The 72089-nt window shown below is 37.4% G+C and overlaps 1 long non-coding RNA gene across 1 annotated transcript; it reads right to left on the reverse strand.

Annotated features, from left to right (window-relative positions):
* Window positions 1-5054: 5054 nt before the first annotated feature.
* Window positions 5055-32483, reverse strand: LOC106885275. The gene is made up of 3 exons (XR_001411417.1): window positions 32324-32483; window positions 30827-30934; window positions 5055-5227 (listed from the first exon to the last, which is right to left on the reverse strand). It is a non-coding gene; the product is annotated as an uncharacterized LOC106885275 (long non-coding RNA).
* Window positions 32484-72089: the final 39606 nt, after the last annotated feature.

The raw sequence follows: 72089 nt of genomic DNA on the forward strand, positions 1-72089 counted from the left end.
TTTTCCATTTTGCAGCATATATCACAATATTTTTAGATCTGTTTTCCTTCTGAATCAATAGCAAGATACTGGTGAGCAAGAGACTGATGAATCTCAGGCAATCACTCATGCAATCATGAATCTCATGCAATTTCAGAAAGGGTATCAAAGTATTTGTCTCAGGGAGCACCAAGAATGGGAGATTTCTTAAGGTAAGCTTTCAGCATCTGCTGGAAGGGACCCCACGTGTTCCAACTCTGGTTCACATTCCTCTTCATATTATACAGTCAGAACAAGAGCGTTTCTTCATTTATTTTATTCCACTTAAGTAAAAATTTATGAGGGAAATTAATTTTGTGTTAGGGTTATGCTCTGCTTCTATAAAATTAAAATCCTTTAATCTAATCTTGACTTTTTAAATCATAGATGATGGTTAACAATCCAAAATCTAATACATCTTGACACAAAACATTGCTTCAAATCCAAAAGTTTCAATGGTCCATTCCAAAACTAAAATGCTTTTTTCCCCATGATATCTGTACAAATCTGCTATATATTCCCACAGAACATTTCAATGTTGACAACATAACATTTTTGATATGATCTGCTTCATGGTAAAGTATCATTTTATTTTCCCCCACTAAAAAGCAGCAGTTTACATCTTGGAGAGTCAATGAGTTCCCCCAAACTTCTGGGTATTGTACAACTTCTGGGTATTGCAAAAAGCCTTCTTAATGAAATGTTCTAGATAATTTATCCCTTGTAAGGTAACAAATTTTCCTTGAGAATGTCATTTTAAGCATTATAGTGCTTAGCCATTCTTTTCCAATCTTACACTGCGATAAATAAAACGGGCAATGAAATTTCCTATGACTCTCAAAGGTGAAATTCAGTCTTAGATTGGCAACCATAATAAATATCCATGATTCTTAGATCTGGTTAACTGACCAGCCAAACAAGAAAGTGCTGGGGTGTCAAGCCTTTATAGTAAGAGTGACTAGAGTAGATGTGGTGTTGGCAGACCGTATGCCACAGCTTTTTAATGCATGGTCCCAGCACAATAAGCAATGTTCACTTTTCACTAAGGTGGACGTGGCTTGAAATAAAATCTTCAGGGGAAAAAAGAAGTTTAGGGATTCCATCTACCAAAAATGGTAACCTGACCATGAAGGCAGACAGCTTATAATACATGCCATGGAAACAATATTTTCTTTACTTCTCCCCACCAGAAGTGAATGGCCAGGAATGCCAAATGACACAGAGAATGCTGTTTTTTTCCCCAGTGGTAATATCTGCTCTGTGGATGTTTCCCTTCAGGAAATTTTGACTTCCCCAACACCTTCTGAAAGGGAAGTCTTTTATTTCAGTAATCCCTAAATGCAAATGACTCTTAGGCCAAATTTGAACTTTGTGGAAAGAAGAACAATTTCTCTTGCAAAGGTACTTGGAAACAACAAATCAGAAATAATCTGCTAGAAGGCAAGTGCTACTGCCCTTCTGTTCATCCTGCAGGGTGGCCATAGAAGGAAGTCACTGAGCTGCACAGCTTATCATCTGTTTCATCAAAATACAGAGAGGAAGAGAAGCAGACAAGAGGATGAGGAACAGGAAGGACTGAGATATGTGAACAGTTCCTCCTACCTCAGGTGTTCCTCACAAACTCATGCCCGGGAGGTGTCCGACCTCCAGGAGATACTCTGCCAAAAAACAGCACTGGGAGACAGGACATGTTAATGAATGGAGCTGGCACAGACCTGTTTTCTAGCACATATTCTGAGACCTGTAAGGGCTTGTAGTGTTACTGTTATTTTACTTTCCCAATAGGAAAAAACTGCCTCCCTTAAATAGTATGGCATCTGAAGGAAAATTACGTAAAATCCAAGGTTTTCCCAAACACAAGGAACTTAACCCCCCAAAAAATTAAGAAAAAAGAAAGGAAAAGATACATAAGATACATAAGCAAGGAATCTGTTATAGAATTCAACTTTTAAATATTTATTAGCCAATTAAAAAAAATATTAAGAATTAAAAAATAAAGTCAAAACATGACCTTATCGTGATATTTTCAAAAGATTCAATTTGATTTAGGCATTAAAGTCCCATTTTTTTAATAGAGTCTCAGCACTGGACTCAGCTAGACCCTTTTAAAAACATCTTTGCCTCATTTTTTTAACAGGATAAAAGAGAAGCTTATGGAATGCAAGACAAATGTGACATAAACAGAATTTTTTAGACATGGCAGTAATAGGAGAACTGCAACATTCAAGAAGGGAATATTTTCCTTCAAAAATGGCTATATTCTTTGTACCATGGGGCCCTGTTTTAACTTCTCAACCAAGGCTACTTGTAAATATATGGGTTTCTTTAAGTGCCCAGAATTTGCTGGAAAGGTAGGAAGGTACTGTCACGTTCAGGCAGTCAAGTATCATTCATATGGTGGTATCCTGGGCTGTCATCTGATCTGGAACAGAAGCCTTTATTTCACTCCTGAACATAGAGGCCCTGCCAGAATTAAAAGCAGAAACTTCACCCATGACACTGGAGTTAAACAAGGAACCAGTTGAGGTAAGAGATGTTTTTTCATTTGCTGCAGACTCCTAATAGGCAAAGAGCATTTATACATAATATAGCTCGCAATATTACTACACACTTACTTCTGCTCTGGGTGGGTGTGAGCTTGTTTTGTCCATGGTTCCAGCTGACCTGAAGCCATTTGCTGACTATATTCAGTGTAATGTATTCTGTCTCTCAGCAAAGCCCATTAGCTCAGCTCAATGCTATACTAATATGTCTACACTCCTCTTGGCTTGTGCTCAGCCTGCTCGGAGCACAGGGAAACAGAGCTCACACCTGGCTGAAAAATGTTAGGCACACATAGATTGTATTAGGTATAATAGAGATATAATAAAAGAGGGATAAACAAAATTATACTGAGAATAACATCTTCTGTTTTTTTCATCCCTTTGGTACAGGACAAGAAATACACTAAAAAATATCCCCCCCAAACCATTAAAGTTATAATTTGAAGAATATCCAGTTTATAGATTATTAAATTAATGGCAATCTGACCTTGAAAACACCTCTATCTGCTGAAAGAGCAACACTCCATCACCTGTTTTGATTCATTAATGTATCATTTAACTTGGTATGACACATGTTCAGCAGTTATAATTACATTATGGCCTCCCTATTACATCAGCTCTGCTCCAAGTTTCTGTCACCACAAGTCCAATTTTCAACACAGAGCAATCCAGTGCACTCTTTCCTTATTAGTGTCATCTTTAATGTAGCACAGAGTCTGAACCATTACTTGGCACTGAGAGTTTAACAGCAATTAACCCCTGCTCTATCCCCAGGGAGAAGTACATCAGCAACTTGCCAAAACACTGTAAACAAGCTGGCCAAGATCAATGCAAAACCATGCTGGCTGCGGAGCACCTACTGTATTAATTTAGGATTGATATAGAAAAAGAGAGAATAGTCTGCGTGAAATTGACGTAAAAGGATGGCCCACACACGTTACAAGATTTTCTTAAAGCTGAAAAGGGAAAATTCTAAATCCCTAGTCTGCTTGCTTACAAACAGGCGTTCTTTTCAATCTTGGCTTTTATACTGTGCTGATCACTGTAGGACTGCCAATTATCGCAGATAATAAACATTTATTACCTGCTAACCGGTTAAAAAGGAGACAAGATGAATTGTTCTTAGGCGAGAAATTAAATACATCTCAAGCGTTATCAGGAGAGAAAGTAGCAAAAAGGGTGAAAATGCCAATTTCTCATTTATTTCTGGCAATTAAACAGAACAATACATACAAAAACCTAAACCAAAGGTTAAGGTTCTTCCTCCACGGAAGCAAAACAGGACAAACCAAGGACTGCAGAAGTTCCTGCGGGTCCCTCTCACCAGCTTCCCCTGGGGTGGGATGACATCTTCAGCTATACTCTAGCGGGGTCATGCAAAGCAACCAAGAATGGGACAGCAGAACAGGCATGCCATGGGGCACGATGGGTGCCTCTGAGGACTCCTACCCCTCACAGGTATCTGTGACACTGTGTCTGCACTGCTGTTGTCAGTGATCAGTGAGGCATAAGGACTAACAACTTTGTACAATGTGACTAAACCAAACAACAAGGCAAATACTTCACTTAAGAACCCAGGTAAAAAGTTTTGAAGACAAGGCAGCAAATATCCTCCAACTCAGTTTATATAAGTTAACTGACCCAGGTTGAAATATTTCCTCTTACCAAGGGATGTTTTCTGGTGCTTTGACATCACAATTTTCCTCCATAAAGTTTTGATTTTTCCACAAGCCACTGTTCACAGAATCACAGAATCTTCTAGGTTGGAAGGGACCTCAAAGATCATCTTGTCCAACCGTCAACCTAATTTTGACAAAAACAGACACCCGCACAACAAACAAGAAGCATCACCATCACTAAACCAGACCTCCCAGCACTACATCAACCTGTCTTTTGAACACCTCCAGGGATGGTGCCTCAACCACCTCCCTGGGCAGCCCATTCCAATGCCTGATAACCATTTCCGTGAAAAAATTTTTCCTAATATCCAGCCTGAACCTCCCCTGGTATAAATTGAGGCCATTTCCTCTCGTCCTGTCACCTGTGACTTGGGAGAAGAGACCGACCCCCACCTCTCTACACCCTCCTTTCAGGGAGTTGTAGAGAGCAATAAGGTCTCCCCTCAGCCTCCTCTTCTCCAGGCTGAATAACCCCAGCTCCCTCAGCCTCTCCTCATGAGACTTGTGCTCCAGACCCCTCACCATCTTTGTTGCCTTTTGTTCTACTAGAAACAAAACAAAAAACCCCAACCATGTTTCCAAGTGGAGATTAACCAACAAAGTCTTCCTATTTAGAAAACGGAAAGACATGTCAGGATAATTCATTTAACTGAAGACTTCCAAAATCAGATTGTTTTAAGAAAGATCAGAAGCAGCCAAATTCTTCATTCATTCACCTTAGTATCCTGAATACACAGTACAGTATAATTATAAATCCTAGTCAAAAACTGAGGGAATGTAAGAGTAGGATTACCACTATTCCTGGTAGGTTTTAGATCATGGCTTTCAATGCTCCTGACTGGTAGAAACAGCAGCAAGTCCAGGGTGGTATCTGTGAACAGAACCTGGGAGTCTGGTTCTTGAAGAGGTGGGTCACCTGCAGGAAAATTCTCCTGATTGTCATCAGCTGAGGTTGGGTTCTACAAGCTTTCATGGTTGGAAGGTTTCCTGGAGAGAGAAGATGGAGAGGAGTGTGGCAATTGCAAATGAAATAATTTTAATATCTCTGTCTTGAAATCAAAAAGGATCTGTGATTACAATTAGTTAAAACATGAATCATGGAGCAGACTTGTTTCACCAGCTTAAGGCAAAACTACATAGTAGGAAGTACAGCCCTTAAAACTTTTTTTTAGTACTTTTGACTTTTTGATCTTCCATATCAGAAGAGCAAAAAACCATGAGATTTAAATATGAACATTTTAAAGTCAGTTGGTTAAAATGACAAATTTTGCAGTTAGAAAAAAAAAAAAAAGCACCTGTAGTGCACAAGAAATAGTATGTAAATTATTTGAAAAAGAGTGAAGGAAGTCTTACATTTGAAATTTTTTAAACACTGGCTATTTGTCCATTTCCATAAACTGATAAATGGGAAGTTTCAAAACAGGTATTGTTGACTTTATTAAAGAAATACAGGCAGAGGATTCATATGTAAAATACTTATATATTAATTTACTAAGTCTTAGGAACACCAAAGCATGCCAGTTTAATACTGCTTTGCCCTTGGACTGTAGCAATAGCATAGGACCTTTCTTCTTATACTTTGAAGATTTGGACTGAAAATTTCAAATATACAATCTAAAAAAATATGTATTTAAATCTACATTTTCTGTGATTCCAGTAGTGATTGTCAATGTTTTCACTTTTGAAAAATCAGGTTGTAATTTAATGCTTCAGTTCTGAACTCTGAACACTCACTCTTAAGACAGTTGCTTAACAATTTTACTATATAATAATTTAAAAAAATCTTATACACAATTTCCACCCAAAAATACAGATTTACATTCTGCTATATTAACATTTCAAGTAGAAATGTAGCTAACTCTTTTTTAATTACTATTTTAAAACAATGTAAGAAAGGAAACAATACAATACTACCAGGTAAGTGGTGGGAATTTGCGTGAAAAAGCTAGAATGGGCTTCATCTTCAATATGCTGATTCAGATATAAAAATTCAGAATTTTCAAGACTCAAGGTTGGGGTTTTTTTCAGTTTGTTTCTGGGAAGGAGAACGTCTGAAATTTAGAATCTAGAACTAAATTCAGTTTGTGTCTAAGTGTGACTGCCAGCCAAAGCTGATCCAGCTCAGTGGAAAAAATTCTCAACTTTATAAGGGTAGCTACAGTATTTGCCTTTCTAGTTAGGTTAGAAAATTGTGATAGCAGGAAGAAGATTGAATAGAAAAGAGGGGAATAAAAAGAAGATTATGAAAAACAAATAAATTTTAAAAAGAGGCAGCTTATAAAGCAGAAGAGTTCTTCCAGATTGAAAGGCTTTGACATAGTTGCCTGTGAAGATTAACCTAAATAAAATCAAGAAAGATCTGAAAGACGATGGAGAAGAAATGATGATCAGTAATAGTATGTGGAAACTAAATTAAGTGTCAATAAGACATTATATTAGGAATGGAAAATTAGGTACAGAATCAGCTGGTTACAGTGATTCACTGAGCCTACAATCTTCCACGTGTAGCTCACAGGGTTACATTATGCTCTTTATTGCCTGTCTTGCATCTTCACTGATAACAAAAGTATTTTCATCACAGTATCATTATTATGTAAAAATAGGCTTTGTTGGTAGCTTTTTCCTGGTTTTATTGTGGTGTAAACACAGGTGAAGTTAATGCTGAACAGGGAACTAGGAGAGTAAAGCAGAACACAGCTGTTTTGCAGCAAATATTCTTAGCATCTTACATCCACTTCAAATTTCACAGCAAAGGTTTATCGGCCTCTGTTTAGAAATGAAAAAAAAAAAAAAATTTATAGTAGCAAAGACCATTTCTTTTCTGAAATATGAGGATGTTCTGGTTTGGCCTGTTCTCTGAAATATGTTGTAGTACAAAACACAGTCTCTCCCTCATGTTATTCTCATACCCAAATAAATTTAATATAATGGAGGAAAAAAACTAAACTGTTAAGTCCTAGTTTAAAAAAAAAATATCAATAATTTATTTGGCAATAAATTAAAACTCTGTCTAGCCCCTTTAGTCAACTATCTCCAAGTCAAGAGTCACAGATGTTAAGAGCTGTTATGATGCCAAGCTAATTTCCTGAAAATGAATGCCTGAGGTTGGATGAAGAAGAATCTTACCAGCATTCAACATGACTGATAAAAAAGAAAAACAGAGCTTAGACAAGATAAAACAAAAGGTGATAGTAGTGGAAAGAAGGAAAATTGCTATTTTTTTTCCTCTCAATAATAATTCAGCTGATCGTAAAGATACTCCTACAGACACTCCTGAAAAATGGTTTCTTGGCATGCTATTTCTTTTTTCCACCTGACCTAAGAATACCTACATTTGCTCCTTTCCTGTGCACTCTGCAGGGATAATGTTTCCATAAGACGTCACAGAACTCCCATACTGAACCACAGGTTTTGCTTCCAGAGGAGATCAATCTCTATTATATACCCAATAATCAAATATCAATCTGCTCCACAGGATAGAATGGAAATGTTATGAGAACAGCAAATCCCTAGGACCACCACCCCAACAAAACAAAGAATATTCAACTAGCTCAAACTGTTTCTGGCCCGTTGAACAAATTGAGATCTTTTATTCAGGTCAACTAAACAATTTGGGCTTAGATTTCCTGATATATAAACTCAAAAAATACCTGCAGAAATTAGTTTTTTCTATAGAACATTTTCCTTTAAAGAGAAATCATTTTATGAAAGAAACTTCCCAGCCTGTCGCTGGCCTTCTTCAAAACTCCTTGGTCTGAAAACTGTATGAGGAAGCTCCTTGAATATTTGGCTTTGTTGTCTTTTGCAACACTTCCAGTCAGGCTGCTTGCATGCCTACTTGTCACAAATGGAGCGTAAAGACTATAAATACTAAAACCAAATAACAGTAGCAACAAAGTTGTCACAGTTTTGATCAGTCCATCTGTAATACAAATAGAAATTTAACTGAATGAATATTATAGAACCAAATTCCAAAAGGGAGTAACCCTAGAACTTTTCAAGTCATCTTTTAACTTGTCTTTTAATGTAGAAGTTAGTCTGCATATTTCCACAGACTCTCTAGTACTTCAGGTATTTCTAAATACAAGGAGTACTCCAAAAACTCACATCAAGGCTGGAGGCAGGACAGAGTCAGGGTTGTCAAACAACAAATACTAAGACCCAAACCCACCACAGAACCAGCTAGTGTGACCTCTTGCGTGCTATCAGTGGTACTAATTCATCCTGCCACCCTCACAGTGTGACCAATTTCTTCTGCTTGGCTGAAATCTACATTGCACAATGACACTTTGGTCCATTCTTTTCCTTGCTATTTTAATTTCCATGATAAGAGGATTGTTTATATATCTAAATATGAATATGTGTGGTTTCATCTTCCTGCCACCGGCCTTGTACTGCTTGTTTCTCTTATTTCAGTGTCTCTCCAAGAAGGAGTTTACACACTGTAATCAAATCATCTTTGATCTTCTGTTTAAAGAGCTAGTACTGCATTTTTAACATCTTGCTGTGAAGCACTCTTCCCAGCCCTTGCATAGTTACAGCAGCTCTTCCCCATACTCTCTCCAGCTGTTTAATATCCAAGTACGATATAGGTCTTGATTCTCTGGGACTTGTTTAGTCATTCATAACTCTGAAAAAGGATTATAAAAGAGAATCAGTAATGTGTGAAACCAGCCAGGTAGCGGTGTAAATGACAACATCTGAAGGCCCAGGCGTATAGCATTATCACTCGAGAGATCAACAGCAAAGTTTCATTTTGCCTCTTTTCTCCTCCAAAGACTGAGGATGTTAAGGTCACATTTCAGACCCACAGTTTTTGACATCATGCACCTTGAAGTTTAGTACTTTTGCTCTGACTTTCATCAAATGTCAGAGTCAGCGGGTATGTCTTCTTACAAAGTCAAAGTCAAATTACAGGTTTGAAGAAATTCCTGTGAATTGAAATCGTACAGTTCTGCTCAGCTTTATCCTTAACTGTGTCTGTGTAAATCTTTCTTTCTTGCAATTCTTCCTTCCTCATTACATCTGAGTCTTGAGTCACTGAGCAATTGTTTCAGACTCAGAATCTTAAGTATATCTCATCTTTTTTTCACCCTGATTGGTGACATCTGTAATAAAATAAAGTATATTTCCAAGAACTGAAAAATGAAATCATACCATGAGCTGAAAACAAAAGTTAAAGAGCACGTACAGTTTTTCTGTTCTGCCTAATACAGTCATTCTCAGGCTGAATCTAGGAAAAACAATTGGCAAGACTTAAAAAGGACTCTAATAATGGCTGGGAGCAGTATATATCTGGAACCTTTCACCTTCAGAATGGATTTGGTCCAGATAGAGAGCAATTTAAAAGAAATATTGACTTCTGGATGCTTAGTGACCTGTGTAAAAATGAATTAATAATCCCAGCTGTTTCCTATAGGACATCACTAAAATTGTCAGCGCTGTTGCCAGACCAAACGGCAACCTTCATTGAAAGGTGTAAAAGATTTTTCACTTCATTTATCAATACAGCACGCATAAATAGGTCACAGACTATCCAAAGAAACTGAAATCCTTCCAAGTCCCTGGCAGATTTTGCTACATCCTGCAATCCATCACTTAGTCTACGCATGTATGGACAAGTGGCCCATGTGTTCATGTGTGGGACTTTGGGTTGGATGGCAAGTGACCAACTTCCTCAGGCTACTCACAGTCTCAGATTGTTGAACAGACATAAACTGAGAGTTCTGGGCCTTTCTGGAATGAACGGACAGGTACGGCATGAAGAAAAGAGTGAGGAGTACACAAAACATTGACTTTCTTTCCTACAACACAACTGGACAATGCAGCTAAAGTCATAATTTGTCGTTGGCAAAGGCCAGCAATCAATTACTATTCAGTGGAAGATGGGCTATAAATGGAGGGAAATGATGTATCTCCTGAAGGTAGCTCTTAGAGATGTCAGGGATAGGTCAGAGACAGAAGAAACATCAGCCCTTGCACAGATATCTGTGAAAATTCAGGTTTTACTGAAAGAGCTGTTCAGTTATAAAAAGAATGTTTTGGCACATACGTTTTTCTTAAACTATTTGCAGGTGGTTAAAAATACATTGTGATCCAAAACTTTAAAAGTGCAATGAAAAACGACTAGTAGGTCAAATCAACATCTGCATTTTTTAATTAGCTAAATCATTTAGAAAAGCTGTTACCAAGAAACGGGGTTTAAATGCTATTTGTCTTATTCTTTTCTATCATTGTAATTGTTCTCTGTTCTCTTTTGGTATTTCTAATAATTCCCTTCATCCTTTGAGCACATGAGAGGTTTGCCCTCTCATCTGAGATTAAAATGGAATGGGGTGGTAGATGAGCATAAATACCACTTACTTTCCTAGTGCTCTTAACTCCAGAATGTCTCAAGAAGCAGTATTTGTCAGCCACGTCTACAGGAGACATCAAAGCAGGAATAGAAATGAAGATTTCTAGCTTCCCAACATGACCGTGGGCAGATCACTTTTTTCCATTTGTAAAAGGAAGAGGAAGCTACTCAAAAATATTATGCAAGAAGGGATTCATTTGTTTTGGCAAAGCTCTTTGACACCCTTTGTATGCCACAAATGAGGGACACTACTAACTATATGTATTTTACCAAATGGACATGTGTTTTATTACAAACATCGATGTATAGCAATTAACAGAGTATTTTAAAATATGTTTCAATATTTTAAATTTTTAAAATATTTTAAAATAAAACCACCAATTCCAGAGAGTGGTTACTGCAAAAAAACAAGCAGCAGGTACTGAGAGACATCAGCCTAGCAGGCTGGAGAGTTCAGTCTATATGACACATGGTCCAGAATTTGTCATGGTACTAAGCTACAGAGGAAAAGGAAACTCAATATTGTATATTATGGTTTAAATATCAGGCTAATGTCCTGAACCTTCAGTGGCATGCTGAAAAAAATGAATACACCTCAATTCTTCTCCAAACAGGAGAAGAATTAACCATGAATGAAGACAATATGGATGGGAACACTTCTACCTGCAGGCATCTTCGGACAGTAGATAACCTCTGTCAGATTTTGCTGTTTAAAGCTCCAGGATCCAACCATCTTGACCCAAAATAGCACTCTGAATTAGCTAGATTAAGAAAATTTGTCATCAAGTTTAGATGAAAGTATCACCACTGCAGCCATCTAAAGTTAGGTAGATGAGTTCTGCAACAAAAAGCTGGGAGAATAGGAGACCGACTGTTTTCAGGAAGATGATTCTTGTGCTATTCTCACATGGAGTTGAGTATCTCAAACAGCCTACAAACATTAAATCCACCTCACAATACTAATTCCAGCTTGAGACTTTGACATCTAAGATAGTGAATCAAAATAATGAGGTCCCCCATATGCAACATGCATATGATGAGTAAGTAAATGAAACCATGATAATTAGAAACTCAAATGCATGGAAAAAGTTGCATATAGACTGTGCATCTCTTTTTTTGATTTTTTTTTTTTTTTTCCCCTCAGGCATTAACTTATCTTGGCCAAACTCTCCTTTCTACAAGTTCAGAGATATTTTAATTTTGAACTTCAAATGAAGAGCAAATAAAACACCAAACAAACTTAGGATGTTGCACAATTATCAGTGGGCTCCATTTTAATATTTAATGACCTGGACACCTGCGACTATCGTAAGAAATAAAAAGAATTAATTTAAAAAGAATTATTGACATAATATAACACATGATAGTCTGTTAATAAAAATGCATACTTCTAATTGAATGCTGGCACCTAGCCACCAACTAAGCATAACTTCAAAAGCAACAGCTGGGAAAGCATCTTTTAGATTTTAATTACAGTAGCTGGTAAGCCACTTATCTTTTCAACTTTTTTCTTCAGAAAGCACTTCTGTTTCATAGGAGTGAGTTCAAAGGTATTTACAACATGTAGGGTAAGAGAACTAGCTCTGACATAGTCAGACTTCACTTGTAAATTTGGATTCTGGACTGAGACAACTATTCTCAGCTTTGAAGTGTGAGTCCCATTTGAGCCTGAAAGAACACAGGCTTCAGGCTTGCTGCTCAGGTTTTTTATTTCTTTTCTATCTCTAGACACAGGATAAGAATTTCTATCATATTTGTTCTTATCTATTATTTGTATTTTAGTGTTATCTTAGGGCTGCCACTGAAATTGAAGCTTCATTATGCAAGTATTTTACTATTCAAATATACAGTGAGCGTACATAATCCCAGATGATTCAGTCATGAAAAGGAGAAGGAACTGTTGAAGAGTTTGGGAAATAGGTGTGGAGACAGACCTGAGTCTTGCGAAGTGATAAATTCTGTAGCTGGATCCAGAAAGCTGTTACGCTTGTGTTTAGGAATAAAATATGAAAACCCCATTCAGTAAAGACTGAAACTCTAAATAAGTTTAAATGATTTGCTAGATTGGCTACAGTGCTTGGCATTTTTCAGGAACAAATCCAGAGGGGGATGTGACTTATTTCATCTAAGATCTGAAGTCTTAAATCTACGCAGCTACTCTAGACTTCCTATGCCATTAAAGAGAGAGAGCAAGAGGAAGGGAGACGGAGAAAAACAGCTGCTGAATGACTCTTCCCACACTAACAGAGGTTTCTACAGCCCATCTCTGTTTGCTGACTCAAGAAATCCAGATCATTTCTTTAGATTAAGTACCAACATTTTAGCCAGCTAAAATTAAACTAATTATATCCTACCTCCAATGTCTTTGAGTCTGTGGAATAACTCTCTCCCCAAAACTAGGAAACTAACTGTCTGTCTGTGATTAACACAAGAAACTCATCCCCAAGAACATCCATCTTTCCCCCTAATATGCAAAGACAACTTCTAGCTAAAGTGGGTTTTGACTGAAATAGAAACTATACAAACCAAAATAACTTTTATTATTTTCTTTATACAGTTAATAAAAAAAAAGCTGTGACTATATGGGCCTTAAATTGAGCAAAGCTATCTCATTTAAAATCACACTGAAGCAGCCATGAACTATAACAAAATCAGCAGATAATCACCAGAAAAAGATTATTGAGATCCTTTAATAAGTACATTTGACATAATCAGGAGAACCTTTAAAGAAGCATTTCTAGAATGCTGTGGACATTGTGAGGTCTTGTAATACAAGAAATGCTGCAAAAAATGCAACTTTTTCTTAAAGATAAATTCATTTATGAAATGGAAGATATGAACTGGCAAGTGTCATGGAAGGGGACTGAACCTAAAGAGCTCTGGAGGTCTTTTGCTGTCCCAGAGAAATAACATACATAGGAATATTGCAAGTTATTAAATTGCTGGAGGATTTTTTTGGACTGTAATTCTATTACCTAATAATTAAAAGCTATCTCTAAACCGGTTAATATAGAAAACAGATCTGTCTACCTTTGTGCAAAATCAAAATTGACTTTAGCATTTTTGTAGCTTTTCAAGACAGTACTCATACACAGATAACAGTATGTCTTTGTAGGAAGATAAATAGGATGCAGGAAGACTTGGAGTCCTTTGTCCTCTCTGCAAACATGATTCAGGTCAGATTTTGTGAAGAGACTAAAAAAAATCACTGTGTTTTGTGCTAAGATGCCCTGTCCTTCTAAAATGCACAGGGCCTCCAGGAGAAAATGTGACAGATAGGAACTGCCCCTCTCCCTTCTTAGACATGCATGAATCTGCCAAAGAAGCTTAGGGCCTCGAGCAACAAGTTTATGAAGGAACACAATTTTTTGCACTCAATTCCAGCCCCTGAGGAAGAGGCAGAACTGTGCGCTCGAATGCTGCTCTCCTCCATGGAAATTGTGCTTGTTCGAATGATAGCTATGCAGTAGAGCAGAGCAGTCTATAGGAAAAATAAATAAAGAAAAACATCATACATGAGAATAAGCATACCCAACTACAAAACCACCAAGACTTCAGTCAGCATTACTGTAATCTAGCCACTGCATGCAGAGTATATCACAAATTTTGGGACACTATGATCATGTCTATAAAGCCCTACCTGATTAACTTTTGCGTATGTTGCTACAACATCTTTCACAGCAAAGTCCAAGATATTTCCATAAACCTTGCTCTCTGCATTTTTATATCAGAGGATACAAAAAAGAAAAGTTAACTAAGAACCTCAGATCCAATGCAAACAGGATGACTGGAGTTTATTAATCATAAATGAAGGTGATAAGTAGTTCAGGAGGCATATAAATGAACTGTCAACCTTGCTGAAAGGTCAGCAACTTTCAATAGTAAACTGCTCATTTCAATGTAACTTTCTAGGTCTAGGGTCAGAAGGCATCACAAATGCAACTACTAAATCTGAAGGATGCTTTCCATGATTTTAGTTTTGTCTTGTTCCCCTTAACAGCTCCGGGTTTAGAAGTGCAAGTAACTTCATAGTTAGGTTTTTAAGGGATTCAACAAAAACATTTTGACACAGGTAGCAGCTGCAAAAGCAATAAGGATTCCCTTTCCAAGAGGTTGACCTGCTGCTTCATTGTGATTACAGTCAGTAGGCTGATCCTGAGTTAAAGAATTAGGATCATAAAATTTATTCTTTGTGTTATGGATGCCAGTGTACTCCAGCCTGTTCTGAGGTTACTGTAGAATATGGATCCAGTTTTAAAGACTCCTATTTCCACTTCATGATAATTTTTTTCTCAGTTTGCTAACATCTCCATCTCTGGAATGTGGACTCAATCCTTCTGAAGGTAACCTTTTCTGTACTATGCAAATTTTGCTTTTTAAATTAAAATAAACAGTTTGTTTTCTGTACATGTCTTCTTTTGTCACAAATGTTTGAGGGAAGGAGGAAAGATTTCTAATGGCATACATCCATTTAGATGTCAAAGAGTTTTGTATGTCCACTAAATTAAAACATCATTTGCTGTCAAGCTTTAAAGAATTTGGCATTTCTTCTGATTTCTATTTATGACAGCTCTCAGAGGACATGCTGTGAAATACTTTTGCTTGCTTTAGGACCAATTGCATGTGACAAATGCATTAGTTTTTAATACCAGAAGTGGACATATAATTTGATAAAGTATGTCTTTATGCCATCAGCTGTTGTCTACACCCAGCTTTTTAAAAAAGCACTCTAAACAAGACCACCCCCAGCTGCCTTGATAATTCAGTCTCTGTTTCCCCTCTAACCAGACCAAAGCTGGCTTGAAATCAATGGAAAGACTTCAGATGAGGTTTGGATCAAGACTGTAAAGCTAAAAGTTTCTAGAGCTCCTCTCTCACCTTTTTTTCATGGAAAAGAGAAACGTTCCCTGCTGCACGTGGGCTCTGTTCATAGCTCCTGTTCTGCACAGGTAAGGACCTGCACAACTTTTTCAGGGTGATGTAGGCAGTCTCATAGGACCACATCACACCCATGGAAAAAGGTATCCTGCTAGGCTAGAGCTGTGAAACTCACCTGCGATGTCTCTCTCTGCATGTCACTGAGCACTCTTCCAAACTCGTCATATCTCTGCAATCGTTACCATGAACTCTCAGAGTCATTCTTCTGAGCTCGTTTATGTTATTCCAAAAATCACCCAACAGCTTACACCAAGTGTGAGAGAACAACATTTATGTATATTGAGAGATTTGACCACCTCAGTAAAGATATAGCCATTTCAGAAATCCGCCTTATTTTTTTTCCTTATAGCACGATGGCAATATATAGTCTACCTTTTTACTCCCACTAGGTATATAAACACATCTTAAAGTATATGTTAATTATTAACACTACTATTTGACATGTTGAACAGCTGAAAAACACCTCATTAAATCTTTTTTTGTTGTTTTTTTTCACTTTTCAGTAGCCAGCTGTACACCTTCTGAATTATTGGTGTCACATGCCCAACAACACAATTTCTTTACTGTTCCAATTAAACAACTGATTTATGTCTACGGTACAAAAATATATAAGAAAGTAAGAAGGAAGAGAACATGAGCAATGAGCAGTGGTTGTTTTTTTTTTTTATTTTCACTCTGGTTTGTGAAACCTTCTGAGGCAGGTACTATAGTTTTATCACTATATTTTCATAGCTTTTATTTTGCTGATATGTTTTTATCCAAGCTAGTCAAAAGCCAAAACAATCCAATACTGCAGATTACATTATTTGATGAACGTTTCTTCTATTTGCTAAATAATTTATTAAACAAAGCTCTAGAAGCAAGTCAAATGCAGCAAAATACTACTCATCACATAAATTATTTGATTAAAAAATGGAAACAGTTGTCAAAGAGTTTATGTGAAAACTAGTATTTGGCTTAGGTTGTCTCATACCTGTCATATATGACAGTTTAAAGAGTGAAAGAGTTTTGAGATTGATTGGTTCTAAAAGCAGATCCAGTTGTAGAGGTCTAATAGTGCAGAAGCATTAAGCACTGGAGTTTCAGTTTGGAAAAATCACCACTTATTTACAATGGTAGCTGCCCGACTAACAACATTAGTGCTCTGTTGGATGGTACTTAAATTCAATTCCTTCTAATAACACACATCTCACTTTTAGTATTCTAGTGGAAAAAGTAACAACAGTTTTTCTTTACTGAAAAATTAAAGGACATATCTAACTACAGGAGCAATGTCATCAATACTCCTCATGAATAGTTCTAAAATTTTAAGAGACCCTAAAATATGATTTTATCTACTGACTTACTGCAACGGCAGGGGAAATCAAATCACCAGTGAATGTCTTATTAGAGCAGTCTCTCTTTGACACTTCTCTTACATCTCACTTTTACATCTTTAGTGCATTTTTTAAAATTAAAATAGGGAGTTACAGGTGAAAATATTTTCAGTAATCATATTAGTGTTTTCTAGAAAAAAGAAACACATGTGAAATAAAAGTTAAATAAAAAAATGGCGGTAACTCAGGGATTTTAAAGTGGACTACATCTCTCTTTCACTTAAAACCTAGAGAGTTGTCCCTCCTGGCAACTGCAGGCAAGTTGCTGTCTCTAGGTCTTTATTCACAATTTCTTTTCTTTCAATTCCTTTTTCAGACTGGTTATTTTTAAGAATTGCCAACTTGTACCTTATTTCCCTGGATAGTATGAAGATCTGTAGGAAAGACTGTAAAGCTGCAGAAAGAGCCTTGACGGGTGCTTTTTTTTTTTTTTTTTTCCTAGAGAACAACTTCAAAATCAAGTAAGATATCTACCTTTATTTTACTTCCTGCCAGCTGGAGTAATGCAATTTGCTGGAGAAACTCCATGCCACTGCAATGCTTACCACGCTATTCAAGTATGTCTTCCAAAGCATAACTGATATGTGATCCTTAGAGAGCTTACATTATAGACTGCATGAATCAGCATGTCTATTTATTTCTATCGCTTATATTATTCCCCTCTTTCCTCCACTTCCACTGTTAGGGCCAACAGGCAGGCCTTTCCTCTTAAGTTGTGAGGTTTTAGTCACCTGGATGTATGCCCATGTTCTGCACCTTTTAAGGACTACAGTGATGAAGCATTGCAGTTAACCAGTATTGCTACACGGATGGCCAACTCAACAGAGCTTTGTGCAAGAGTACAGCTGTACGAGGCCAAAAAAAGTAGAATGCAGGCAATTTGTGAGGTCCTTGTGTTCACTAAATCCCCAGAAGCTCTTCATAACCTTCTAAAAGGAATTTTACAGGCTAAGTTATCACCTAAGGTCATTTATAATAATGGCTTAATACCTGATTAGTAGGACTATCTTGAACTGGCAGGAGCATGGACTTAGTCATCTAATATGTAATATCTATCTACCATGATCCCAAAATTCTCTTTCATTTTTAACTTAAAATCTTTCTCACTGTGAAGAATAGAACAGGGACACCATTCCGGTTCTTCTTTTTCAGATGATCACAGAATGGCTGATGGAAATTCTGAAGCAATACTGGAAAAATATTACAAGAGATCTTAATTCAATTTTTTAAGTCACAAATTAGAAGTTATTGAAAAATTGTGAAGTAGGGTCACCCAGCCCAAGTGGAGTAGTAGTGATGAATCAGTGTTTGCAAAGTAAAAGTTTATATATATATAATATTAATTGCTAAAATTGAGGCACATAACTCATTTACATGCCAGCATATTGTATTTACTTTTATTATTGATTCATAGAAAAGGAAATGCATTTAAAAAAAAAATCTTGCCATTCTAAAACTACTTAGTGATTAGGAGTAGAGATTTGCATGATTTTTGGTATTAAGGATTACTTTTGTTATTAACAGAAATTCAATTAATTATTAGAATTTACTGGGGTACATTATTTAATGATGTTTTTATGATAACATATTTGGAACATATCCATTGAATTAAAAAATTATGTTGGATATTAATGAAATATTTTGTTTAAAATACATATTCTTTTATCATTTGGTAGCATAGTAGAGAAGTGAAAAACTAATTTTTGGAGAAAGCTGAAATTTTTCTTTTGAGAGAAAATTGAAATGTAAATATCGCATCCTGATATGAAATCAAATAAAACTTTGAAATATCAGGATTTTCTCAGGGAATGGAAATTCAGTCATTTCTAATTACACTGTTACATCAAAAAGAATAAAGGTCTATTTGACAATGATTGTGTTGCCTTTTTTGTGATTGTGATTATCTTAGATCAAAGTGTTACCTGAAAATCAGATTAAAGCACGCCTGTAGGTAATGTATAAAACAACATTTCCCTCTTTGTGTTGATGAAGAAGCAGTGCTGTTCTTTCCCTTTTAATATGAATGCATTGCTGTTTTAATCTTTTCTCTAAGAAAAAAAGAAAAAAAAAACACCAAAAGTAAAAAATAATAAATATTGCAGTATTTTTCCCCTGGATCTGTACATTCATTTCTTACTTTTACAACCATGTGAAGGTCTATACAGTCCTAGAACTTTTAAAAATCTCTTTCTATAGAAAATTATCTTCAATATGAAAAGTCTCAGCCAGCATCTCCTGGTGCCCCTTTTAACCGCAACTAGCAAGGCAAATTCATATGATTTGATGCAGAAAACAAAATAACCATGTTAATCACAAAAGTATATTTCTCCCTTGTCCTTTGCACTAGGTAACTCACTTCTCAGCCACCAAACACGACTCCTATGCTTAAGAATGCATCTTCTATATTTCAGTCAAATTCTGCTGACAGCTCTTTCAAAATCACAGAGAATAAGATTTCCCTATGTCCTATCTTTATAAAAAACAAAGCATGGGTCTTACATAGAGTTTCTAGTCTCATTTTCTTGATGGTTTTTCTCCTATCTTTCTATTATCTTCAGAAGTACATGGCAATAAGGACAGCCAAAGACTGGAGCAGGTTACCAGATAGATTGTGTCACTTCTGTTCATACACTCAACCCAATGGTTTGGGTTGGAAGGGACCTTAAAGGCCATCTTGTTCCAACCCCTGCTGCCTCGGGCAGGGACACCTCCCACTAGACCAGGTTGCTCAAAGCCCCATCCAGCCTGGGCTTGAACACTTCCAGGGATGGGACATCCACAAATTCCCTGGGCAGCCTGTTCCAGTGTCTCACCACCCTCATAGTGCAAAATTTCTTCCTGAGATCTAATGCAAATCTACCCTCTTCCAGTTTGAAGCCTTGTCCTATCACTACATGCCCTTGTAAAAAGTCCCTTCCCACCTTTCCTTTAGGCTCCCTTTAAGTACTGAAAGGCTGCTATTAGGTGTCCCTGGAGCCTTCTCTTCTCCAGGCTGAACAATCCCATCTCTCTCAACCTTTCATTGTAGGTGAGGTGCTCCAACCCCCAATTTTAAGTAAATGTCATCCATTTCTGCTGTTCCTGTGATGGAGGCAAAAATTGCCTGTAACAGAGCTGTGACAAACACCTCACTAGTATATTAAACTACTGCAAATATTTATTCAAAGACAATGGATCAGAACCCTTCAGTACAGCTGGTTGGACATTTCATCTTCTGCTGACTTAGCTAAGGTAATGTGAATTATAACACTATTTCCAGCTGTGGTCATTAATATGTTAGAAAGGCTATTATAAAAGTTAAAAAAAAAAATAAAGACCACTCTTCAAAGCTCTCTTATTGGCTTCCCCTCAAAAATGGTATCTATGAATATTGCTTAGAATTTCACAAAAAAAAAAAACAGTTACATGATATAATAAATTTATTGCTATTCAAATGTATCCATTTTGCTTTACAAATCTTAGAAGCCTCATTAGAGATTTTAGGACCTTTGGAAGTAAGGAAACTCTTTACTGACTCATTTCTGGCAAAATGCTCAGTGCTTCTTTCTACCCCTCCACTATTCTGAGTCCCCAGATTAGAAACACATTATTCTGATAGCTTCAGTGTGATTCAATTGTTGAGAATAGGTCTGCATTTTTACATCTGAAGCAAAAGCAATCTTTCCTCAACTAACACTATGAAAATCAACTAATATAGAAGAATAGCTTATTTCTGTACCCTGGGAATTTGAGAAACCCCAAGCATTGTCTCCATGCCTACACCCAAACAAGGGCCTTTTAGCCTTTTTAAAATAAAAAAAAAATAGTTTCATGCTTGGCTCATTACAGTGAAACCACTGCAGATTAAACCTCTCTATCAATTACAAGCAGCTGAACATCCTTTAGCATCAAACAGAATGACAAAAAGCTACACTATAATGAGTAATGGCTAAGGCCAATTGCTATTTAATTATGTAGATGACTTAACATCCTTTCATTGATGTTATCTGTATGTTTCAGGATGAAAGTTATCATGCATTGCTTTGCTACAGCTCTTACAGTATATGATAGCAGACGCAAAAAAGGAAGTCTTTACCAAATAGAACTGGCTATAACTAGCAAAATATATCAGCCCAGCAATACAAGTCACACTTCACCATGCACCTACAACAGATAGAGGCTTCGACATATTGTGGAAAAAAGAAATTCATGCATGACAGCTTACAGTGGGTAGGAAGCTTGAAAGAGAGAACGACAACTGCGGCAGCAAGAGCCTATGTCATGAGCAGTTCCCATGAAGATGTCTGGTCCCTGAATTTTGTAAGTGGGAGATAACAAGGATGGTGAAGTTAGTCATAACATGAGAGATATTTTAGATGGGAAGGACCTGTTAGGTCATCTGTCCATCCCCCTGCCTAGGCAGGATTATACTTTGCAGTATCTTCTCAAAAAGATTGCACAGAACAATTTCACATGAGCAGAGGAATGGAGTAAAGGACATAATAGATCTTTTCCATCTCTAACTTCTACAAGTCAAGAGGTCCAGTCTGTAGCTGGTGTGAGGTGGCTGTGGGCACAAATACTGCAAGTATTGTAAGAAAGGAAATTTGGAGGAAAATTCTACCCTCGGATCAAATCATGCAAGTGTATGCAAAATGTGATGTATAATGTTAGTGAGTACAGAAATTACCCCATAAAGGACATTTTCAATTCAGTCATAATCAGTGACCCCATTTTTGCGGGCATAGTGCTGCATTTCTGACATATTATATACGTGCATCACATCATTCAGACAGATAGATCTATACTTATTTAAAAGGATATATAAACTAAGTGCTTTCCACGAATATTATTGATGGAATCTTGCACTCATAAGTATTTAAACTTCCAGTTTGAGACTATAAAAACAGGTATTATTCTAGAAAATGTTTGCTTATATATTTACAGTATGGGGATGACAAGGTTTGTTTAGCAACTATTATTTTTCATGAATTAAATGGAAATAGCAGCACCCGGGAGTGTACAAGAGGTCAACGCTAGAAGAAGGGGTGTAAGATATGTTTTTTACACACATCCTACATGAAAATTTCAGATTATGGAGTAAGAAGTAAATAATGGTTCCTTGCAATCCTTATGAGAAGCATAAAGGAGGAAGTGATACTCTTGGAAATGCAATTAAAAGACAACAATTAAAAGTCTTTTTTCGGGAAATCCTTACATGTGTTTAAAGCTCAGAATGAAGGGAGTCCTGCTGATTAAACTTAACCATAAATATATTCATTTTCAGAATTTGAACACAAAATATTAAGCAAACAAAGCAAGAAAGAAAAAAATAAAACAGACAAGCTGTTGGATTGACAAGTCTTAAAATGAATCGGTTTGCCAAGACCAGGTTTTGCGGACATGAGAAATTTAAATCTGTCTCCATTTTGAGTTCTTCCTCAACATTTGGTATTTTTTGTGGTCACTATGATATAGTTGGACATAAAGGAGGACTAGCAGAGTTTCAAAATAGCATGAAGGTAACTGCATATTTTCCTATACAGAGATCAGTATTAGCACAAGGCTGACTCTGAATTTAAAATAGAAAATGTTGGAATATCAAAAACAGTGTTTTCTATTTACCTGCCAATAGCATGAAGGTAAATAGTTGGCAAATGATCACGTCCTAATGTTAATCTCTGTAGATAAATTGTTATGATTAAGAATGGTATTTCAAATTTGTAGAATATTAGTAGATTAAATTTGCAAAATCAGAAATTTTAACTTGTCATAATGGCTTACATATCCAGCATATGAGCTTATGAAAACAGACCTATGATCTTAAATATGGACATATGCACCTCTTTGGAGTTCTTAGAGTTCCCCTGATTTCTCTCTTATTCTGTTGTAATTTAAGTCTTTGTTAAATTTACATGTTTTAGATTAGAGTACTTTATAGTTACTAGATTCAGCAGATTTTCTTTTTCAATAACATTTCTTGATTTTGTACCTAATCCTATGGTAGCCTTTGAGTCTTGATTACAAATGCACAATCAATGTCATTGGGAGTAGCTCAGCACTGATCTATCTGAGGGAGCAGAATCCTTTCTTAATTAGCACTTACCAAAGAGCAGCCAAGATGCTCTCATCTATTTTGATGGTGAGGAACTGCTCTTGTTGAAACTGTATATAAAAATTTATTTCTTATAGGGATAAATCCTCTACAGAGAACCTTTCTCACATGTCCTCTAAAAACTCCACAGCTCCATATCTTCACAGTGATATGGAAGCTCCATATGATTCACAGTGGAGAGCACACCTGAGATGGTGTGCTTTTCCAAGATAGATCTATATAGCAAAAACATTTAAGACTGATCAATTTAGAAATAATCAGGTAATAAGTCTAGAAAAGGAACCTCATTTTGAAAATCACTCAGCTAACAGGAAGAAACCATGACAAGAAAAGAGAAAAATACTTTCACCGTTTCTAGCTTTAAAAATCAGGATAACAGCTAGAAATGGATACGAGAACTAGTCATCTCAGCCTTGGGGCACAGACCTAGAAGGAAACTAAATCAAACTCTAAAGCATATCAAATTATGTGCCTGATGAAATACCAATCAAGTGGAACCACAAATAACTTTTCCCTATCAGCTAGAATATATTAACAGGTACAGAAATCACATTCCAAAGCGGTAGGTGAGAGAGAAACACATTTGTTATTTCCGTTCTCGTGTTGGTCTTTCTGTTACTAATGGCTGAAGAGATGCTCGCTTTGATAACCATTGCAGTTCCCTGAAGTCTGAGTCAGCTCAGCTTTTTACAGAGAGGCCTGAGCAGACATTGCCTCTACTAATTTTCATTTGCATCAGATTTGAATATCCACATGCACCACAGGGAAAGAGTCGGTGTACTTGTACTCGAGCACCACTGGGGGAGGCCACATAGTTCAGTGAATTGGGATCTATTTTCAGCCAGTGATTTTGTTTGTGACTTCAGGCAAGTACATCTCTCTGCCTCTATTTCTATCTCCTCTTTTCCACCGGCTCGGCTCTGTTTGTTTAAATTCTAAGCCCTTCCAAGCCAGGACTATCTCTCACCAGGTATTTGTATCATGCATAGCAAGATGCTTCCTACTTTTCACTTGGGTTTACAGATGTTGCTATAATATCTATAGCATTTATTTTTTTATATTACCGTCATAGAAAGAGAAGTGGGGACTCTACTACGCCAGGCATTGTGCCTACAGAGAAGAAAAAGAAAGTTTGTGCTTGCTAACTTTACTTTTCAAAAACCTGTGATAAATTAGTTTCTAATAAATTAGTTCCATAGTACATGTTTTGTGGATTGTTTTTTGGTGTGACATCAAATGCTTTACTCTTTGAGAATGTGTGTGAATGTGAACACAAACATGTTTAATAGTTCAATACTAAAAACGCAGTTTCTTTCTATGATCCCAAAGTCATGCAAAATTTTGTTATTTCAGATACTCTTGTTTGTAAGCACCAGCAGCCACAAAATGAGAGATAAGAAGTTTCTATGATCCTATGATTCCTTAAGGGGCATATAGTCATTCACAGAGATTTAACTTAGGTAATTTCACACAGCATTTTACAAAGGTCAGAATCACACAGACTTCAGTAACAGGGTCTGAGGTCTATGAAGCAGAAGGTAGAAGTGGAATCGAGTGGGGATATTTGTTACTTTCTTTTGATAGGGTTTTCATAACTTCATCATCACAAATATGTGATGAGAAAGGAAAGATATGTAAGTTTTTAAGAAATATCCCAATTTTCAGCAATGCCCTTTCAGTACCAGCAAATGAGCTCCTCTACATTCAAATATCACTGTGATAATACTGAGGCATCCATTTAGCCATAAAAATACATTATGAAAATGCAAAGTTCCATATTATTATTTTTTTTAACCTATTGTTCAATGTGAAGCAAACTCACCAGTTTCCCCACCTGTCAATAGAAATCTAAAAAAAGCAGTAATATTTTTCCCCATGGAATCCTGCCTTATGCACCATTTCATTTTAAAACAGGATCTTTTGGTAGAAAAAGAAGAACAGTATGTCCTGATGGATTCATCACGTTGTTTGTTCTTCCTATACTATTGTCTTTTCTCTCTAGGGTATGCAAGCCACACGCTTCCTCAACTTGAGGGGGCAACAGAAAGGAGGAGGGCAGCACACCACTCAGCCCACTGAGCTTAATAACGTGCTTCTGATCCACTGAGCAGCAAAAAGTAAGCGGGTGAGGATGTTGAAAAATCAGAGTCACTTGTACCTTTTGAGATACTTGATGTTACAGCACGGTGTCTCATTCAGTGGTACAATAATGTACTGGCAGGCTAAGCTGGGCATGCTTGGCTCCTCAGAAGTGAGTTGGGTGAGATTTCCATGCCCTTCCCTGCACTTGTACTTTGCACAGTGTGAGCAAAGCCCTGATCCACCAGAGGCACGCCTTGCCTGTGCAGACCACTATCATATATCATTTTCAGTTCATTCTTTTTAATTACTTTTTTTTTTTTTTTTTCCCTCCGGAAGATTTCTACAACTACAGGCAATCTTAATCCTAATAAAGTGAACATTTAATAAATATTACTTGTGCAATTCTTAAAGGCCCTGTTGAATTCTAATATATAATCGCTTTATTTTAAGCTTCGGAATGTAGATGATAAAGTGAACAGAGGTGATTCAGAGTAAGGGCAACACATTGCCACCTTTCTTACTCTAGAAACACATTCTCCTGCAGTGCTAAAAATGTAGGGAAAAGTCTAGTGATTGATTAGCTAGTTAAGTGATAAGGAGGTATATCAGGCAGGGATGCAGAAAAAGTACAGATGATAAGGACAATCAAGTATCCTTGATCTGAAAAAAATTACAGTGCTTTCTAATCATTTAAATTATATTTTTAAGTGAGAAAAATCTACTGCAGTGAGTCTCTAATTTTCTACACACTTTCTCTCTCTTTTTTTTTTTTTTTTATTAAAGACAAAAGCTATGGGAATTGTGTCCATTTTTTCCAGTGGTGTAATCTTTCCTTGAAAAGGAAATTACTGGATCATCAGACTTTAATTTGTCCATATAACATTTATATTCTTTGATCTCTTACTGGCATATTGTAATACTGATAATTACCTACTTCTCCTGTTTTTTATAATACCATGTGGCATTCTATTATGTTTTACATTCTTAACAATATTATATATATAATACAATTCTGCCAAATCAGGTTGTGGAAGTTGTACAGTATCAGGTAGGCTATTAGGTTTCAAATTAATGATCTTTATAGGTCACAGGCACACTAAGGATACTCATAAAATATTTTCATTGTGATTTTCAGGACCTTGTACAATTATATTAATATTTCAGATATTTTATACATTTTATGTTCAAAGGGGAGGGATCTCCATGATCAGATGACAACTCTCCATTTTCTCATTATTCAGCCTCCATTACCATCAAATCCTCTGCTGCAGCGATTCTGCTTTTACTTAAAGAGGACTTGAAACAAATTTCACTAATATGTCAGAAGCTTTGTTACTGTTCTGGATAGAGGAGTTGCTGCCCATTCATGAACTTCTGTTATTGGGATGTCATCAGATCAAGTTTCAAAACCTTTTTTTTCCTTCACTTTTGTTATGGTAGGACCTGAAAGACTTGCTAATCCTATTTTTTTTTGTTCTTCTGGGGTTTTGGTTTGTTGTTTTTTTTTTTTTTTTCCAGTCAGTTGTTAACCTACAAGAAGTATTTCTTTCCTTTCTCATGAAAGGTTGTGTAGTCTTTTGATAAAGGGCACTGTCGTGAGGAGTTTATGTACACATTGAAACAGCTTCTACTGTTTTCTCTAGTAGGCAGCAGTAGTTTTCTGGATCACTATTTTGAAATACAGTAGTTAACATTATTTATACACTATCTCCACTAAGAATAAATTTCCATTTTTACAGGAAATCTTAATTTTCTTAACAAAACTGTTTAACTTTACATCTTTGTCACTATCTTCTCTTTCCTTTTTTATCCTTCTCTGTGATGAGAAATAATCATTATTTTCTAGTGCTTTTCCTTTTTAGAATATTTTGACTGCTATTAGAAGGTTTCTCAAGTGCTTTATACAGACTATGCAGTTTTCTTAAGATAGCCAGTCACCAAAGAGTGAACTGTTTCTGACAACAAAATCTAATATAATCTGGTCATCTAATATAATCTGGTCACCAATCATGATTATCCTATGGAGACAAATAAATGGCTTAGGTTATATTTTTCGCAGGGTTGTCAATATTTTAATTGCCAGGTAGCAGTGAAAGTCATAGGAAGTAAGATATAGAAAGACTGTTTTGAGACTAAGTTTCTTGGAAATAAAGATAAAGATCAAGTAGTCATTGTTTTTTTCTCATACAGATGTGCACCATGACAGGAGTCACACATACTGTTCCACAGCATGGATGTCCTCTCTACAAGTCTCAGATCTGCTACAGCCCTCCTCCGGTTATAGTCTTACTCATAAATCCAGCTAGTGCTACTGATATCCCTTTGACTTTCATCTAACTAGATGTCTGCAATTGAGCTAGAAATGCTGCTAACCAGACCAGATCTGGGATATCATCTCTGCTTTTGTTGGCCTTCTGGATGCTAAGGTCAATCCTGCTTTGGTTTACTTTATTTCTCAAGGAGCAACTCCAGGTAGGCTTTGCTGTGAAGCTTCCTCTGAAGCAATGGCATTAGTTCCAGTCCCCATGGCACCATGTCCATAGATCAAAGACCTACCAAAGAGGAAGCCAGAACAAATTCATACTCCTTATAGCAAAATTTCTAGTCTTCCAAAAGGAGCTGTCATCGTCTTCTGCAGATCTTTACCTTTGGTCAGATAGTGAAACCAAGGGTTTGGGAACAAAAGCAACTGTAACTGCACTTCTGTATACTTTCATGAGCACAAAAAGAATAGCAATTTTCATCCACATGGTCATAAAAGAAAAAAAAACTCAGTTAATGCCACAAAACTGATATGAGGGAAGCAACTATGGGTAATTAATATTAAGCAATGTGATTTAATTTTTTTTTTGAGTTGCCTTTTCCCTTTCCTCCCCTCTGGTGGGCACAATGAATTCCAACCTAGCAGGGGGCCCAGGTGTGCATATATGTACCTCACCAAATACTGCTATAGCTCTTATTTCAGAGGATTGAAATATTTTTTCATATAAAACAGAATTAAACTCCATTTAAACAAGTTGGGGAAATATTTATGTGCCTTGCTGAAACCGGACAGTTTACTGAATGATATCTTATTGAATCAATGTTCTGCTACCTCCAATGAAAATCTAACCACAGTCAGCTACAAATGACAATCCTGTGCTTTGTTTATTTATTTATTTATTTCCAAAGGTCATGATTTTGTATCCTGAACATCTCTCATCTCCTATTTATTATACTATTTCAGGGTTGGTTAATCTTTACAATATTGAATTATGTAAGTTTCTAAAGCACAATTTCCCTGTTTCTTTTTTTTTTAGTAGAAAATTACTACACGTTTAAAAGGTTATGAAAATTAATTATACCCATATTTACTCACATCTGTGGCATTAGAAAGTGCTTTAAAAAAAAGAAAAAAAAGAAGAAAAAAAAAAAAAACGATATCCAGATGTCTTCTATTTGTATTGTAAAAATTTATCATTCAGTTTTAGGGATTTATAATCTGACTTTTTTCCCCTATACTTAAAGAAGATACATAAAGACAGATGCAAATACGAGTGTTGTCAAATTATGTCTGTAGTCCACAATGATGTCATCAACTTCGAAAGGCAACTAGTAAATTTCCCACTACTTTGTTATAGCGTTGCCCAGAAACTGTAAATGAGACTGAGACCTCCTTGCTCCTAAAGAAGTATCATAAAACATAGTAAGAGCTACTCTATTCTCTGTGGGGTTCTTTCTTAAGCACATATATTTGGCTTTGTCATATCTCAGTTTAGAGATGAAAGCCTGAGCAACAAAATGCTTGCCCAAGGCCAAATCAGTGTTAGATATGGTAAATGCCAGCAAGGCATACCTATCAAGCTTTTGTACAACCAACTTCACTATACATAGTCTCTTGCCACACTGCCTGAAGGCAGCACAGCCAAATCTAAATTATTTCTTTCCTATGTTTTGTAAAACCCCATTTTGTGATCAATCAGGATGAAAAACTTTATGTATTTGTAAAGTAATTTGTTTCTTATTTCATTTCTTCCAATAGTAGATTAGTTTCTAGTCATGACTTAAATGAAAGTTGAGAACAGAAAGTAGGATTTATTATCTTACCATTTGTGAAAACTAACTTGAATGCATACACAAACCTAAAAACTACGTTTTCCTACAAAAGAAGCTACTGAGTTTCACTATCGAAGTACTAATCTTCGAAAGAAACTTTTTTTTTTTAATCTAGGAATTGACTTAAAATTTTATATTTCTTTCTTACTGGAATAAGTTAACATTTAATACCAAATAATACCATTAAACTTCATATTTTCCTCCCCTCCTGAATTTCTCCATAATCAGACAATTCTTTTGTTCTGATGGACTATAGCATGTGCTCTATTTTTGTAACGTATTTTATAATCTTTTGTCACTAAGCAATAAAGTGTTTTACTTTATTTATCCTTAACAATAAACATGATTTTTCTGGTTTGTCTTCATATTCACATTGAGATTGATACAGGCTTAGCTAATTTATTGTGCATAGCATTATGGAACATAAAATTTGCAATTTAATATAAGTATTTGGTATAGGTGCCATTATGTTAGAAGAGAGTTGTAAACGTCTCCAGCATTTGTTAAGTTTTATGACTAATCCTCATTCTAAGTGGTCCCATTGGACAGAGGTGATGGTTTTCTTCCATACATATCCTCCTTTTAGCCTAAACACCCCCTTTCTGATGAGAACCATTTAAGAAGAATAAAATTTGCAGGACTGCTTCATTGCTTTAGGTGATGCTTGCTTTGCAGTCACTGCAATCTACTGCAAGCAATCTCAAACTAGCCCTGTAAATAACCAGCTCATGCCCTGGTAACTGCATAGTCAAAGTGCCATGGCTTCAGTGCCAGGCTACGTCTCCCACCTGCCTGTCCAAGCCACCCTGCAGTGGTCAAGACTGGTGATGTTGCAGCTGGTTCTTAAAACAGCCGTAATAAGACAGCACAGCTATATAACCTCTTCAAAAAACCACATCCTGAGCTCGTGTGTCCATGGTAGTCAGAGGCACGACGCACTGAAACCAGTTATTCTAGGATAGTATTATCCCAAGTTTTACATCAGAGAGGCAATGTAGAAGCTTGAGAGCCATATGCCTAGATATTTCCCTTATGATCTCACCAAAATACAGGAACTCCCAACCACTTGGTTAGTATTTGTCTAATCATATATTCAGAGACAACTCTGATCCAGGTGCTCGAGATTCCTGGTGGGGCTGGTTGGACTCTCCAGTGTTGCATCTTCACTGTGTCTATTATTCTGTTTGCTGGAATGAAGCTAAGCATGACAAGGGCACCAAAGCAGGATTTTAGAGAAGAGGTGCATAAACTATGTTGCTGCCAAATTCAGAGCTAATGCATGCATATGCCACCCAACTTGGCTTCCAAGGGAAAGACTGTGTGTGCAACAACTACACATACACTGCCTTCTCTCACCTTGGTCCATGAAATATCTTGTTGGTCTCTTGTTTGACAAAGTCGCTTGGGCTTAAGTGCTCTCATGTTCCAAGCCTGCCTGGGAACAAAGGTCTGAATTTCCACACTTTGAAAACACCACCTGCTGAGAGGACAATTTCTGTGATTCCTGTTTAAAGTAACAGATTGGGACTTGCAGATCAGTGGCAATCTTTCTAGTCATTGGTAAAAGGCTTAGGATGACATTGTGTTCAGCAAGATTATAGCCACTCTTTAGGAAAGCTTACAATTTTAGACAGATGGAAACTCACCTAGAGTGTCACTCTCATCAGATGTTAAGACAGGTATCCGGAATCACATTTTCAAGGCAAACTTGCATTGGTAGTTCATGGTTCATACAGCAGATTCTGTGGTTTCACCTAAGAAGGGGAAAAGAAATGCCAGCATCAGAAAGAGATCAGGGAGTCCTAAACTGACACTGTATTTAATCTTACTTCACTTACACTGTTGTAAAAATTCCTCATTTCTAAGTGCTATATATCTTTCTCACTAATTTTAATGGAAAGAACAAGACACTGACCTCCATATATGAACACGAGTCTGATCAAATTGAGTCTCCATCCTTGGTGATACTCAAAAGCTGCCTAGACGTGGCCTTGGGCAGCCTGCTGTAAGTGACTGCTTGTGCAGGGCATTGGGCAAGATGACCTCCAGAGTCCCTTTCAACCTTGACTATTCTGTGAAGTCTAGGGGTAATGCTGGACTTCAGAACCAAAACTTAATTCACTGGATTTCATGAGAGTCTCTAAAGTAAAATGTCAGAAGACTTCCTTTTTATATGTATTGTGTTAGTGAAGCAACTGATAGTATTCACAGGAATATCTTTTTCTTTATTACATTACAGTTTATAAAGTTTGGCCATACGTGTCACTGTTTCACTATAGAATTCTGAGAGTCATATTCTTGTTTTCATCTCAACTTAGTCTTGGAAAACAGAATTTAGTCTTGGCAGAAGAAAAAACAATGATGTATAAGCATTTTCTGTTGAAGTGTGTGTTCTGTAGGATAACCACAGAGGGAATTTAATCTCTTGAAGTAGAGCTTTCTAAAGCCTTTTGCAAGTACAACACGGGTAAGAGACTTGTCATTTTATTAATGAAGAGTGACCAGTTGTCACCCCCGCATGGGAAAAAAGAGATTGTGACACATTAGCAATGAAGGACCATGAGACAAACCAAATGTAAATACCGATGGTTTAAAGAGATAATTAAAGCTCTTGAGACTGCAATTATGACAAGGCAGCATGACAAGGCACATGTATGTCGACAGAATATATTTATATTGACAGAATCTGTCCGAAAAATCCTTTTTGTACAATATATCTGTCTGTCACATCTTTGGGCTGCACATGCATTTATTGACTTTGTGTTAGTGTAGATCTTGAAATTTGTCCCTCTGCCCTATTACTCAATGACAGTTGGTTAAATATATCCTGTTTTCAAACATCAGGCTTCCTGAAGCTGTTTTTCCAAAAGTTTGAATTCAGTGTGTACATTACTAAGTGATATTTCCACTACATTACATACATTATACATATTATATTACTGTCACTCACAGATCCCTAGTTAATATGAGTGAATATGCACGCACAATATGGATAATTGGACACCGTATGTCCTAAGAATACAGGGGACTGTCAAAATCAGATCTGATCTTTGGACATGTAATTAATTTTCTAAGGAACTTACAAACAGACAAGTTTAAATTTAATTTGAAGTCCTTATAGTTTAGAAACTTAGCATCTGTACCTTTCCTTTCCCTGCCGGGACAGATGTGATTTCTTTCTCTAGTTCAAGCCTCCTGATCCACCCCAATAAAGAGGGACTCTGGCTGCAATAGAAGCAGAGGAGTGTGGCATAGAGGAAGGGATTCCATCTCTCTGCTACAAGGTCAGAGGAGGTGGCATCTGGTCACTTTTTGAGGACATCTGTTAGAGACAGACAGAAAGAACCTGAAGAAGAGAACTACTCTCCTCTTTTCCTTCACTTTTGGTAGCCAAACAGATTCTGACTATATTTTCTTATGGGGGAAAAAAACCCCACCCAAAACATGCCAATGTATACTGACACATGAAAAGAACTGTATCAACAAAATTAATTTGTATATACATAAAAAGACAGGTAATATTTAACACTTGTATACGGAAATTTATACGTTTATATTTTGCATGTTGAAGAAATAAAGACAAAATATTGCCAAAGTGGGATGCTCAGGAAATAAATGCTTCAAACTGGTCAATAATACTCTTTAGGTAATAAACACAGAAATGGATTGAATATAATTTCAACAATTTCTTTAGCTGAAATCAAGTATTCATTTTTTGATTAATTTTATTACTCTTAACATTTGATTTCATTATGACAGCAAGAATGCCCTGTTTTTTCCACCAAAACAAAGTGAGAACTCTACCTTCCATTAAGACTCTGACATTCCAATAATTTAAAAATAAACTAATTAGATCTGTAACTGAGTTTATACTGAGTTTGACTCAGCTTTATAACTTGGTTGCGGGAAGAACAACCAAAGAATGTTTCTTCAAAAATATGCTTAAGTATTTCCTTCTACACAATTCAAAATCTCTAGAAATAGATGACCGAATTAAGAAGAAAATTATCTTTCATTTAGTGACTAATGCATTTTGAACACTGTGGCTTGAGAAAAGAGAGCTAAAATGTGATAAAGAAAACAGCAGACAGAAGGTCCAAATGTAAATTGTTTTTTTTTATTTTGTTTTAAAGAAAACTTCCTTGTTTCAGGTGGCCTGGCTTACTGATTTTGAAAGGCCAGTGGTAGAAGCAAAGAAATTGTATGATAAATGTAAAGGTCTGCTACAAATAGCCAATTTTTTATCATACATAATTGTGTTAGCTCATGGTTTACTGACATTTGGGGGGCCATTTTGGGATGAATCTTCTACTGTTTCTCATTGAATTATGGTTGTAAAAGTCCTCCATTAACATTGCCATTGACTCTGCTCTCAGAGTATGCTGAGAAAGGGTCAAAGCAGGGATTGTTTTTTAAAAAGATAATAGTTGCAGATTTAATCCTGTTCATAACTGTGCAAGTAATCAGCCCCTTCTGATAGTGAAATGAACTTGGAGGAGAGAAGAGTTTCTCTTGGCTCTTGAAAATTCATGACCAAAATCACAATTCCTAAAATATTTCTCTTCTAAATGTGTAACCAGAGAGTAGGAAAAGGAGCATATAAGAAGAACAAGAAAAAGAACCCTGGCAAATGCCTGAATACACAAATGCAGAGAAACACCAGGAAATTGTGCTAGATGTAGACAGGAGAATGGAAGGGAGGTCCAAACAACACCACGAACCTGGAGGACAGAAGGTAGAGGGAAAACCAAGGCACACTACCCAGCTGCTTTGCACTGTTCTGCCAATGCAAAGCATCTGTAAATGCAGCTTAACTGGCCAATTCACTCTGGCTCCCTCACAGTGCTCCAGATTGACATAAGGCTGCTAAGGTACATGTTCAAATATGTCCATAAATAATTAAATGATTAACAGAAAGGAAACCTAAGTTTGATGTTTCTTTTTCAACTCACTGTGAGATAGCACAGGGTAAAATTTTCTTAAAGTTTCCTGTGGAGACCTCATCCACAGAAAAAAAAAAGTACTAAAAAATAAAAGAAAAACCTGAGCTCTGTCCTGTAGTGATACAAATAGAGAACAATCAATATTTTACAAAATCATTACATTGTGATGACGAGCCGTATTCTGTGAAGCCCAGAAGTGCAGGTGAGGGCATGGATTACTGGTTTCCTAGAACACAGCATTGGAGATTAAAAAAAATAAAAAAATCTGACTTTTATCTCCTTTTCTTTAGCTGTCAACTTCAGAAACTCCTCCTGACATCTGAGAGGCATGGTTCTCGCTAAATCCTGCATATTTGCCTAAAGTTTTTATACTGTTGGGAAAAGTCTCCTTCCTCATTGAAACATAGATAGTAATTTCTCCACTGAAAAGAGCTCTCAGGTACAGTATGTACCCACTACTACATTTAATAATTTGGAGACACTGCATAAAACCTCCTCCAGCACTCCTCACCTTTGAAGTTCCAGGAAAAACAAAATAGTAGTCTTATTCATCACTCTGATTTGAAGAACTAGCTTTGCTAAATGCAATAGATCTGTTGTATCAAAGATGTCTTTCCCAAGTCACTTTTCCAAGGAGAGATATGCAATTTTAAATCTCTTTGCTATTACTTTTTGCTACAGCAGTCCCCAATGCCAGATTGGGCAAGTTAAAGTCAGAAACTGCCCTTTACTTCCACTCACAATTATGCACTGTATCTGGTTAAAGTCTAAAAATACAGAAATAAAGATTAACAGTTTGCATTTGGTATTCTACACTGGTGTGTTTTTGCCTTCTCCCCCACTTCCATTGCAAATGGTTTTACAATCTTAAAAGCCCCCAACATTTTTTTAAACTCAGATATCTGAAAATCTACGACTGTATATTCTGCCACATGCCTCTTCACCATGACTCTAGCATTGGCGTTATAATTGTTTATTTGTATAGAAAGAGATGTTTTGAAGTATTGGTCAGTATATTATGTAAATATAATATGATCCAGAAAACTTGCATAAAACAAATATGTGCAATATATCCCTGTTTTGAAAAGTATCACTGGAAATGATTGGAAGTAGCATCAGATGTTTTCAGAGCTCTCTCACATCTGTCCCTGGAAACATTTACACTACAGTCTGGAAAATACAAAGCACAGATTGGGTCAACAGCAGACAATCTGGATGAACAACATGTTTGTTTTTATTGTTTGACTGGTCTTTTGCAAAGGTGCTTGTGCAATATCTTCATGCGTTCAAATAAAGTGAAAATATAGCAAGAGTATACATAGCTGGATCACTAGATCCAGTTCCAAGAAAAACATTTTAGAAGGTTCAACATCCCTTCTAAGACAGGAACAAATTTCAGTGTTTACCAGCTATGCCTATCTAGTGCAAAGAAGGGCTTCTCAGAGGTGCTAATGTTTTAACTATAAATATGCTATAAATCTAAACAATGTTTTCTGATGTCTGAAGTTGCTCTCAGTCCTTGCATGCATGAGCAAGATTTGAGGGGAATCTGAATACTGAAAATCAGGGATTTTATGTTGTTCTTTTAAAAGAATCTCATTATCTTTACAACCAATAAGGTATAAAAGGGGTTGATATGCTCAACATATTGTGGCCAAGATGAAAATTAGCATTTCAAATGGCTGGAGCTATTGTACTCTTAAGTATGCCTGTTTAACCCATCATTCAAGCAAGGGAAATAAAACAGATGAAGGGCTTCAGCAATTTTTTCATCAGAGTCGATTCCAAAGATGGTGTCTGCTGTAACTAAGATCTGGATGTCCCTTTAGCCAGTGTAGCAACCATGCTTTGGGAAGCCACAATGCCATCCTCGGCTGTGGATATGAGATAAGGACGCTGACTAATAAGAACAGTTCTAGGACAAGCACAAATGAGATTACTTTAAGAAGACCCTAGGTGTGCCAAAACCTAGGCTGACTTTTTTGTCTTGAGCTGTCACAGCTGGGAAGGCTTAAGCATGTCTATCACGTAGTTTTAAAAGGAGGTTGCAGAACAAGATTTTCAAGGACAAAGTGTCAGTGAAATGACACGAGGGTTGGACTTGCAGAAAGAGCCCAAAGAACTAAACCTATTAAAAAACTGGCACATTACAAATTTGCACTCTGTTCAGCAATTTGGCAGAATCCATTTATAACAGATTTCATGTTGGGGATTGAGTCCAAAAACGACTCCTCCCCTAATTATGAACTGAATCCCCCCCTCCCATTTCACTTTCTTTATGCAAAAATAAATGCAGTAAACCAACTTGAAATAAAATAAAACCTCTATGTTTTGACTAGCAAAGAAACACGAAGGAAAATGAAGGGCAGGGGTGTGAGTCTCCCCATCAGGATACGTTACCAACTGGAAAATTTGGAGGGAAGCAGGAACATGGGATTTGAGGCACCAAGCTGGTGAAATCTGAGTATGTCATAAAGGTTAAGCGCAGTCTCCGAAGGGGAGCCAGGCATCCCATGCAAGAGTAGTCCCGCTGGTTGATGGCCAGCTAGCGCTGGCATTGGTGGTGTGGCAGATGCTCATTTAAACTTCCACCCTAAAACTTGCTGGAAGAAAAGTTACAGCAGTAGGTGGGGGAAGATGGGAAGAGCGAAATGGGGAAAAAATAGTAGAAGGACTGGAGACTGAAATAAACTGGCTACTGTACAAATGCATTTGAATTGTCAATGTGTAGCTAATGGTTCTTGGTCCCAACTGTCCCTTTGGCTGGCATCATTTTAATCTTTGGGTCATTACAGCATAATACGTCTAACAGTTACCAACTTTCCCTGTAGTTCTTTCATAGCAAATTGAATTACAGTTTTACAACTACAGTCATACTTTAACTGAATTGATATTCTATTACACTGGAAAGTGGACAAAAAGGTATTTGGTAGGGTGCACTCACTGTCACTTCATCCTGAAAATAGTTTACCTGGAAAAGGTCTATCCAAAGTCCAGTTATGCAACTGACTGACTTTGTATGTCAGAAGGTTCTTGATGGCCATGCCAAAAGTGAATTTGATTTTACATGTACATGGTGCCATTATAGTTTGATGTGAGATTTAAAACTGAGTGCACTGCCTTTGGAGGTTTCCTTAATGTAGATAAATTGCAGCAGCAGCTCAGGCTGAGCTGCAAAAATGTGACCCAAATGGTCAGCACAATTTTCAAGAGTCTATGCAAAGTGGGAACTCTAGTGCAGGATTTTTCAGGCATTTTCCATTGAAATTTCCTGCCTGAATTTTCCCACATGAAATTATGTTTTAACTTACATGACTTCTTTCCCCAAAACTATGTCTTTATATCTATTTCATTTTGTCATTCAATTTATATTGAATGCCAGACATGCAGCCTGAAATCTAGCAAAAAAAAAAGGAACACTGCAACTAGGAATCCTTGGGGAACCAACATAGTATTCTCATACTGAAAGTTATATTGCAATATTTGCAATTATGCAGAGTATACAATACTACTATATTATAGTGATATTAGATCATAGATGTTAGTTGTAAAACATTGCATATAAATAAGTATGCATGTTAATAAATATATATAGCTAAAATAAAAATGTATACCAAAAGAAATTTTCTTACTTACTATTGAAACAGGATCCCATTGGTTGCATTTTAAATAGGTATTTATTTGCATTGATCTTTTCCAAGACCTAATGCACAACATAGTAACTCTTTTTTTTAAATTGAATTGGAAAGTACTACTACATGTGGTAGCCTGTTACTAACCTCTCCAAATTTTTTGTTAGGTTGGACACAGTCGTGGCTTACAGCGTTCCTACCTTTCTGTTTATTTTCACATGATAGCAGTAGAATGATCTGAGACCTGAATTATAGCTTTGAACTACACTGCATGTACCAGTTTTCTATTTATTCCTGACCATTTCAGTGATTCATTTAACTGTGAAGCATCACAAATATTTGTGCTAGGAAAACTAAGTGGGAAGCAAAGGTCTACAAAGATGTGGAAGAGCTGCAGGAAGAAGAGGATAACATCTATTGCCATCAGCAGTGACTACTGCAGAGGAAAAGACAGATGGACCTCTTGTCCACCATCTACCTCGCAGTGAGGCTGCAGGGAGAAAAACTCTGATACTTCTTAGTTGTTTTAGCCTACAATGGTACATTGGTGACTTAATCAAAATTATGTCCAGCCCCATCAGTGCAATGCTAGTTCCCTGTTATTGTGTTGCCAGTTAACTATGGATATCATTCACTATTGATCATTTTAGTACAAAATTCCCAGATACTTGGGAGCACACACTGCTGGATTTAGGTAAAGTATTCACCATCATTCCCACTGCTCTACGTGACCTTGGATTAACTAATCTAGTTAGTTTATGGGGTCATATATCTTAGTGGAATGAAAGCTTTGTGATAGAGTCATAATGCAAATGAAAAAGCTGTTGATTTCTGAAGCCAAGAGCTAACAAGTGCTACTAGTGAGTGAGTCAGGTTTGTTGTAATCTTTACTTTGAAGATACACTGGAGTTCTCAAAGGTTAATGAACCACTTGTGGTAGAGCTTTCCTTCAGACTTTAACTCTGTTTTATTCTTGATAGAACCATTAACTTCTACACTAACCTTTCTACTTGTTACTATTACACACATTCTTCCCACTAAAGCTTTCTATTGATTTTTGCCAGTGAGCTTTTATAAAATGTAGGTTTAAATACATGGGGTTTGTGGTTCTGTTAGCATTGGGTGGTATACAGATAGACAATGATTAATTTGTAGGTTTAAATTCATTTTAGATATATTTTACAGTCATTTTGGCAATACTGTTGTTCTTAGGTTTTGTTTCTTGAATAATTTTCTCTAATTATCCCAGATATGTTTTTAATTGCCATAGTTTCCAGTTAAGAAAGTAAAATTTACAAGATATAATGAATAGTGTTAGTAAAATACATTGAGGTACTGGAAATTCTTCCAGTCCTTCCAAATTTAGGATCTAATCCATGAAAAATTGTGGCATTGCGGCAGAAGATCAGTCGTTTTTGTCATCTGGCATCTAGGAATATATTAGAAAATCCTATATTCGCCTTGTAACATACTAATCTCTTACCTCTTCACTTTGTTTATGAAGTTTTCATATCAAGATTCCAAATACACATATATTTTTTTCTTTGGTAACACAACCTGTGGTGAATGAATTAGAAAAAAATCTTTAGGACCAATCCTAACTTTTAGGGTTTTAAAAACTGTTATTGTTTTGTTGTATTTTTTAATTTTTATTTTCAAGGTTTTTAAATATAATCTATATAGCTGGTCATCCCCCTCAATTTCCTTCGTTTAATGGCTTATTTCTATTTCATCTCTACCTGAAACACTGAAGCACTGCAGCCATAAACATTTGGTGAATAAAATGTTGTTTTCATCCAACATTTTGAGTCAAAGATGACTTTTCTGGTATTGCTGTATTTATTGTTGTATTTTCCAAATAGAAAATCATGCACTAATCAGTACCAATTTGTAATACAAGCAAATAGAAAAATTTCCTCCGCTATAAAAATAAATCAGGGGATAAAAAGTTTCTGGGATTTTTTGATGACTATTTCTTTAACCTCACTGTAGGCAGCTGCAGGTAAAGTATATTTGGCTGGTTGGAACCCTTGTTCTCCATGGGGATTTTACATCAAGGCAGCTATTTTAACACCATTGTTTTTGCAATGGATGGCAATAAAAGCTTGGGTAGTTCCTTGTTTGATTAGGAGAAAACCACATATACCCAGTCCTGGCACCTGAGCATGTTACTGCAATGAAGATGCTTACAAATTACTTTCCATTTTAAAAATTACTAATAAAAGAATTCTTTGCATTATGGGTCAAATTCCTATCTGTGTATTCAGGCTTGGCTCCATTGATCTGATTGCTCTATACATTTCAGAAATCATTGTGGCTTTGAACAAGTATTATTTTCAGTAAGACATTATTCATGTCTGCCCAAGAATTAGGCTTTGAGAGATTTGTACTAATATTTTCTATTATGTTGGTCAACAGGGTGGCATTCTGTAAGTTTCACTTTGATATTCAGATTCAAATATTCACAACAAAAATATGAATGTCTCATGATTGCAGCTGTGCAAATAGCAAGGGATTACACCAACTTTGAAGCTGGATTCTGTTCTTATTCTTTTCATTATTCATTTCCCTGTGAACAGTAATGGCAGAAATTTGAGGAATTTGCTTAAATTGATGGACAATAATGCATATTCACATCTGAACTATTTACTATGGTAAATATTCCCTCTGCAACAGTATATGTATGAAAATAGCTCTGCCCGAAAGTCTCAGGACAGATGCCTGCCACTAATATGCACTTAATAATTTGAAATGGGTAAATGGGTAGCATTACATCAACGTACTTTTACACTGCTTAATGCAGCCATAGCTATGTTCAGCATAGAAACAGAAACTATACAAGGACCACACTGAATTCTTTAGAAGTAGTATTGCATGCATTATTCTGCACTATCAACGTAGCAAGAGAAAATTAAATGTAAACATTTGCTGTAAGCAGCAAAAAAGTCTAGCATTCAGCAATTTAGGTCATGATCCCTCAGTCAGAAGGAAATAAGAAGTTTTTAAAAATCTGGTGTTTGTGAGCATTGCCAGAATATGAGAGTGAGGAAAAAAAAAAAGGTTAATGTAACCTAATTAAATTATCTGAGCCTTACTTATCGTTTTCTAAAAATGTCTCAGTATTTTCTTCATTTGGTCATTCTATAATAGGTATTGAATTGCATCAAGGATTAAATATATGGGAAGAAAATTACCCTATCAGCTTGAAAAGTAAATTCAGAAATAATAGTTTAAGTGTATAATGGCAGTTCAGAGACACGAATTTGTCGATAGATGATATTTGCTGGGTAATTTTGAGTAGGAAACACAATCTTAAAATCTATGTCATTTACAAGCAAGCTATGAAAAAAAAAGAGTTAAATCAATTGAATGAATGTATTAATAACACAAATAGTTCTGCCTTCCCTGAACCAGTCTAAGTTAGCTCAAAAATAAGACCACATTTACTTAAAGGCTTAGGAACCACAATGTAACTTTTCAGCAAATTAGAGCAGAGTCTGAAGCAAAGCACAAAACCACAAGACCTTAATATGGTGTAATACTTCACAGTGAACATTTCATGCAGCTGTATAAATAAAACCACCATCATAGTGAAGACAGTGATTGATGATTCAGTGAAGCATGTTTCCAAGAACTAAGACAACTCCATACCGCTAAAATGGAAACCAATTTAGCACGAACTAGTGAGTTAGGAAGTGATGGTTTGCTTAAAAAAAAAAAAAAAGCCCTGAACAACCTTCTCTTCTTTGTAAACACTGAAGCAATATAAAATGGAATGTCACATGTAAAGGTCCGAAAGCACAAATTTCAGCTGCAGTTCAAGCATAGACAAGGCCAAAATATGATTTTAAAGTAAGCAATTTTCTCTGTGCAGAAAGCCACTATTTTCTATAGAAAAAATAATTGGGTTTAAATTAGAAAATAAAAGCACTATGTATATAGACACCCACATAAACATACATAAATTTATATTTTAATATGATGCCGCTCATTATTCATTATACACAGGACAATATTTGAGCATCCCTCTAACCGGTTGTTCTCCTCTATGCATCTGATTGTACCTTCTAAGCTCTTCAGTGTTAATGAGCATCTTCCAAAGAAAAAGTATCACATATACCATGTAAAACGTAGTCCCCGCATATACCATGTAAAATGTAGTCAACACAGAGAAAAATAACACTTAAAAATCAGGGTATGATGAATCAGAACCACAATTCTTCTAGACAGTATATGGAACTAGTTAGATCATATCCTTTTCAGCTGAAATGTTTTGGTTTCCCATATTTTGCCCCCAGAAAAGCAGAGAATACAAAGGGCTACGAAGATGATCAGGGGACTGGAGCATCTCTCTTATGAAGAAAGACTGAGAGACCCGGGTCTTTTAGCCTGGAGAAGAGAAGACTGAGAGGGGATCTCATAAATACTTATAAATATCTAAAGGGCAGTTGTCTAGAAGATAGGGCCAGACTCTTTTCAATGGTGCCCAGAGACAGGGCAAGAGGCAACAGGCACAAACTGGAATACAGGAAATGTTGTCTGAACACGCGGAAAAAAATCTTTACATTGATGGTGGCATAGCACTGGAACAGGCTTACCAGAGATTGTGGAGTCTCCTTCTCTGGAGATACTCAAAACCTGCCTGTATGCATTCCTGGTGAACCTGCATTGGTAGCGGGGTTGGACTAGATGGTCTCTGAATCACAGAATCACACTATCACAAAATCACAGAATTGTAGGGGTTGGTAATTCTGTGAATTTTTGATTCCAGCTAAATTTATCAAATGTTTTCAGATTACATTTTTATATTCAAAATTTAAAATGTAGGATCATTACAAAAGTCAGAGAGGAGAACACAGCAGGATCCCAGCACTAGCACTCGAGTTCCTTTCAAGAAATTTGATGGTTGTGAAGTAGTATGAAGGACGGCTTTTTACAGGAATACTGAGTAAAGGCCATTCTTGCTTTTAAAAATGTGTGTGAGGGAAATTGTGACTATAAATACAGGTCACAAATTCTTCAGGGAAGGATTTAGGATGGTAATGTGGATAAAATTATTTCCTTTGAGCCTATTTTGAATTGCAGTGAAGAATTTTTAATACAGTTCATTCTTCTTAAGTCCTGAAAACCCAAACACAACTATGAGGTTTGGTCTAAAAGCAAAATAAATTAAAAAAGAAAATCAGCCATATATTTATAACAGAAGATCAGAAGATGAAAGAATTGGAAAATCTTAAGAGAAAAGAGTATAAACATGAGTAGATAAATAATTTCTGTGCTATCACACTAAACAAAGCACTATAGAAAAGGCATTATTTTAAATAGATCAATTAAAAAAATTGTAACTCATGTACAATGTCCAGTTTAAATATTCTAACCTAGAATTTCAGTGTCACTGAAGATACTAAATATCTCATCCTTTTCACATTTTAAATTTAGATTCCTAAATCACTAAAAAATCCATTTGCTCTTACTACATGGGCCCTAATGTCACTGCCTTTTTAACTTGCCTTTGCCAAAAGAGGTAATTTCCACACAAAAAACCTGAACTGCACATCTCAAGAATACACACCATCAGCATTGCAGTGGCATGAACTTTCACTAATCTGAATGGTAAAACAGTCCCAGTGTGTTTGGATTAGAAAAATTCTACCCTGTAGTGGTTTGTATAAAACGTTCATGAAGGTCGCAGCCCCATCCCCAAAAGACAAGTGTTGATATCATAAAAATCACCATGCTCAGTAACTGGCAACAGTGCTGACAGACTTGGCAGAGAGGCCAAAGATTCAATTGACCTAAAGACTAAACAATGCTTTTTTCTTTTTTTCCAGTGGAAATGCTCCCCTTAGATCAGAGCTGAGATACAATTAGCATGGACACGGTTCTCAGTGAAACAAAGCCATTCCTTAAAAAAACCCCTAAAAAAAAAAAAAGAAAACCAGCAAAAACTAACTTAAGACATTAATTTGAATGAAAAAAGTCAGGTTTCCTTCCAGAAGATAAAGTGTATCTTTTTTCATCCCATTCACTATTCAAAGAAATGCACACACAGACATATGTGTGCATGTATAAATACAAACTGACTGAAAACTACCAAAAACCATTCTACACCTAAATTATAACCGCATATCTGGTTTCCATTTAAATACAAACAAAGCATCTGAGATTAAAATATGTGCCTGGTAAAGAGGATATTGACTGGAAGTTTGTGCATGCAAGATAAATTCAGTTCTCAGCCATACCACCTTAACTCTGGAGAAACCCCACAGCTGTCAAGAAAATGGTATTGGATTTGTAATGGAGTGAGAACAGAATATTGCCCAGCATATCTTTTTTTAATATATTTTATTTTAAGCAAAAAATACAGAAGAAATCTTCCTTTGCTCCCCTGTTATCAATCAATGACCATTGCTCTGTTAATGTATTACAATAAAATATCTCAACGGTGCATTGAGCTGGTTGACTGTAATATATCAGCAGATCAATGGTTTGCAAAAAGAAAATGGTCAAATGCAAGACAATCTTCTCCAATTAGATAATTTTCAAAGATTTCACACACTGAATTCATAATGGCTTAGAAGAAGCAAGTCAACAGTGTTAACTGACTAACTGGAGATCTCACAGAGTTTTTCAAAGCGTTACCATCCTTCTTGTTTCCCCATTATTAAATCCAAATATAAATTATATAGTAATAATTTAAGGATGCTTGTCTCCAGATCTGGATACTGCAACTTGGGCTTATCTCTTGATGTTAAGAAAATCCTACACACTGGAAAACCAGGAGAGAAAGTGCCAACACAGAAACAGAGGCCTGCAGCCTACATCCTCAGTGTTTGAAGTTTTCAGGCCTTTTGTAAATCCTGGGCAGCACCCTTGCACCCACCAGGTCTGGCTCAACCAGTTCTACAACTGCTGGTCCACTACCCAGCACCCCAGGCTGTCTCCCCTCTGGTCTCCTAACACCCTGTTTGCAGGTCTCAACAGTGCCATTTTATAGACAGTTCTCGAAGCTTCTAGCAACCATTCAATAAGTCTTAAAGGCAGAAGTAATTCTTCTAAGATGGTGTTTATAGCACTGAGGTGAGAGCTAGGAAATTAAATGAAAAGGCAATATTGCATGTACTCGAGAAAAGGTGAATCAAATGTATATGGACTTTGGCAGTCTCCTCTGTCAGGTATGTGTTTTTAATGTCCATGAATACACAATTATCCATGTGAAGTCACTAGAAATTCTGTTTATGCCAGAAAAATGACACAACAAATTATGACTCACTTTTACTGTTGGGCAGTTTGCTGCTTTTGGGGTTTTTTTAACACTTAATAATGTTGGGATTGCAGAACTCAACTTTTTTTGGGCTACTCTCAGGGTTCACCAATGTCCAGAAGAATCCTGTGCCACCACTGCGGTGTTACCCTGATGGGAGCCACGTCACTACAGCATCAGTTCTTTCCAAATATGTTTTCCTGTCTAAGACCTATTTCAGGTCTTTAATCATACTTGTCTATAGAACTGATGGTATTTACAGAGTGGATATATACGTGTTTGCATATTTTGTATGCAAGCAGACATCTAAACATGCAAAGCAAGAAGCTGTGCTCCTACATGTGTGATTTCTTCCTCCCAAAAATATTTATACCCTTTTTGTGGGAGAAACTGTTTACATGAAAAAAATAAATCTTCAACTTTAAAAGCCAGAGCTAAAAGCTTTGCTCTGCATGCAGTTCTTCTGCTGCAAAGAATTTTTTATTCATACATCCCTCTTTTTCATTGACATCATATATTTCTGTAATGGTGCATAATTAAACATTGACAAATCCAAATCAATAAACATCTTCATTGGTTGGGGTGGCATCAGCACTTAGAAGTGCTGCCTATAGAGAAGCTCTGGGGTCTCAAAGATCAGAGCATATCTTTTAAGACCTTGACATTTCTGATTTGTTCTGACCTGGGATTACAATAAGGAAAACGTCTCTGCTTTCCTTTTTATTTTATTTCCCTCATTGAGAAAAGAGAAGAGTAAATAAAATAAAAAAAGAAGTTTAAACAACATGAGTAGTTACGTCAGTTCAGTGCAGTCTTCACAAGTAATGCACATTTTTAGAATAAGATCTCCACATAACAGAAATACGTGGTGATGACTTCTCTACAGATCCAGATTAGTGTCAAAGAACTAAAAGAGTAAGCAGAGAGATGGGCTTTGCTGTACGCTGTGACTCACCAGATGGAGCTGTTCCAGACAGCTGTATTTACCTGGCAGTAAATGTAGGGTGCCTGAAGAAACGCTTCTTGTCAGATATAGTGCCTTCTTCTAAGCAAATTAAATCTATCACCAATAAAGTTTGTTCTCTGTATTCAAACTTGCCCCTGAAGCACACAAGCAAACAATAATCCCTAGTGCCAAAGTATTACAGAATTCATTTAATTACTCAAAGCTCTACAGAGATATTTTAATTGAGGTTTTTTTTCTTTTTTTTTTTTTTCCTTCTAATGGTTACATAAACAACAACAACAATGATAAAACCCAAGCAGTGCATGTGTAGAAAATTCTCCGTCTCTGCAATATGGTATTTCTGTTTCTGCTCAAAACTTAAAATTGCAAAACATACAACAAAAGTAAGCGTAAGAAACCAGAAAAAGAATTCCCATTACTCAAAACAGGTAACACGCCAGAACACATCAAAGCCCAAACCACAGCAATGTTAAAATGAGCACAGGTGTACCATAAGGTCAGAAAAACTGGAAGTTAAAATTGTCCATGCATTTTTAAATGCAGTCTCTCTCATTTGTTTTCTTTAGAATACAGTCCATTATTATCACTGCCTATAATAGTAGAATTTAATAATCAAATGTTAATAATTTGCATTTTTCAGTACTAAGGAATCTCAAAGGACTTTCCGAATAATTAATTCATCCTTACATCATACTTGTAAGTAGAAAGGAAACACTGACTTCCCTTTCTTCCATGGAAGAAAGAAACAGTGATAAAGTTTACACAGAAAGTTAATGCCAGAGCTGGAAGTAGTTCCTAGTTCTCAAATTCTCCTTACTGAAACTCAAACTACAGGCTGTACTTAATTAGTGCAATATAAATATGGTGACGGTCTTAGAATTACATGTGTTGGGTCTTGTATGATCCAGGAGTGCATGAAAGGAATTTATAATACACTGCTTGTCATACAATACAACATATCTCACAAGAGTGTGAAGAAAAATTGTATGTTATTACCATTCAGTATTTGACAAATAGCATATGATTCCATAATGACTCCTAAAGGCTTCAAATCTTTGCACATCAAAGTCAAAGAGAAGTAAGGATGTCTTCAAAGTCATATCTAGTCTTAAATAACTTGTGGGCTACCAGCAGATTACTGGATTGACTCAAGCAAGCAAATTTAGCTTTTTAACATATGTTAACAAAATATAAGGTCCCAAGAGAGTGATTACCTCCCATGGACAGCAAATGAAACATTAACCATGACAATTCTGGACTTCTAAAAGCTTGACCTTCTAACTCCAGTTCTCTCCTAATATTTCAATAAGGGTCTTGAATACATAATATTTCAGTTGTTGGGCTTTTTTAAAAGTAAAATATCTACAAAAGGGCCAAGAGTATCTTGCAAAGGAATGTTTTAGTTACACAAGGTACGGGCCACATAGCTTCCTATTATTTGAGATACATGAGGGATGAGACAAGTCAGCTAGACCAGCAGCTGTGCAAAGCACACAGTGAGCAGGGCAAGGCATGGAGTGAGTGGGGCAGGATCCATCCCCAAATTCACTGGGGCACTGTGAGCTTCCACAGAGATCCACAACATCTCAGCATAAGGGAAACATTACTGTGTCACAAGGGCACTCATCAACACCACGGAGGCGCGGTGGCACTTGCTGTAACGCGATGCCGTGCCAAAAACATTAACACCTTTTTCTGTGATGTTTTCACTCAGGGTAGTGACTAGTTCATGTCAGAGTGTGCCCCGATGGACAAGCTATGAGAACTGGCAGCTCTGAGCAACGTGTCTACTTCACCTCACAGTCACCTCTACTTGCAGGATCAAAACAAAAACAGAACAACAAAAAGAAAAATCCCCCAAAATTACATTTTTTTGCATCATTACAAGACGGTTAGACCAAATTCTACTCTGGTTAACTAATGTGCTCTACCATTTCTGACAGTTACTCCAGCATGACTGAGAGCAGAAATCAGGTTATGATTGTAGCTTTTGACAGAAAACATTGTTAAAGTGATGTTGTCTTCAGAGTCTTTCATGAAATCTGTAAACACGTTTAACATTTCTTTGAATGGAAAATATATGGCTTGTCAATCTATATTGACTCAGTGAAAATAAAAGCCCAATATATAAACCTTAGATCCTTCAAGCATTTATTTTCTCTAATGATTAACTTTACAATATAATTTCATCCTTTCACAAATCAATCACATTAATCATAAGAACTCAAAATGAGTGTTTACACTGCATTTGTCTTCTAATTTAACTCTCTTGGACAGTGGTTGACTGAGCAGACTACAGTATGGGGAAAAACATAGCATAGGTACTGCTGCTAAATTTAGACCACAAATTTACTAGTACAGAAGGAGTTACTGAGTCTTCAATTCAAGTTCTTCAGGGGACAAAAGCCCATCCCACTGAATATCATGGCTTGCTTTTCTGAATTAGTAACAAGCGTGCCATGATTATGTGTCATGGAGGTAAATCCATGGCCTATAATCTATATCATTTATAACATACACAAGGATGTTATTAATCGTCCAGAACACCCTCTTATGGACCATGTGTAAAATGGACCAGGAAAAGCCAAGATAATCTCTTTTTGTGGCAAATTTAGAACCCAGAGAGAAGAATTTAATGCTGTTTCTCTGTGGCTGTACTTTTTTTCTGTGCCAAGTCCACTTTTCTGGAGTTCAGTCTGTGTGTGGACAGAGAAGGTAGTCACCCCAAATCTGCTTGTCATTGTGGTTTGGACTTTAATCCCTAAGCTAAAGGATGAAAGCACAGTGGGTACAACACTATTCTGGCTTAATATCTTATTTCCATAAAGCATATATTAGCACACTGACTTAGTGGATAAATTTTCAAATAAACAATTAAAAATAGACAAGAAAGCAGAAGCAATACCCTGTGATATATGTGAATTTTCCCATCAGGAGAATCACGAATAAGAAACAGGAAAGCCAAAATGAATGGTTCATAAAATCCAATAGCTTAAAAAAGATCCAAAAATCTAGTAGGACATGTTAACTGTATTACTGTGAACTTAGTAATCAGGTTTTAAAGCTAACTACTTGGTATGGTACCAGTACTTATATAAATCTAAACACAAAGATAAGCAAAATACATACACACACAAAAAAAGTTTTACTTGTTGACATCAAAACATACCTGTGGGACAAAGACAGGTTTGATAAGCTTCTGCCAAAAATCAGTCAGGATTGCAGGATTGTAACAAGACTTAGGTTTTGAAATCTTCCTATCTGTTGGTTTCTAACTGGACACTGCTTGGTTTACTGCCAGCAATCCTCTCCAGCTCCTCAGAAACCGAGCCAGGTCCTCAACTCAAAGGTCCCAAGGTCTCAGCCTCCACTCCAGCCAGACTGAACAGAGAACGTTTATTCTGTTTTGTAGAGTTTGAATGTAAATGAAAAATACCAGAAGTGTAAATCCTCACAGAAACATATTGCCATTTTCAACTTGGCTCTAGAGGTAGGAATGACAACGTTTAGGAAGCCTTATAAACAGTCACCTTTGATGTGAAATTTCCAGCTGTATGAATTGATCAAGGGGACTGAGGGGGACCAGCACATGGCTTCTGCCCTGTGTGGGGTGGTGCCCAGGCCCACTGGCACGTTAGCTGATGGAACTCCACATACCCTAGTTGCACTTTCCTTTTCATGGAAACCCCTAATAAGCCTTTAACCCTGAAAGGGGGCTTAGTTGTACCTTGCTTAGGTATTTGAGGTTTATTCTCAGGAGAAATTAATGCTATCAGTCACAAAATCACTGGCTATAATTTATTTGTATGTGTTATTTGCCCAACACCTCTGTACTGCCGACAATTCATTAAAAAAAAATGTGACACATTTGAAAAGGTGAAGGGCTACTTTTGTTAAGTAGTCGTTTGTTAATTTGGTCTAACCGAGTTGGTCCTTGTTGAATAAGGTCCAGAAATTAAGCGAACCTGCTCCACATGACATCCCCTAAGTACTCTCACCTGGGACATACCAACACTTCACCCAGTTCTCCTGCGGCTGTGCTGATACTGGGCCACACTCTGAGCTAAATATGTCTTCCAAAGTCTTCTTGGTGATGGCAGTGGCTTCAGTGAAGACTGTAACCGAGATCCAATTTGCACTCAATTTTATTTGCAAATGAACAAAAACCAAAGCGGTAGTTGGGAAAAAAAAAATATATATATGAAAAAACCAGACAACCCAGCCAAAAAGAAAACCTCAAAACAACCTACTCACAGGTGCAGAACCAGCTCAATGCCAGTCAGGCGGCTGGGGAAGGGGCTGCCCCGATGCAGTAGCTTTGTTCCTAGGGTGGCTGGACTGTTCCTCCCAGATAGTGAGGTAAATCTTCAAAGGAGCATCTAGTCATGTCAGTCCTCGTGTAAAGAACTTGATACGGCCAACATTCCCTTACTTCAGCAAATAACAGGAATCTATATCTTTCAAATAGATAGCGAGATAAGACATACTTTTTTAATCCCCACTGTAGGAAGACTTTAATCAATAAAACCTCCAGTTTTGATCTACAGCCAGCCAGCCCGTACATCAGAGTACATACTGCCCGCAAAACAAGCCATGATTAGACTGTTTGAGGGTCAGTCTTATTGTTAAACTTACCCAAATTTTACGACTGCTTTACTTATACATTTAATACCCTGTAATAACCTGTACTGAAGGCTCAACAGCAACTTTCCAAATATTCCTGAGCCAGAAAAATAAGGGTGGGGGGCTTTATTTGTTTGTTTTACAGTGTAATAATATTTTAATTTAGATTTTCTTAGCAGCTAACGTACATGGATAATTGTGGGAAGCGTACTAGTACCCAGTCCGATATCATTAATTCTCATTTCAGTGAACAATACACAGAAACTTTTTCACCCCTATTTTCAAGTTCTTTAACAAAAAGTACATACCTCAGATGCAGTGTGGATGGAGGGTAAAATAGGAATTAACCTGATTTTACATCCCGAAAAAAATTACTGGTGCTAGATGTTCTTGATAGGCAGCAAGACCTTGGTGTAATAAGACACAATTGCTGAAATATGAAGGTATACAAATTTAACTCAGAAATAAAGTTTACATGCCTAACAATAAGGTCTTGACGGTAGTGAATTCTTGTATCACCCATAGTCTCTTTATCAGGACTTGTAGTAAAGGTCTCCAGCCTGTAGTGACATTACTGTGATGGCAGAATGTCAAGTAAGGCTTGATGGCTTGTGATATGCAAGACAAATAGATGACCATCAAATTACCTCATGTGAGTTTTCAAAAAGTCTATGAAACCTAACATATAGATATACAAAATAATTAGCTATGTTGCCGTAAAACAGCCTTCTGCCTCACAGCAACGTTAACATTGAGAAAGCTGGAAAAAATTATACTTTCTATTCTGTCTATCCAAGTATATACATACACATCAGGAAAGCAGTCCCAGAGCTCACACATTTTAATTGTGCATAACATTATTAAAACAATTTTCTTCAAATTTGTCTTCATATGTAGGTCTCAGCATGCCTCACAAAACAAAGGAAACTTGAAGGAAAGATTCTCAATAGTTAAGGCTGCATATTTAAATTCAGTATGCAATTCCAGGAAGGCAAACTCAGAATAGGCAGCCAATATGGCCAAAAACTCGCAAGAATTTATGAGGGTGTGTAAACAGTAAACAATAAAAGAAACAGGTTTTCTGGCTTTAATTATATTGGATGCTAACAGGCTGAATATATATAGATAATTTATATTGTAAATACCACTTGAGATTAGAGAAATTTAATTTAATTTTGCAAAAACAGCAGTAAAGAATTCTCACCTGATTTATTTTGTGTAAGGTTTTCTCCTTCCCCCAAAGCCACACAAACATAGGCATGGCCAGCTGCACAAGTATGGGCCTTACCTGAACAAGGTTCTTGTGACACTGAGAAGTAAATCCAGAACCTTTAACTCTGGATCTTTCCACCCTTCTGAAACCTATAAGTAGAATTCAAGTTTATATCCTCTGCTTTAAGGTTTCCAGCTGCTGGAGAAGAGTGTGATTACTAACGCTTGAGTAGGAATATTTTTATTTGAAAGAGGGCAGTATTCATGCTTCACAGGTGATGCATCATAGAAGATGGCAGTGGGACATGTCTGTCTAGCTGCTTGGTTCCTAAACTTGCCCTGTGCTTATGCATTTATCTATTAAAATGCAGCAATTTCCAGGATTGATCATGGTAACCTATAACACACTGCAACATTATAGAACGGGTTAGGACAGAAAGTGAAGAATAGCTCTTCCAATTAATGCCATACAGGGAAATTCATTAGATAGGATGCAATTACTTAAGCTGGAATTTGTCCAGCAGCTGGAGATCAGCCAGGACACTAGTTTAACATTAAAATGCTAAATAAAATAAAAACCAAAAAAAAAGTATCCAAACCAGAGAATAATTTCTTACTTCTTGATCACAGTACCTTGTTATCCAGTCAATGCAGAGAATCTGTGATACCCAAAATGGGTTCTCTCTGGGACCTGAAGGCAGAGAAAAGGGTAAAAAAAAATATGAAATGTTCTCTGGGGTCCATTTATTCATTATGATCTTCCAGTTAAACATATGACATTCGTGATTTTCATTACAGATTTGGAAAAATTATCAGGCTTTGACAAAATTTCAGCTGACTTTAGAAACGATTAAATGAATCTCAGAATAAAAATAAGGAACTGACAATGTAAACATGCAAAAAAATCTCACCTAAAATTAATGTAAATGGACACAGATGGTTGTTGGACACTCTAATGCAGACAAATACATATGAAAACTGTAAAATGTTCACAAATTTGAATGATCTACTCGTACATCATATGCAAATGATATTACCATCACTAGTCCTGAAAATCATCATCATCGTTTCTAGGATTTCCCATGGATTTTCCCAGATCTCCTTAGGAAGACTCCCATTAAAATCCTAGTGAATATCTGCGCTCCAAAGTACACTAAAAAAATAAATCTAGTTAATCTGAGAGCAGCAGAGCTAATGAAGACTGCTTCCCAAATCCCCACTCAATATATCCAAGTCCTCCTCTACGCTACTTACAACCTCCCTCCACTCTTGCATTCTTGTTCAAAATGAGGACACAGCGCAGCCACCTCCCTCCCGGATTTCCTAATTACTGAATAGGGAAGAGGCAGAGCAAGAGCTATATTTATGCTGCTTGGCCAGCCGGCACATGCCTGCTCCCAGAAAGAAAATAACACACGCTCACAACACACTCTTCCTTGCAGCAGGAATCCTAATTTGCATCACCTTCTCCTCTTGCCAGTAGCCAGTTTCCACAAAATTGGTAGAACTCCCACAGTAAACTTTGGTTGAAATTAATTAAAAGATTCCGAAGTTATTTGGGGCAGGCCGCCAGACAAACAGCATGACAGCATAACCTGTGTTTCCTTAAGAAAGCAAGCTAAAAAGGGAAAATAGTTGTAATTATTATTTCTGTATACCATGAGGCCCAAGTTCTTGACTAAGGCCTATAAACACTACCATGATAGTTATAATAAACAGAAAATTTGCCTAACAGAAGGAACAAGAGTAGATAAAATGATAACACAGCTTGCATTAATTAACAACAGAGCTCACTATTCACAGAGGAAGTTGCCATAAGTATACAGACCTGGAGCCAAATTTTTGCTAGAGCTGAGTTCCCATTTGTTGAGGATGCTAAGACAAGACAGACGTTTTCAGAAATACCAAAAAGTCAGCAATCTCTATTTAGGTATCTGCAGAAATATTGAGAGCTTAAAAAAAAAAAAAAAAAAGAGAATAGTCTCTTACTGCTCATTGTGGCTGGGAGCGAGGATGTCCCAGCAGGAGCTCTGGTCTTTTTAACTTGGTGGGGGTCCAGTGGCCTCAGATTGCCTTTTCCAAGCCTGACTATCTGAAAGGCAAATAATAGCTGTAGTAATAAACCTAACATTACTGAATAATTAATTCAGAGTAGAAACCAACAAGCAAACAAACAAAAAAATAAAAAAAATTAAAATGGTGGGGCATCATACTAGCAAAGGAACGTTCTTTTAAAGTAAGGATTTCATGATTCTTAAGACACTGCTTCCCTTCCCTTTCTTAGAAGATGCTTAAACATCATTAGAAAATAGTAAGATTTAATGTGATATGTAGAAGGGACACACATTCTGAAAAAGAAAACCCTTAGAAGACCAGGCAGATGTAGAGTATAAGAGCACTTAAAAAGTGATGATTGCATGACAAGGACAACAATAACAGTATCAGTAAGTCCACTGAAGCTAAATTTTTGTTCAGCAGCTCTCAGAAACCCTTTAAGAAAATCCTAACATCATTCTGTGAAAAAAAAAAAACCAACAACAAAACAAAAAACACAAAACAAATCACCCCAAAATGTGTTTTCAAATTTCTGATAAAGTAGCATTTTTCTCAGATACCAAGATGTCCTCTTAGTGAAAGTAAAACCTTGAACCTTGTGAAAAGCAACCTTTAGAATTAATTACAGTTGTCTTTGCAATTGTCCAGGTGTTCTGCAAGGTATCCTGTGAGTCAATATTGCCAGATCCATCTAGAAGACCTCTGTTTTACTGCACACTTAAAATTACACAGGTCAGCAATGGTCTCAGGAACAAATTGTAAAACGTTCCCATCAAGTGCTGCTTAATACACATTTGTGTGCTAAGTGGTTATGCTTCACCTCCTTATTTATGGTTCTGCACTTATTTTTCTTTTAAATAGGAAAACAAATGAATAGATTTTCCAGTCTGTCACACCACCTTGCTGTAGAAGTAGTCAACCTATTACGCAGAGTTAATCATCAACTTCAAAATGTATTTTGAAGGCATAGAGGGCCTTTATCATATTTACTGCACATCTCTGCAGCCTCATTGTACCAGAGATATGGGTGTGCCTAAGCTCCTAGTAGGTAGACCTAGAATACCCCAAAACAATGTCACACAATAGCAAAGAATAACATTTATGGGCTTACAATGGAATAAGCATAACTGGACACAGCTCTCCAACAAAACAGGCTTTTAACCCATTGAACTTGGTTTCAGGAGTGCTACAAAAATGCATCACAACATAAAATGCAGGGAGAAACCAAGCTACAAACTGGTCCTGGCATGGATTACAGTCAGATCCTTGCTGGGGAACCATTGTATAATGAATTATTTCTTTGGGTTCATAAGCGCTTTCCAAAAGCAGTGGGAATTCTGCCATTGATTAGATATACATGCAGTTATATTGAATGCAGGCAGCCCTTTCTCCCCGAAAAGATCCAGATTTTTTTAATATATCACAATATCTCTAGCCCTCCCACCTCTTGCTGCCTTAATTTTTCTGTCCCTCTCAAAGGAGTGAATTTCAAATCACTGGTGTCCACAGTAAAAACCTACCTCTGTCAGGGCTCTCCTCTGCCAGACTGACTGAAACATTCCAGGTTGGAATATCACAAGGATATAACCCTAAAAATGGACCCCTCCTCAAGGTAGATTGGGTTTAGGTCATTTAGTTTAGTTCCCATTTCTGAAATTTTATGCAGAATTTTAGTGGTAAGCAATGCAAGTTATAAAGCATAAGACCCAAAGTGAGCTAGTTCTGGAGAAGCAAGATCTTGGTAAGAGTGGCTGAAGTTGCTACTGGCAAGTCACTTTGGCAGTAGCTGAGCCACCTGCAGAGGAGTCGGAGAGTCCCCTTTGGCCCCACAGTGCTCTCCAGCCAAGAGCCCTCTGATCACACAAAACCCCTGCCCAGACATGCTCCTAACACCAGGGGATGAAGTTGTTTACAGCAAGCCCACACCTCTCCACCTGAGATGAGGCCTGAAGTGTGAGCTTATTCCTGGCTTCAAAAAACACACCAGGTCTCAGGTGCTTTGTGACGACGTGCCTCTGTGCTGTAATCAGGAAGCAAGAGGAATTTGTACCTTCTCAACAGGCATATCTGGAAGAGGCCTACCTTGTCACAGATACCATTTAAGTATCTAAACGCAGTGGCTGGTCTAACTAGATGGTGATATTATGAGCTTCTTAACCCCTGTGACAATAATGATGATTGATAAAATCTATTTTTTTTTTCATCTCATCTGCCACACCCTCACTACACATCTTCACAATTATATGAATTGACCATTAGTCATTACTAGGAAGAGATCAAGAACCAAAGTCACAAATACCAGCCTTGTTTTATATTCAGGTATAAAAGCTGTAAACAGAGCCTAGGAGATGACTTGGCAAAACCATCTCTATTAGTTTAATCAAAAAGGGAAGATTAAGCACTACCTGTGGCAAGACAGATCGTTAAAGCCAAACGATGATCTCTCAAGCAAAGGATAGTTGTAAAGTTGCAGGCTGTAAAAATGAAGGCTTGCTAACCTCCTTAATGATAACCTTGTCCAATAATAGATTTGATTTCTTCTTCACAACTTTTGACAATCTGGAGAGAATTAGGTTTAAAACAGAGGTGGTAGGTCATCACTTTTCTACCACCACTAGTGCCTTAACAAGCCACACAGGCCAGAAGTAGTGCAGTACCATCAAATGTCTTATAATGAAAATCTATTTTATTGCAGGCTAAAGTAAATAGAGGGTTTCATTGTACAATTTAAAGAGAATATGGCTTAGTGGTTCAAAGGAAAGTGGGAAGGAAAAGAGTGGGGAGAGAACCCCAGGCACATTGGCTGCACAAGAGAGTCGGTGACTTGGTCTCTTTGAGAAGAGACTCAGGAGAATCACAAAGAAGAAACTGAGAAAGGACAAGGACACCGAATACTCCTTCTCATCAGGATAAAAAGGAAAAATGGAGAGTAGTGCTGGCTTCAGTTCGAACCTTGCAATGACATTCTTCCTGAGGGACTCAAAATCCAAAGCTTTGTATGTCTTTATGAACATTTTGAAGAATGATATGGAGATTAGTCCCATCGGTCTGACCAGAGGGATGTAAACTACCCCTGTTTTCTCAGAGAAAACTTCTATCCCAAACTTCATAGCCGCATATAAAGCAAACAGGGAAACATTGCACCAAATATTTAATTGAGACTTCCTTTCAATGTGAATATTACAGTTACCTTAATCATTTTAAAGCATAGTCATCCTTGGTGAGGCCATGTTATGACTGTCTGGCACACAACACACGGAACTTGAAAAATGAAAGAGCTTTACCGAACACTTTCAATTAAGTTTGTGGTTTAGGCCAATCTTGTCTAAACCATTATCTTCATTGGATGAAATCACTCACATGACGAGCCGTAAAAAATTTAGGTTTACATAAAATATATCATACCCAGAAAGGGCCGTGACACTTCTTATCAGGCTAGGTTGGGAAGATGTTAGGGCTGAGAAAAGAGGGGGAGGGAACGTGCAAAGCTTCGGTCAGTAAGAGCTACTGGCCATGCGGCGCTGAGGTTTGTTACGGAGCTCTCTCCCTCCCCACATCAAAGATGTCATCAGCAGCCTCTGAACTAGCAACTGTCTGTCCTCTCTGGCCTCTGAGCTTTTTGCTTTCCTAGTCTGCGGCTATTTCAAGGGGGCATGGCTGTGTGAGAGGTACCATCCTTTAGATGAGCTAGAAACATATGGCACTGACCACATGTGGTCATTAAAAAGTCCCACGCCAATTTTTGCAAGGCTAACAATATTAGCCCCAGTATCCTGGCCAAATTCCAATATAGGTAATTATATTCTGGGTAATGACATACCGGCTAGTTTTATAAGGTTTAATATACATTGTGGAAAGTAGCTTGCACCTAAGGGCTCTGAGTTAAACTCATTGCACAGTCAGCTGGGATAAAATTAGAGAAGAAACTACCCAAGCATGTCAAATGTTTAAGCTTTAAAACCCTGGGTGGAATGAAACAAAAGAGGAAGGGATCCAGGGGTGCTTTAGCATAATCAAGCTGGCTCATGCCGCTGAAGACACAGCTGGGATCGAGAGCTCGCTGCTGCGAGGAAACTCGTAACACTATCCCCACCTTCAGCAGTGGGTGTGCGTGCATGTTAAATTACCAGGTTAAGGAAGAAGATGGAGCAGTATGATGCAAAATGTGGCTTGCTGGGTTTTTTTTTTTTTTTTTCTCGCCCTCCCCCAGTAAAACCTAACCAAATCAAGGTCTTATTAAAAAAACAACAACCCACCACACTTGAAATACTTATGCCTGTTGCACGGCATTGCTGTGACCCCATCTCAAAATGCCAGGAGGGGTATGCTGCTCTGTTACTAACTTCTATTTGTCTTATCTTGCCTCACTTGAAGACATTCTGCCAACAGCAGCACGGGATCCAGCTACAACCGCACCCTGGCAGGGTACCCACTAGGTGCTGCTGATGAAAAGCTCTGAGGTTAGATGCCCTGCCCCAGAATAATCTGGGTGGCAGGACGTGTCCCTCCAGCATGTCATTAAAATCAAAAAGGGGCACTGGGGATGTGCCACCCACACCTCAGTTGGGACAGGAGGCACTCACCTGCAAGGGGTTACTGGCTTCATTCAAAATGGTTTGACACCACACACACACTTGGATGACACAGAGAGACTTGTGATGAAACACCAGTAGACACGTCAAGCCTAGGGACTGAGAGAACAGTCAGTAACAAAACGGTTTGGTTCTTTTGAGCTCATAAAGCTTTCTGCAGACAGTGCATGCCATTTCACGCATTGAGCCAGCCTGGAAACCACCCCCAGTATTTTACACTATGCAGAATAGAAGAAAAACAATTTCTAACACAGAAGCACAGGTGGAACGCAAGCCACAAAACCAGGTGGCTTTCAGGTTTGAAGCCCCACCTTTGGCCAGCAGGACACCCAAAGCAATGGCACTGCAGCCCAAGGAGGCATCGTTTCATCTTGAAATGAAATTCAAATCGGGCTGCGATTTTGATTTCCCAACTTATGAGCGGGTGTGGGCTTGTTTTGGTGTTACCATCCAGACTCCAAACTTTAATCCCTGCGTTTCACACATCGGTGTGTGTAGATCCCCAACTCCCAGGCACACCAGCTCATTTCAAGATGCTCTGTGCCTCTCCGGGGTTTGGATTTCAAGCTGTCGAAGATGGGAGACGCAGGCTCTCCCCCTGCTCCTCGCGTACGGAACACTGTTTCATCTCCTCAATTCCTTTCTCCATTAAAACACATTCAAACATAATTAGTGTAACATTAAAAATGGAGGAAATTTTGTAATTGCCAGTTGTTCCGTAGCCATGGTTACATCAGAGATTTATGCCGAGCGACTCTGGCCTGAGCACGCACAGGCAGTTAGCGGGAACAGCAGTAGGATAATGTTTGTGTGCATGTGCAGGTGTGCTGACACGCGGGTTTGCCAAAAAAAAAATAAAAAAAAAAAATAAAAGGGGAGGCAGGGGGGGAGGATGGAGGAGATGGGGATGGAGGGGGGGGAAGAGGGGAGAGAGGCCGAGGGAGAGAAAGGAGGGAGGATGGGGAGGGGAGAGATGGAGAATATTCGGTGACATTTAAGGTGCTAATATCTGGAAGTCAACCTTTAATTTGACAGCTTTTAGTGCTAGTTAATTTCACTCATCCAGACGAGGTGTAGGAAATTTGCAGCACCTTTAAATTATCACGTTTTTCCACACTGCCTGAGGCCTATGTGGAATACCTGAGCCATACTTTCTGCCCCCCTTCCCCGGCTCCCCCCTCCGTCCCTCCTCCCCTTTTTTTCAGGTCAGTTGAAGTAAAACTTTCATTCCCTTTCTCAGACAATTAATCTTTAGCTAATTGAAGCAGGAATGCTGCAGGATGGGTTTCACTGGGGCCTGTAAATCTCATTTAGCAAAGTGAATTCCAGGCACATGCTGCACCTAATGATGTGACAGGTGGGCTGCACCGCAAGACAGCAGCCGCCGAAAAGTTGATTCTCATTAGACCCTCGGAGTCCTGCAGTCAGTTTTCTGATGGCTGAAGAACACTAATCGCATCTGTTTGCTGCTGGGTGGGGTGGGCAAGGGGGGGGAGAGAGAAAGGCAAGGATGAGAGGCGGGAGGGGAAGGGGGGGGGGGGCTCGTTCCCCTCTTTCATGAGTTAATATCCTTGACTCCTGCCCAAAAAACCAGCAGGCCTGCCTCCCACCATGCGATCAGCCTCCATTCTGCTGACTCCTACAGGGTGCACCCTTTTTCTAATTAACTGGAATGGCTATGGAAAGCAAAGGAGGCCTTGTGTTGGGTGAACCAATTATTTTGAAGGGTATTAAGTCATCAGATTTACTTTTATCTTGATTGCATTGTGGAAATCGTGCATAATTAATGGTGGGAGCTTATTAGGAAAATGATTAGGCAAATTACACAGGTGTCGGATGCATTTTTTATGATAAATTTGCTAGAACAATCCTGCAATTCCATCTGTTCAGCTCATATCAGAATGTCACTCTGGAAGAAATTAATGGTGCAGAGTCGCACAAAGTTACTGGAGGCCTTGGATGCAGATTTATGTTTTAAAAAAAGATACGGTTAAAATTACCCAGCAATTTCCTAATAAATACTTGATGTTACAGTTCAATAAATTACTTATTTAATCTTAAAAGAAAATGATAGTCAGCTGGAAACTAAAAAGTGGAGAAAGCATAAACCTCATTTTGTCAGTTTGATGTGTATGTAAATAAAAAATAATCATAAGACGTAATAATTCTTTGCTGTGGGATGCTGACTAGAGACAAGCTGTCAGCATCCAAGTACTTCTGCTAGGTATTTTTTCCACAGATACTAAGGCTTGTCTTACAAATCCTGTGCTGGTTCTGAGGTAGCAGAGCCAGTTCTCTTTTCTGTAATTTCTGCAGTGTTTAACAGCAGATTCTGGGGCTCTCTTATGGGGAACTGGGGATGATGCCAAATGCTGTGCTCGTGTCCACCCTACTTTCACCTTGCATTTCCTACCAACACCAGAAGATGAAAATTGTGAAACTAAAACCCATAAACACATTGTCCTTTGGGGCGAACCGGTAAATGAATGCATGGGTTTTTTGTGTATGAGTGTGTGTGTATGTGTCTGAAAAAGCACGTATATGTGCATTTGTAGAACTAAAACAATGAGGGGCTGATATTCTGCCCCTGGAAGTGCTGAGAAACCACAGAGGTGGATTAGTTATTATGCAGTAAATAAAAAAAGCTCACATCCTATAGAAGCAGCATAGTATTGTACTATCTAATATAACTTGATTTCTCAATAAACACAAGTAAGGGGGCAGAAGTCACAGGAAACTGGGTGAGTGAGTGGACCACGACAAAGAAAACCAGTTTTGAACAGAAAAATCAGTTCCGAGCACTGTAACTGAAGAATATGATTTTAGGAGAACATTTTTCATAACCTGGCTGGCTCACTGCACTCACTGCTTTTACCTTTCTTTCAGTACAACTTTTAAAAGAGATTAACCAGGCAAACATACTTAAAATGTCTGCTGTCCTTTCCAGGAACAGCTCTGAGGAAGGCACAGCCCTGCATGTCAAATGGCTTGGGGTCTACATCCAACTCTACTGCAGGGTCTGCTGCATCACTTTAGATATGTTTCATCCCTTTGTCCACTCTCCTGGATATAGACCACAAAACCCGTGGGCTAAGGGTAGCTGAGAATATGGTGGTTTGCCCCAAGAACAGGATAGGGCTGCTCTCAGGGTTGGAGGCACCCTTTCAGGATTACTCAAAACAGCACAACAGGCCTCTAAAAAGTATGTCAACACTGCAAATGCAGTATATATTCACCCACATGAACTACTGGCTAGTTCCATAATGCAAGGTACTGTCTGGCACCAAAGGTAAAGGGGCAGTAAGGGTCTCAAGTACACTTTCAAAAATCTAAGAAGCTGAGTGAAAAAGGTTGTGTTTGTTTATGGTTGTTGGGATGGCTTTGAAGCTACCTTGAACATCTTGAATGCCTTCAAAAACACAAAGTGGACTTGCCCGATTTGGCAGATGCCACCCTGTAGTACACCAAGGACTATCATCCTGCTCAAACTTCACATCACTGTGACTATACTACTTCATTCCTTTCTCATGTTCCTCAGTGTCCCAAGAGCTTACTCATTGCCACAGGGTCCTTGGAAGGAAGACTTACTGGCAATGTGGCACAGTCCATTTGGGGATTTCTGTTCATTTCAGGATCTTTAGCTCATCATAATGTTTTTAGAATAGAAGTAAGCATCTCACTCTCTTTTGGTGCTCTGAAAAGGAAGCTAGTAATGATCACATTTTTATATTTTTTTTTTAAATGCTTGGAAAATTGCAGCTAAAGAGCAACCTATAAGAGAAATGCATTATTTTTCTCTCTAATATCTGTCTTGTTAAATACTGATGATACCAATCTCTGTGACTTTTGCATCTGATTAATCCTTCCCTGTAAAGTAAAGCAGCTTATACCACTCACAACACTTGTGGTGAAGGCAAAGGAAGTGAATTCCAAACAGCTTCTGCTAGAGGAACCATGGCAGCAACACCTCGTGGGTGGTTTAGGTCCCCTACTCATGGAATGCTCAGCTCATCTGAAAAACCAGCTTCTCCTTCAGACCGTTCTCTATGCACATTCTTTGAAATCTACTTTCATACCTCTCATTGTAGTCAGCACCTTCAGAAAAATTACAGGGGCATACAAGCAAATGTGGCAAACTAGTGTGCCCCTGAGTCAGTTTCTTACTGCTTGTTAATTAAGACTATTGATAAATCTTGGGTTTATTCCATGAAAGCTACCAGAACAATATAGATTAGTGCTGTTAAGCACAGCAGGTAACCCTAACACAGTTACTGAAATATTAGATAATATTTGAGATAAATTTCAAGTTAGAATTACTATCTTCCTACATTTTAAGGGATGTCCCTTATCTGGTGGCTAATGGCCCATGACCCATATCCAATAAGGAGCTGCTAAGCATTTGATCAGATAAAAAGCTTGTTTTCAAGCAATCATTATTCAAAGGATCAGACACTGTGATACTAATGTATGATTTTGTACCATGAATAAAACATTTCAGATTATATCCCTCAAAAAATCTATACCGGAATTTATATAGGTGAGCAAAAAAGGGTCAAGTGAATATCACAGAAGGAGATAGAGACCTGTCTAGATTAAATTAAATGGGTTAGTACAAAACATAGGACCAAGAGTCATGGGTTCAGAATATATAGCCCTAAATATAAACCTGACATACAGGTTACTTCCCGGTTTCGCAAAAGTCTGTCCCCATCTTGAAAAAGAAACTAGTACTATTTATTCCTAGAAGAGTTTAGCTAGTCAGTATTATTGGCGAGATAAGACACCATATTGGGGAATCAAGAAACTCACATGTCCTTTGTAGTTCCTTTGGTTAATGTGGGAACACAGAAAGAAAATTGCTGCCTGGCCAGCCACTCACTTGTACAGCTCTCTGAAGTATTCCTCATCCAGTTCTCCTTCAGGTGCCAGATTATCTCCAGGTGGTTTTACCCAGAGGCATTCCGACAGACCAAAGGTCTCTGTCTCACTCTCCAAACTCTTGATGAGCTCTGGGAAGCTGGAGGAAGAAAACTATGTTAGAGACATACTCTGAAAGTACCGTTCCAGCCTGAGTCAGCACGTTTGCATAGACACGTTCCTGGAGGCATCATAGCAAGTGAGAGACCCTGCCAAAGCCAAGGCTCTCTTGTGAATGGCTCTCTACCAAAAAGCACGTACAGGCAGTCTCTGTTCCCAGGAGCTCAGGCAGGAGGGAGAAGGTGATGCAGAGAAATTCTTAGAGTCAGGCAGGAAGTTACTGGCAGTAAATTCCAGAAACAAAATCTAACTCTCACTAATCTCAATCCAAGTCTCATGCACCAGCCACACTGCTCCTTTGATTTTGAGTGCTGGCATCATATTTCAAGTGTACAGTATCCCTCTAATACTGTAATCACTATTTGTTTTTAAATTAAACATTACTTTTATTTTCCAGAGTATCGTTCAGTTTTCTATAAGCCCTACCAAAATAACTAATTTGTAATCCTTAGCACAGACAACTAGCTCAAAACAGGCTCTTTTGTAGTATTGACAGTATTACATTTTTAGCATATTACAAGCTTACAACTAACACCTAGCCATTTCCAAGCACTAGATACTCTGAAATGTAGGTGGTAAAAACACAAAGCTATTTGTTTATCCAATTTTCTGAGTGTATCTCCCACATAACAGTTTCAAAGTTTAGCCTTTCAGCTGCAGAACATTCAAGACTTGGCACTGTTTTTCCCCAGATCAGATTTTCATTAGACAACAAACCAATTCATAAAAGCTTCTGAAATTATTTTAAGGGTTTGTTGTGTTTTTTTTCTTTCTTAGTGAATGCTACAAAACAATGCTTCCCTTCAAAGATAAGTGGAAGGGCCCAAACACAGATCATCTATCTAAATACCAAAGACATGTAGGACACTTTGGACATCTATTCTTTTTCCAGGTGTTCATGTCTTGCCCACCACTGTAGAAACAAGATCTTTTTCTGCAAGTAGATGTGGCTTTAAACATGGAAGCCTGGCTGATTGAAGCCTTTTACCAAAACACCTTCGTATTTTGTTTTAGAGGTGTGGGTTTGAATTGATGAGGAATGCCATGGGGATGCTACTTTACAGATGGTGAGCAGTAGAGCAGGCAGCACGTCCCTCTGATGGGGAGGAGGCAAACCCTTCATTAAAACATCAGCTTCCCCCAGAAGCTCATACTGTCTGACATGCCTAACCTGTGTGCATATGTCAACACAGAACGCTTGCTAATGTTGCTGAGGCTGTAAATAAGGGTTCATACTATACTATGAGGGAGATTAATGAGTAGAGTGCTTCCTTCTCTGCTGGAGGCTGAAGTAGGTTCCCTATTAAGATGCAGTATCTGTCACTGTCAATAGAGACATGCTGTGTGGGTGTGAGGGGAGGCTAAAGAGATGTCTCTGAATCTGGTAATTCCTTGCTTTTAAGGGTCTAGTGCAGGGAATTGACACACTTGAGCAACATCAACTTCCTGAAAGATGTTTTCCATTAATGAAGTAAGTCTAGTAATGTCTGTGGCCAAAGGAGGGGCAAAGCAGAAGAATAGGAAATAATCCCTTTTGAGGAAAGTACGGAGCTTTCTTCTTAAACTTAGAAAAGAAAATAGAGAAAGAAACTGGTATCCTGTGCTTAGGCCATGCAGATTTTGGGGAAAGTAGACAGGAGAGATCTTTCCTTCTCTTAGTTATTCCTATTGTACATATTGAGAGCTTTCTCTGTCCTTATGATAAATTGGATGTCTACTTTCCTTACCCATGCTCTCACATCTCCTCTTCACTTCAATTTAATGATTAGTTTTTGGTTACTTGTATAACAACATCCATTTCTGTAGCAACACAATGTCTTACAGAAGTGTCTCGTCTTCATGAAACATTTGATATCCCTTTGAAGGAAGGGTTATTCATTTTTACATATAAGGAAACAAAGCACAAAGATACTCACTGCCTTACCCAAGCTTATGCTGTGAATGCGATGGTGAAGAGGGATCTTAATTTTGAACTCACAAGCCCTCAAACATGTCCCTGCTCTTGGACCTGGAATCAGAATGAAAGATTCCCCATATACCCCATGTCTTTCCTAGATTATTAAGGAAATCTTTTTCTACATGTTTGAACCGTAATGAATTTCTAGATTGGAAACTTGCTTCATACAGTTGAATAATACACACAAGTTAAAAATGTCTACACATTTAAATACATGTATAACCCACTGGCTCCTCTTAAAACCCCCACTGGCTCCTCTTAAAACCCTTAAGGAACATATGAGTTTATGCAAATGAGCCTTTCTCCATTAATTAGAAGATCTGTCTTTTTCCATTACTTAGAAGATTGAATATAACACAGAACAATATTATCAATTTTGTCCTAACACTTGTGCCCCCTTTACAGAAGCTGAAAGAACCTGAGGAACTTATCTAGCCAATATAGTCATTAATTTGAAAAGAAAAACAGTGTAACAAAATATTACATTAAGATTTTAAGATCTGGTTAAGTTCAGCAAAAGCAAACAACTACGAAAGAAAACAAAAATTTGAAAATGGAGAAATTTGGGGAAAAAACAAAGAGCCTATGCCTAAAAAAAAGAAAAAAATCATTTCAAGATTTGCATGTTAAAAATTTATCTCGCTTTAGTAGCTGGATATGTAGCCCAAAGTCAATGGGAATTGCAAAGGGCAGCACCTTTGAATAATAGATCACTTCTTTAGCTCTCTTCTCATTACAGACATAAAGCAAATCCTATTTACTCTTCCCTTACATCACCAACCTTACTGAGCACCAAATAGTTATCTAGTTATCTTTTTTTTTTTTTAAACTTAGAGAATAGGTCCATCTATAATATTGTCCATAAAAAATACCATAAATTAGAAAAGCTGCCTGGACATCACATGTAAGGATTAAGTAGAATTCTAAAGTGAGTGTCCAAAGACTATCTCATGCCACTTACAAAAGGAAAATCAAGGAAAAAATGCATTTCCTAGTTTATCAATAACATATTAGTTTTATGTATAACATGGGTATTAAGAAACAGACATATTATACTAGACCATGCAGTGATGTTCCCCCAGCAGTGTTGATAACTTTTCTGGAATTAATCAAAGAGCATCTGGCTCAGGCCCCCTACATGGTGCACCCAGGTTTCAGGGAGTGTGTGTGCCAGGGAAAACAACGTTAGTGCTCTCAGCCACCGCGCACAAGGAAGAACATGCATTTTATCTTTTGTCACAAGGCAGGTTAGCAGTGTCTTATTTGACAAAGGGGGAGAACGGGGGCAAAGCAGGCGACCAGACTGGTCATAAAAATGAGTAGAAAGTTATACCAGAGTGAGGTATTTGGCCCAAGATGTCAGCCTGCTCCAGAGGTGGAGAGTGTGACAGCTCCAAGGCCAGCAGGAGGGAACTTTCCTGAGCCAGCACTTTGCCCCTGGCATTGCAGGTGCAGAAACCAGCAAAGCTCTGCCTGCTCACTGCTGCCTATGGTGATAACTTCAGAAAGTTCTCAACGTTTCAGGAAGCAGGGGCGGGGGAGGTTTTTTTGTTGGGTTTTTTTTTATATTTATGAGAGTGCTTATAATTAATGGTTTATATTACAATGACAGGCACAGAAAAGATGGAGTATGTTGAAACTGAAGGACTTTCAGGATGAACAGACTGAAGAAGGATACATTACTTTTCATATTTACGTGATTCACTTACTCTTTAACTACCCTGTTTTAAAGGTTTTTATGAGCTGCTTCACCTCAATATTGCAGTATTTTCAGAGTGTAGACAGTGGGAAGTGCCATCCCCTTTTCCTTCAGCTTATGAGAGATATGAATTGATTAATAAAGAGGGGACAAGTGATATTGGCTGTAGAGTTTTTAAAATTCATCATTAAGTATATTTTGTTTCTGTGGAAGGAAGAGCTAAGCCAAAAATCCAAACTATGAATTAAACCTCAATATTGAGTTAATTTTTAGAAGTAGAACTAATGTAGTCCAACCCAGCCCTTCAGAAAATCCCAAACTTACAATATGTTAGAGCGTCCCAGAGAAAAGTTGATAACTGGTCTCCAGTGATGTTAAAAAGTCAAAATTCTTTTTGTCGGCAAAAGTGAACAAACTAATTCCTCCATACTTTCAGCTGTCTAGCTTTTGTTCCATACTAGCAATCACTGGTATAGCCAAAGGACTTTAAATAGTTGTTATGAGTCTCATTCTATAGACATGGTGTCCTAAATCTGAACCCAGCTCCCCAACCCTGCTTATTGAACTCGGTTAATAGATAAGAATGGGAAAGAGATGACTCTGATGTAGAAGGAATACTACTTTACCTGGATCAAACATAGAGCAACATTGTAGAAAAACAATCAAAATGAATGATAAAAAAAAATCATTGAAAATTAAAAGAGACTTAAAATGCAAGGAGAATCCTTCTTTTTCTACAAAAAATTCTTTCTACACCTGTGATTTAACAGTTCTTCATGCTTTGTAAAAGTAGCTGCCAACAACATATGGAGTCACCAAATTTAAATAACACTAGAGGAAATTTTTGGACTGCAATGAATGACGTCCATTGAAATGAAAAAAAGATTATGTTTATAGGAAGGTGATCTATAAAGTACCTAAATAGCTAACGGAAGTCCTGTGGGAAATGGAAGTTATTGGGACAGGTAACTAGAGCTGGATTTCAATAGGAAGTTATTACGGAAAGAGGAGATGAGTCCTGGGTATTTCATCAACGATGAATCTGCTGTAGAAGCAATGACACAAATTGTGTGCTGACTCGTGTCGCTAAATTGGTAAAATATCTCATATCAGAATAAGCTTTTTTGGGGAGAAGGGAGACGGAGACAGAAATACAACTCCTGTTCAAATCTCCAGATAGAAGTTATCAGAGTATATATATAAACCCCTGTGTTATAGAAACAGATATGATTGGTAAGATACACTTTTTCCACAGAAGGGATGATTTGTATGTGTATCTCTTTGATGATCTGATATGACTAAAAAAATTCAGATAACCCCAACACCTATTGACCCATGTAAAACATCAGGGTCAGATGCTGTCAACTGTATTTTTTCCTGTTTCTAGAAAGAGAACAATTCTCCAAAACATCTTCCTTACCGTTTTTAAATAAAGAACAGACAGCTACAAAAATGTAACTAGATTCCCAAAATGGTGGTAAGATGGAATTTTATAAGGTTCAGGAAAAAGAAAAAAGAGCTCAGAAGGGCTCTTACAGGTGCCAAGTACAAAAATTGCAGAAAAAGACTCCATATAAATAAAACTAAACTTAACATAGCAACTGTCTAAAATGCAGCCAAAAGACTGAAATACAAAGATGCAATTTTGTTGGAAGAAAAGGACATGTTTGCATAACATTAAAACCAATTCTCACACCAAAGTTCATCTTTGGATGACTTTTAATAGAAACATGGAGGTTGAATTCAAATTGAGTGATCTGATTTGTTAATTTTTACTTCAAAACACATGTATATTTTTCACTTAATGAAAGAAATATGAAAAAAAGGCAACAAAAGACCCTATAATTAGCTCTCAAGTATTTTTTATCTTGAATTTACTGTTATAAATTGTCCTTCTTCAAACAAGATCTTCTTTCATCATTTTAGGTTCTGAGTGTACTGAAAGAAAAAAAAAAATCCATTTAAAAAATTTTTATTACCAACCTTTCAATTTTTATGTAGTTCAGTCCTAAAGTCCACGTTTTATAAACTACTCAGGCCTTTCTGGCATGGAAAGGAAGCAGCAGTCAATTTCTTAGATGGAGAACTGACAACTGTCAAAGACTAATGACATTACTGGTTACTTATTTGGCTGACAGTCAGGCACCACTTTTCTCATATTTAACCTCAGCAAAATATTAGTTAAAATGGGTGCAAACACCTATGCTGTGCATTAGTTTCTGTTTATCTTCTGAGACAGCCCCAGGAAGCAGTGAATCTCACCAACCTCTTTTGGTCTGTTGAGGGATCTCAGCTTCTCAACAGTGACACCCTGGAAGAGTCTTTTGAACTCTCCTCTTCAGAAGTAAATTATATGAAAGACTGTGAGAAAGAAGTGTGGATATGTTAACACAGGTGGAAGCAGCCCTTCACACAAGTGGACTTAGAGAATGCTCTGTAGAGTACTTCCAAGAGGTGATGCCAAATAATTCACAAATTATTTGCATCTCCAGTGAAGAAACCAAAAATAATGGCTGGAGTTAGGTCTTTGCAACCAAATCCTGACACCTTTCCCTAGTTAATCAATATTATTCTTTCAATGTTACTCTTTTTCTATTCAATATTCTCTTTCTATTCAATATTATCAATAATATTCTTTCAAGTGCCATTAGGATTTGTCACTAAGTGTATAACTGCTCTTTTCTAAAGGTAGGTAGAGCTGAAAAATGCAAAATATAGGCAATGCATTTTCATATTTCAACATTTGTGAATCATTATAGAGCCAGTTTTGTTAGCAAACCTTGGCACTACACTTCCTGGAAAAAAATTAATAGATTACATCCTTTGAGCGAAAGTGACCCAACCCAGCAAAGATGTACCAGATCTTGCAGTCAATTTAAACTGGAAGTGACAAATCTACAGTAGCGGTATTCACATTTTAGAAAATGGCTCGGATGATTCATTCCATACAGAAAGGCACTGGAGATTTTAATTACTCAAAATTAGGAAAATAGCAACTTGTAATAAATGGCAGGAAAGCAATACAGAACACTCTGGACATGACCAAGTTCTTGCAAAGTCATTACAAATGTCTGTGGTCCTTGAAGTCAAGCTTCTACAGCAAAGCATTTCCATTCAAAAGGGAGGTTTTAAGAATTCTGCATGAAGCCAGCTGGCTGTGTGTTCATTGCATTGATATAGGTGTTGCTGCAACAGAACAAGCCATTTCAACTGGTCTTTTCCAAATGGGTCCTTGATGATCAATTTTGAAACTTTCAAAGGTTGGCAGAAATCATCTACAGTGCATTCACTGTACTGTGTCAATGAGGGAGGGAAGAGGTGTTTTTTATGCCAACTAGTCATGAAATAAAGTCTTCTGAGAAACTATGCTGGTCCCTATAAAACAAATAAATATTTATTTACAGGGAAAAATGGTTAAAGGAAGAAGTATGAAGGATCTGCCACACAACAGAAAGTAAGTAAAACTCCCCACAGCCTCAGAATTTTTTTCCTCTAACCTACCAGTGCAGTCAGGACAAGTAAACTAATAAGGCAGTCTGAACAAACTCAAATAACATTTTTTTTTTCTGCAACCTTAGCATTACCTAGCTGATTATTTTTCAGTACACACACACACACACACACACACAGTGCAACAATTTATTTTAATGTAATGCTGCCCCCTTGTGCTTTTGTATACAAGGAAGTTTTTGTCAATAACTAAGGTTTGTAGCAACTAAAGAAAAGCAAGAAGTCAGCCTTTTCCTCAGCTCTGAGCTTTCTTACAGATTTTTTCACTTGAGCAGTAATATGATCTTATGCAACAATCAGCAGCCTCAGAGCCTAAGGAAATATGGAACATGTATTAACATAAAAATTAAAGATAGGGTAAAAAGAAAGCACGCCATATGTTAGTGAAAGATGAAAAACGAGGACAAGGGTCAGATCAAACAAAGTTACAGTAAACTACTGAAAATAAGTGCAAAATAAATGTTTAGATTTTATACAACAAGTCGTAGTATGCCAAGACAAAGAAGTGGGTTTTACAGAGGAAGGCAAAGGAAAAGTCATATGGCAGAATGAGAATGAGGGCTCTACAGCTCAGGAAATCAGTCTCCTTCACACTAGGAATCCAGTGCCAGTCAGCCTTTTGTTACCAACTGTTGGAAATCATTGCCATAAGATCTTGTCAAGTGTTCCATGTTAAAGGCACTGTGAGCTTTTGAGAAGCTCATACAAGAAAAGTATCTCTCTGAAAATTTGGATCAGAGTCGATTACCTATCGACTGCCTTTGTAGTTCCAGTGCCCATGGACTGTCTGGTAGATTTGTCTTCCTTAGAGATGGTCCCCCATGAAATTGCTAATTGTTTGAGCTAGGAGGACTTGATACCTTTTCATATGGCATAGTTTATGGCTGAAGACAAGCAAATTCATTCTAGCGTCTTTTAAGGATACTGAATGTTCAAAAAATTTTATAAGACAAAGTGAAGCATTTAGGCATGGTACAGATCCATGGAAGTATAACATCGATACTTGCAGACATTTCTTTTGAACTTTAAACAAGTCCTGCATCCTGAAGCAACTTTTTTTTATGACTATTTCCTGCAATTCCATACGAATAATAACAAGGCTTATGTGTTCATTTACCTTTTAAATGCATATTAGGCAGATATATTTTCTTTGAAAACATACATTGTGTTTTCAAGCTTTCACAAGGCATACTGATAATCAGTAAGCCCTTACAACCACAGAATAAATTCCCATACATAGATATCTATATACTTTGTGTATGTGTTGTATCCAGGCTACTGAATACATCCATGACCCTTACTGCTCATTTTTCCTTCTCGGTTTCACAGCAGAAAAAAGTATTCATGAATAAAACAAAACAAAAAATACTTATTTGGGTCAAGAAGAGTGTAACAATTTCAGGAAATTTTTGGTAAAA

This window comes from Calidris pugnax, unplaced genomic scaffold (assembly GCF_001431845.1).
Source record: "Calidris pugnax isolate Ruff unplaced genomic scaffold, ASM143184v1 scaffold1, whole genome shotgun sequence".
Classification (NCBI taxonomy): domain Eukaryota; kingdom Metazoa; phylum Chordata; class Aves; order Charadriiformes; family Scolopacidae; genus Calidris; species Calidris pugnax.